Source organism: Pelodiscus sinensis, chromosome 12 (assembly GCF_052426305.1).
Source record: "Pelodiscus sinensis isolate ZL-2025 chromosome 12, ASM5242630v1, whole genome shotgun sequence".
In the NCBI taxonomy this organism is placed as follows: domain Eukaryota; kingdom Metazoa; phylum Chordata; order Testudines; family Trionychidae; genus Pelodiscus; species Pelodiscus sinensis.
In genome coordinates, this window is record NC_143063.1 from 39,908,116 (window position 1) to 39,969,457 (window position 61,342).

At 40.4% G+C, this 61,342-nt stretch overlaps 1 long non-coding RNA gene across 4 annotated transcripts; it reads left to right on the forward strand.

Moving 5' to 3' along the window:
- Positions 1-26,589: 26,589 nt before the first annotated feature.
- On the forward strand, positions 26,590-60,067 carry LOC142818189 (uncharacterized). 4 transcript variants are annotated; one of them, XR_012906669.2, is made up of 4 exons: positions 26,590-26,691; positions 29,093-29,228; positions 29,786-29,840; positions 59,661-60,067. It is a non-coding gene; the product is annotated as an uncharacterized LOC142818189 (long non-coding RNA). The 4 variants fall into 4 exon arrangements; XR_003089262.3 differs by having other exon boundaries at positions 26,618-26,691; positions 29,098-29,228; XR_012906668.2 differs by having other exon boundaries at positions 26,633-26,691; positions 29,069-29,228.
- Positions 60,068-61,342: the final 1,275 nt, after the last annotated feature.

The window sequence follows — 61,342 nt, forward strand, 5'->3', positions numbered from 1 at the left end:
TGTGATCATGTTGCCTGGCAGTTAGAGAATTAAATGTATTGTGCTGAACCCTAGGAAGTCTAAATAATAAGATGGGTGAACTAGAATGCCTCATTTTAAAGAAGGATATTGATATAATAGGCATCACAGAAACTTGCTGGAAAAGAGGACAATCAGTGGGACACAGTCATATCAGAGTACAAAATATACCGGAAGGACAGAACAGGTCATGCTGGTGGGGGAGTGGCAGTATAGGTGAAAGAAAATGTAGAATCAAATGAAGTAACAATCTTAAATGAGCCAAAATGTTCCACAGAATCTCTATGGGTAATAATTCCATGCTCAAATAATAAGAATATAGCAGTATGGATATATTATTGACCGCCTGATCAGGACAGTGATAGTAACTATGAAATGCTAAGGAAGATTAGAGAAGCTATCAAAATAAAAAACTCAATTATAGCGGGGTATTTCAACTATCCCCATATCGACTGTGTACACATCACCTCAGGACAGGATACAGAGATAAAATTTCTTCATACCTTAAATGACTGCTTCTTGGAGCAGCTGGTTCTGGAACCCACAGGAGAGAGGTGATTCTTGATTTAGTCCTAAGTGAAGCACAGGAGCTGGTCCAAGAGGTAAATATAACTGGACCGCTTGGAAATAGTGACCATAATGTAATAAAATTTAACATCCCTGTGGTGAGAAAAACACATCAGCAGCCCAACACTGTGGCATTTAAATTCAGAAAAGTGAACTACACAAAAATGAGTTTAGTTAAACAGAAATTAAAAGGTACAGTGACAAAAGTAAAATGTCTGCAAGCTACATGGAAACTTTTCAAAGACACCATAATAGAGGCCCAACTTAAATGTTTACCCCCAAATTAAAAAACACAGTAAGTGAACCAAACAAGTGCCACTGTGGCTTAACAATCAAGTAAAAGAAGCAGTGAAAGATAAAAAGACATCTTTTAAAATGTGGAAGTGAAATCCTAGTGAGGAAAATAGAAAGGAGCATAAACTTTGTCAAATTAAGTGTAAAAATATAATAAGAAAAGCCAAAAAGGAGTTTGAAGAGCAGCTAGCCAAAACCTCAAAAAGTAATAGCAAAATGTTTTTTAAGTACATCAGAAGCCAGAAGCCTGCTAAACAACCAGTGGGGCCCTTGGACAGTTGAAATGCTAAAGGAGCACTCAAAGATGATAAAGTCTTTGAGGAGAAACTAAATGAATTCTTTATTTCAGTCTTCATGGCTGAGGATATTGGGGAGATTCCCAAACCTGAGCCATTCTTTTAGGTGACAGACCTGAGGAATTGTCCCAGACAGAGATGTCATTAGATGAAGTTTTGGAACAAATTGATAAACGTAACAGTAACAAGTCACCAGGACCAGATGGCATTCACCCAAGAGTTCTGGGTAGCAGGTTTAAAACTAATAAAAGAAAGTTCTTCTTCACACAGTGTGTAGTCAACCTGTGGAACTCTTTGCCAGAGGAGGCTGTGAAGGCTAGGACTATAATAGAGTTTGAAGAGAAGCTAGATAACTTCATAGAGGTTAGGTCCATAAAAGGCTATTAGCCAGGGGATAAAATGGTGTCCTTGGCCTCTGTTTCCAGAGGCTGGAGAGAGATAGCAAGGGACAAATGGCTTGATCATTATCTTCGGTCCACCCTCTCTGGGGCACCTGGTGCTGGCCACTGTTGGAAGACAGGATACTGGGCTAGAGGGACCTTTGGTCTGACCCAGTACGGCCGTTCTTATGTTCTTATGTTCTGAAAGAACTCAAATGTGAAATTACGGAACTATTAACTGTGTTTTGTAATCTATCCTTTAAGATAGGAAGATATCCTGGAAGATAGCAAATATGACACCAATATTTTAAAATGGCTCGAGCGGTGATCTTGGCAATTACAGACTGGTAACTCTAATGTCAGAACTGGGCAAATTAGTTGAAACTTAGTAAAGAATAAAATTGTCAGACACTTAGAGGAATATAATTTTTTGGAGGAAAGTCAACATGGTTTTTGTAAGGGGAAATCATACCTTACTAATGTACTGGATTCTTTGAGGGAGTCAACAAACATAAGAACAAAGGAGATCCAGTGGCTATCATATACTTAGAGTTCCAGAAAGTCTTTGACAAGGTCCCTCACCAAAGGCTCTTAAGTAAAGTAAGTTGTCATGGGATAAGAGGGAAGGTCCTTTCATGGACTGATGACTGGTTAAAAGACTGGAAACAAAGGGTAGGAATAAATCGTAAGTTTTCTGAGTGGAGAGAGGTAACAAGTGGGGTCCCCCAAGGGTCTGTTCTGGGACTAATCCTATTCAACTTATTTATAAATGATCTAGAGAAAGGGGTAAACAGTGAGGTGATAAAATTTGCAGATGATACCAAACTGCTCAAGATAGTTAAGACCAAAGCCAACTGTGAAGAGCTTCAAAAAGATCTCACCAAACTAAGTGACTGGGCAACAAAATGGCAAATGACATTTAATGTTGATAAATGTAAAGTAATGCACATTGGAAAAAATAATCCCAACTGTACATACAATACGATAGGGACTAATTTAGCTACAACTACTCAAGAGAGAGTTCTTGGAGTCATTGTGGATAGTTCACTGAAAACATCCACTCAGTGTGCAGCAGCAGTCAAAAAAGCAAATAGAAAGTTAGGAATCATTTTAAAAGGGATAGAGAATAAGACAGAGAATATTTTATTGCCTCTATATAAAACCATGGTATGCTCACATCTTGAATAATGCATACAGATGTGGTCGCCTCATTTCAAAAACGATATATTGGCATTGGAAAAGGTTCAGAAAAGTGCAACAAAAATTATTAGGGATTTAGAACGGGCCCCATATGAAGAGAGATTAATAAAACAGAGACTTTTCATCTTAGAAAAGTGGAGACTAAGGGGGGATATTATAGAGGTCTATAAAGTCATGACTGGTGTGGAAAAAATGAATATGGAAAAGTTATTTACTTATTCCTCAATATAAGAACTAGACTTCATCAAATGAAATTAATATGCAGCAGCTTTAAAATAAACAAAAGGAAGTTTTTCTTCACTCAGCACACAGTCAACCTGTGGAACTCCTTACTAGAGATTATGATGAAGATTAGGACTTTAGCGATGATCAAAAAAAAGCTATATAGGTTCATGGAGGTTAGGTCCATCAATGGCTATTAGCCAGGATAGGTAGGAACGATGTCCCTAGCCTCTATTTGTCTGGAAATGGGTGACAGGGATGAAGTGAGGATTACCTGTTGTTCCCTTGCTCTGGGGCATCTGGTATTGGCCACTGTCAGCAGACTGGATACTAAGCTAGATGGACCTTTGGTCTGACCCAGTATGGCTGTTCTTATATTGGATTATGTTTCTTGAGTAATGATTATTTTGTTTCTCTTTCTTTGTGTATGACAGAATGCATTTATATAATAATCATACGCCTTTGACAAGGCTTAGCCTGGACTTCATATTTCTGTGTACTGCTATGTAACTTTCTGAAAAGTTTATCTCCCTTCCAAAATAATTAATCTATTAAAAAACAGGAAAGACAGAGAGGAAAGTGCCATTAAGACCAACACATGGATAAATGCAATCAAACAAGATACTGTGGCCCATATTACCAAATGCAGTAAGTGTATCTAGTGTTTAAAAATGTGTATAATATTGTCACTCAATCGCACACAAAAGTTAGAGAAGGTTGCTTTAAAAGAGAAACAGGAAGTTTCAACTGGATGTCAGATCTCAGCTAGATCTGTTTGTTCCTAAGCACAAAGAAAGAAGATGAACTATGTGTACAATTCCATTGTTAGGGCCCAATTCAAAACCCTTTGAAGTGAGTGGAAGTCTTTCCATTGACTTTATGGGCTGTAGATCAGTTCCAGTGTGTTCACATTTTCTTTATCAAAAGGTGACAACGCAGCAGAATAAATCTCCAAAAGTGGAAGGGCAAAAATGAGAGATTATTGATTGTTACAGAGTTTTTAAAAGATCATAATAATTAATCACCTGGAAGAGAGAAAATTTGAAGACAAAACAAAGACTAGACTTAATCCATCTGACTTAAAAATGTGCTACAAATGTGTTTCCATATTAGAGTTTTGTGATTCGTTTACAAGTGATATTTTGTAAAATCAAATGATTCAACTAAGAAGTTAGTTATATTTAGATGGGGTATTCAACCTGTGTGCATTAAGAGAAAAACAATGTACTGGTTTGAGATTTCTAAATACAGAATCAAATGTAGCTCATCTCACAATGCATATATAATGGAATTACTACTCAGTATTAGTACATATCAGTGATATTAACAAAGCAGCCATGTGAGTTGGTTGAAACCTAAATAAAAGACTATGACATTTTCAGTACTATGTGTGTTAACAAATATGGCCAGCTATAGAACAGTAGTGGTGACTTACAATGAATGTACCACATTCTCTTTTCTTAGTGAAGACAGGAACAATTTCTGTGCATAAAGTGCAAGTTGTAGACTGTGCTTGGGGAAAAATTCTTGAATTAGAGGAGTAAGTTGAGACACTACTGAGAACCAAAGAAGCTGAGGAGCTCCTAGATAGTCAAATTTGTGAAACAGCGGTACCACAGGTTCAAGGTAGAACAGAATTGGCCACCAAAGAATCAGAGACAGAGAACTCAGACAGAAGGTTAATCACCATCAGAGACAGGAAGTCACAGAAGCATTCTGCATGGCTGAAGGATGAGTAGAGTGTGGCCACTAGAGAGAAGAGGATAGCTACAAGTTTCAAATCAATACCAGGTCGTCAACATGGATTTTGATATATCTCAAAATCTAGCAGATCCAAAGAACAGGAAAGATATACAAGACGTGGGAGGTGGATGGCAGCTCAGTCCAACCTATAAGAAAAAAGCAATTGCACCCACAAAGATTTCTCCAACCCTACAATGAAGACACATGACCCTTGTTAGAGATGCAATACTCATAAGAATCAAAAGAACATTCTGCAAGGGACAGGCAGATACCAGGACAAGAGCTCACTCCGGTTGGATAGGATACTGAAGTTGATAGGCAAGGATCCATTGGTGTTAGTTCATATTGACACTAATAACCCTGCATTGTGGTATATCTCACAGAAAGTAGATTAATACAGGGATCTCATAAGCATGCTGAAGACGAAGAAGAAGGTCCAAGCAATTTTCTCTGATTGAAGGATGGCAGAAGATTCTGGAATTTAATGTCTGGTTATGTAATCAAATGTAGGTAAGGAATGTAGGCTCTTGGTTTTGTAGAATATTGATCTATCTTCTATCAAGAGAGGGGGCTAGATGACCACCACCTTACCTGAAGTTTAACCAATCTTAGCAGGTATAGTCTAGCTAGAGTTAGAAAAGGGTTAAACTAATAGTACAAGGGGAGGGTAAAAAGAGGGATGGTATGAGCACTCAGAACAAAACTGACATACTGAGAACAAAATTAATTAAGGAATCAAAGGAAAGTAAGAGAAGACATTCTTGAAGTACCTATACACAAATACTAGGAGCTTGGGTAGCAAACAAGAGGAAGTGATATTGCTTGTTTATGAGCACAAATTTAATCTTGTTGGCATTACTGAAACTTGGGGGAAAGATTTGCCCAGTTGGAATGTTAAAATCAATGGTTAATACTTAGTGAGGAAGGATAAAATGAGCAAAAGGGCGGGGGAATGGCACTCTATGTCAAAAATTGCATTGCTTATTTCTGTGTCATGGAGAACTCGGAATTGATCTTGAAAGCTTATGGATCAATGTTCTAACAGATTAAGCACACGATCAGGTACTAATTGGTGTCTGCCACAAGCCACCAAATCAGACTAGGGAACAGAAACAGCCACTTCCTTACACACCTATCTACAATGTGTAGGAAAGAAACTGAGAGATCATGGGGGACTTCAGTTTGAGTGGCACACACTGGAGATTTCATTATAAACTGATGAGTCATCCTTGAACTACAGCCTGATTCAGACATGTACTGATGAGTCATTCCTAAGCTAGGCTTCAGCCAACCCACAAACCAGGAGCTGGTCTGATGACTCAAGGCAGCTATATAAATCTCATAGGAGAAAAAGCAACTCAGTCTGCTCAATGTCACTTTGTGGCCTGAAACTCTCTCCTGCCTGATAGTGGTAACAGATTTCAGATGCCTTAGTTTGTTCCAGTCCTCTTCTTGCTCCAACAGTTTCTAGGCCTGCTCCAGCTTTGCTGCTACTCCAGCCTTCTTCCAACTTTGCCCTGGATTCCTAAGCATAGCTATTCCCATTCACAGTTGCTGACGTACAAGCTGCCAGTACTAAAACATCCTTGGAATTTCTGAACATTATAGATAACAGTTTCCTAACTCAAAAGTGTTGCAGCCAGCATGGGGGGAAATTTTATTAGTCTTTGTCCTAAAACATAAAGAGGAACTGATCAAAGAACTAAAAATTAAGGATCGCTTAGGTAAAAGTGATCATGATTTAATCACACTTATGTGCACACGGAATACATTCCAGATTACTAATATATGTACTTGGTGCATTAATAGGAACAGTGTTACAAAGCTTAAAACAATTAGGAGCCAAGTCAGCTGGAAGGGAATCAGAAAAATGTGAGTGATAATTGAGAATCATTTAAGAACACCTTCCAAGATGCCAAAAAAGTTACAATAGAGAAAAGTGAGGAAGAAGATTGGTTAAAAAACAATCTGAGTTAGAGGAGAAATGAAGGCAACAATGGTAGAATTATCAACAAGGCAGGAGTGTTCAATAAATATTTCTGTTCTGTATTTTGCGGGAGTGGGGGGGGTGAAATGATACAATCTCATCATATTTTAATGATAATGCTCTTTCCACTCCACTAGTCTCTCTGGAAGATGTTAAACAGAAACTATGAATGTCACACATTTGTAAACTTCAGGGGGTAGCCGTCTTAAGCTATGTCTAGATTACAGAGTTTTTTCTAAAAAAGTGGCCTTTTTAAAAAAAAAAAAACGTCACTTGCGTGAAGAACGCGGCTTTATTTCAACAGCAGTAAACCTCATTTTACGAGGAAGAACGCCTTTTTTTGAAAGAGCTCTTTCAAAAAAAGGCGTTCTTGAATGCAAACAGGGCTTTTTCAAAAGAGAGCATCCAGATTGCCTGGGTGTTCTCTTTCAAAAAAGCAGATTGCTTCTTTTAAAGAAGTGGTGGCTGTCTGGACAATCTCTTTTGAAAGAAGCATGTAGTCTAGACGTACCCTCAGTCTGTACAGGAGAAACTTAAAAACAACAAATAGTCTAATAGCACTTTAAAAACTAACAAAACATGTAGATGGTATCATGAGCTTTCATGGGCAAGTGAAGAAGTGGGCTGTGCCCATGAAAGCTCATGATACCAGCTACATGTTTTGTTAGTCTTTAAAATGCTACCAGACCATTTGTTGTTTTTTAGGTTTACACATTTGTAAATCAGCAGGTCCAAATATCTTGCATTGGAGGCACTGACAGCCTCTGCGGGCCCCTAAGCAAGATGGAAGAGGCAGGCTCCATGCTCTCAGAGGGAAGAGGCCGTGGGCAGAAGAGGTACAGCCAGGGGCAGGTAGCCCTCCATGCTGCTAGGAATGTACCATGCTGCCCCTCCCCTTAAAGTCACCTGGAGCGCATGGTGCAGTGCTCCAGCAGTTATTTACCCTGGGCTCCTTTGACTTGCCAGGCCCCAGAACAACTAACCCTTTGTCCCCCTCTCTCTTCTGTCAGTGGGCTTACTAGCATCCAAGAGTTTTACCAAAGCTGGGGGGGAGGAGCTCACTGAACCAATAATGATGATTTTTACTAAGCCGTGAAGTAGTGCAGAAGCTACAGCTGAGCCAATTTTTTAAAAGGGTTACCTGGGTAATTAAAAGCCTGACACTCATCCCAGGTAGGGTTGCCAGATGGTTAAAAGAAAAATACCAAACACCCCCCCCCCCCCAACACACACACACACACACACACACACACACACAACACCAGGAAAAAATTCTGTTGAAGGGGGAAAAAAAGAGGGGAGGGGGGAGACCAAAGTTGTTAAGCAAAAAAAAAAAAAAAAGGACTTATTAAGGGGAAAAAAAAAAAGCATTACTTTCCCCTAGGTACTCTAGGTATTTTGGCTACAAGCCATTTTGTGCTGGCAGCTTTAGCAAACCTGGTAAGCATGGGGGCTGGGGCCGGGGGCTGGGGATGTTGGGGACCAAGGAGGGACTTCGGGGGGGAGGCTGGGTGCTGAGTGTTTGTAGGGTTGCCAGGTGCCCGGCATTTTCGCCTCCTGGCTGGAAAAATTCCAGAAAATACCAGACATTTTAGGTGTCCGGTATTCTCTGAATTTTTTTTTTTACCAGACAGAAGCCGAAAATACTGGACTGTCCGGGTGAATACCGGACACTTGGCAACCCTAATCCCAGGTAAGAAAGAATGGCTATGTAGAATTAAATTAATAAATCAAAAGAGGATAATGTAATTAATGCCAATCACCTGGTATTTATGGAAAATAGATTCTGTCAAATTAATTTGATTTTCTGGAGATGAGATTACAATTTTTGGAAAGAAGGTGAATAGTGTTGATGTAATATACTTCAACTTCTGTTAAATATTTGATATGATACTGCACATTATTTTGATTAAAAAGTAGAATGGCATACAATTAACAAGCATGAATTAAATGCAATAAAAACTGGCTCACTAATGAGTCTAAAATGTAATTGTAAACAGGGAAGTATCGTCAAGTCAGTGTGCTTTCAGTGGAGTCCTCCAAGGATCAGTTCCTGGCCCTGTGCTGTTTAACATTTTAATCGGTGACATGGAAGAAAATGTAAAATCACTGATAAAGTTTGCAGATGACACAAATTGTGGAGTGGTAAATAATTAAAAGGACGGCTCACAGATAAAGAGCTATCCTAATTGCTTGGTAAACTGGGTTCAAACAGCCAAACAATATGGGCTTCAATTCAGCTAAATGTAAATGTATAGAACTAGGAACAAAGAATTGTAGGACATACTTACAGAATGGGGAAGTTTATCCTGGGAAGAAGTTACTTTGAAAAAGATTTTGGTGTTGTGGTGGATAACTGGTTGAACTTGAAATCCCAATGTGACACTGTGGTCAAAAGAACTCATGTGATCCTTGGACACATAACAAGGAAATCTTGAGGCAAAGAGAGGTTATTTTATCGTTGTATTTGCCACTGGAGCAACTGCTGCTGGAATACAGTTTCCACTTCTAATCAGACCCACCTACAGGGGAGGGCAGTTGCCCTGAGGCCCAGGAATTCAAAAGGGCCCAATGGTCCCAGCTGCTGGTGGTAGGAGACAAGAGTCCTGGGTCCTTTAATCTGTTGCTAGAGCATTGTGCAGCACACTCAAGGTGGCTCTGAGGACTGGGGGGGGGACTGATATGGCACATTCTGGGTGGTACTGAGGAATAGCTGCCTCCAGCTCCACCCCTTCCACCCAAGGCCCTGCCCCAGGTTCTGATGCTCAGAATTCAGGTAGGATGTTGATAAGTCAGAGATAGTTCATTGAGCTCCTGGAATCTATCAAAGAGAAGGTTAAAGGGTAACTTTATCATAGTCTATAAGTATCTGCACAGAGGACAAATATTCAGTAATGGGTTCTTCAATTTAGTAGACAAGGGTATAACTTGATCCAATGGCTGGACGTTAAAGCTAAACAAATTCAGACTATAAATATGGTGTATTTCTGACAGGGTAATTAACCATTGGAACAATTTACCTAGTAGGTCATGGTGGAACATCACTCACAATTTTTAAATCTAGGTTGGATTTCTTTAAATGATATGCTTATGGAATTTTTTTTGGGAGGGAGGGGATGCCTGTGTTATAGAGGTTACCAGTCTATATGATCACAATAGTCCTTTCTGGCTCTACAATTTATGATTATATTTTAAAAACAGAGTATTTCTGTAAGCAATGTTGTGTCAAATCAAACTTCATCTGTAATTTTTAAAAAGCTCTAGCTGCAATGTTTTCAATTCTACAAGTGGCATTTGATTTAGTTTGTCATTCTGAATGGATTATGATTGAAATGAACATGTAAAGTAATTACTCATGTTTGCCATGTGCCACCCTCCTTCACGCCCCTAGAATTATTTGTAAACTGAACAAGGTGTCTCAGAGGAGTTTTCCAGGGGAGAAAAAGTTAGATAATTAAAAATACATGGGGTTTTGTTCAATTCCTGCAATTTAGCTGTATTCTCTGGCAGCTGGGGCCTTTAGCTGTAATGTCTTTCATTGGGAGGACAGTCAATGTCTGCAGCTGTGTGTAGCTGAAACAAATTATTGTTTTTACAGTAAAAACTTCTTGGTACTAAAGAAATGTATTCAATTTCCACTGTATCATCTCTATTTTTATAAAAATTGTGTTATTTATATGTGTGTGTGTATATATATTTATAGTAAATGCTGTGTGGTTTTCTGTTTTGTTTGGCTCCCTTCCCCCTGCCATAGATATTTATTGCCAAAAGCACAAAAGATAGTTAGGTTACCAGTTGATTGACAGTGTAATAAAATATCACAATCCGTCTTTCTTATCTCACACAAAGTAATGTAAGCTAGTTTTATTACAGCAAAATGAAATCTGTGACTCTTGACACAGCTGTGTGTTACTGTGACAGGCGGACAGCATAACTTTGGGTCTATTGCCTTAGTGCTCAGCATACACCAGCGAGTTTTGAGTTTGCCAAAAGAGAATTTATTCCTCTGAGTATTAATATGCATACAAGCACATATTTACAGTATCAGAGTAAAAAGGAGAACTAGAGAAAAATGCCCATCAAAATCAAGAGTCTGATTACCAAGGTGCAAGACCCAACATTAAAAACTGCCCTATAAAGAACAGATTAATGGAGAGACTTGTCAGTGTTCACAGCCATTACACCCTTCTCCAGAAGAAATTATAGTTAGGTACCTTCTTTCATCTAGATATAGAAAGTGATACCTGAGAGCATAGCCTACTGAGTATATAGGGAATTGAACAGGCTCTAACAACAATAAGAAACGGTTAGCAGAGCTACAACCAGCTGTTCACAAACTGCTCTGTTTTCTCCAGCAATCACCTTCTTAGTCTTGAGCCCACTACTGATCACCTGCCAGGCACTATGAAGCTATCCTCACATTCAAAATGCCAGTGCAGGCACCCAGAGCTCTACCACAAACATGGGAACATCTCTTTTACCCAGCCCCAAGCTTAAACAAACCGGCTAGACAGACAAGAACAGAATCTTTCATTCTCATTAGAGTGCCAATGGGATTCTTCATGATTGTATATGTGAGGAGTAATGGTCCAAGCAGTTGTGGATAGGATAGGATAGGATAGGATAGGATAGGATAGGATAGGATAGGATAGGATAGGATAGGAGTTAGTCCATGAGACATCCTATAAAAATGTGTTCCACATGATGAAAACATTTGATCAGACTTGGACTAGATGACCTAATAGGAATTGAAAGGGGACAGAAATGCCTTGCTTATTGCTGATAGATCAATGAAGAAAAAAATGAGACAGGAAAGCAAGGAACCTTTACCAATTCCTCCCCTTTCATATCTATTACAGACGTATTATTGAATCATAGAGTACTAGAACTGGAAGGGACCTCAAGAGATCATCAAATCTAATCCCCTGTACACACAACAGGACCAAGCACCATCCAGATCATCTTCGACAGATGTTTATCTAACATGCCCTTAAATATCTCTAGTGATAGAGATTCTAGGCAATTTATTCTAGTGCTTAACCACCCTAGCAGTGCTTTATTTTAGCCCCTGGCCTATTCATGAAAAATGACAACCTAATTGTAATAAAATAACTTTAATGCTGACAGTATGCAACTAATGTGGATTAAAGTACATTTACCTTGCAGTAGCAAAGTGAATGTATTGCTTCAATAAGCAATTAAAAGCTCTCTTTAATGTGGCATGATTTTAACTTTTAGATACTCTGTTTTTTCTGGCTGAATTCCAGGTCCAAACTTCTGCACTGATTTACTCCCTCTGCAGCTCCACTGATTTCATTGGGATAGCACAGAATGTGAAGTCTGACCCAAATTCCCCCTGCAGATTCAACTGGATAGAATCATCTGTGCTTCCAATGCAAAATTATTCGACAGTTGCTACATTCCACTCCAGAAGTGGCTTTAATGCAGGGAAGGGGTGATATTATTTGTATAGTATCAGAGGGATAGCCATGTTAGTCTGGATCTGCAAAAGCGACAAGGAGCTCTGTGGCACCTAATAGACTATGGGTGCATCTAGACTACATGGCTCCATCAATAGAACCATGTAAAGTAGTTTACTCGGCATAGTCAAAGAAGCGGGGATTTAAATAATCCCCGCTTCATTAAAATAAACATGGCCGCTGCACTGTTTGCCTCATGCCGCACTGTATGCCTCATGAAACAAGGTTTACCAGAGCGGTCGACAAAGGCTCCCTTTGTCGACCGCGCCGCATCTAGACTGCCACGCTGTGCCGGATCAGCTGATTGTTGGCACAGCGCGGAAGCCATGTTTATTTTAATGAAGTGGGGATTATTTAAATACCCTCTTTTTTGACTATGCCGAGTAAACTACTTTACACAGCTCCGTCAACAGAGCCATGTAGTCTAGACGCACCCTAACAGATGTATTGGAGCATAAGCTTTCGTGGGCAAAGACCCATTTTGTCAGATGCATGTAGTGGAAATTTCCAAAGGCAGGCATAAATATGCAGGCCAAAATAAGGCTAGAGATAACAAGGTTAATTCAGTCAGGGAGGGTGAGGCCCACTTCTAGCAGCTGATGTGGGGGTGTGAACACCAAGAGAGGAGAAACTGCTTTTGTACTTGGCTAGCCATTAGGAATGGCAATATACAAACACCTGTAGGAGAACACTTCAATCTCCCTGGACACACAGTAGCAGATTTAAAGGTAGCCATCCTGCAGCAAAAAAGCTTCAAGACCAGACTTCAAAGAGAAACTGCTGAGCTACATAGTTCATCTGCAAATGTGACACCATCAGTTTAGGATTAAACAAAGGCTGTGAATGGCTAGCCAAGTACAAAAGCAGTTTCTCCTCTCTTGGTGTTCACACCTCCACATAAGCTGCTAGAAGTGGGCCTCACCCTCCCTGACCAAATTAACCTTGTTATCTCTAGCCTTATTTTGGCCTGCATATTTATACCTGCCTCTGGAAATTTCCACTACATGCATCTGACGAAGTGGGTCTTTGCCCACGAAAGCTTATGCTCCAATACATGTATAAGTCTGTAAGGTGCCATAGGACTCCTTGTCATTATTTGTCTAGTTGTTAGTATCACAGAACCATACAACACTAGAATTGGAAGAGACCTTGAGAGGTCATCAAGTCCTGTCCCCAGCCCTCACAGCAGGACCAATCACCATCTAGATCAGTGGTCTCCAACCTTTTTACACCCAAGATCACTTTTTAAATCTCAGAACAGGCGAAGATCTACCGCCCCGCCCTTTCCTTGAAGCCCCGCCCCTTCCTTGAAGCCCCTCCCTCTCTATTCTCCTCCTGTCCATCACTTGCTATCCCCAGCCCTTACTTACACACTCTGATAAACCATTTATTTTTAAATTATGCGATACATAAAATTAAAATCACGTGTTTATAGTTATGAAATAAATGGTCTGTTTTTTATTCATGCTATTTAAATCTAAAATGAAGCATTTATAATTATACATTTTGTGGGGACAGAGTTCTGCGGCTGCGGCCTGGGGAGAGGGAACAGGGTGCTGGGAGGGCAGAGGACAGAGTTCTGCAGCAGGGGACAGAGTGCCAGTGGGGACAGGGTTCTGCAGCTGGGGACAGGGTGCCAGCGGGGACAGAGTTCAGGGAGTGAGGACGGGAATAGAGACAGAGTTCGGTAGCTGGGGTCAGGAGAGTGGGGACAGAGTTCTGTAGCTGCGGACAGGGGAGTGGAGACAGCGTTCTGTGGCTGGGAAGTGGGGGTTGGGGAGTGGGGTTCCAGTGGAGGCGGAGAGTCCCCTGCATCTCCCTTCTCCCAACGCCTCCCCCCCCCCATGCAGGGAAACCCCGCGCGCGCGCACCTGTCCCGGGGTCAACCCCCCCACCCCCCCATGCAGGGAAGTCCCGCGCGCATGCCTGCCCAGAGGGCTGACCCCCCCAGCACAGGGAAACCCCACGTGTGCTTGTCCCGGCGCCAAACCCACCCCCGCGCAGGGAAGCCCTGCGTACATGCCTGCCCCGGGGCCAACCACCTCACGCGCACCAGGAAACCCCCTGCGCGCCTCCCGCGGGGCTGACTCACCCCTCCTATGTGGTGCAGGGAGCCAATGCTCCCTCCCACAGTACACCCAGCAGAGCAGCTAGCGCACTTCTGGAATCACCAGAAGTGGCACTAAGCTGCGGGATTTCTGTCCATCCCTGGAAAGCCGACACTACCTCCATTTTCACTTGAGGTAAGTAGTGGGGCTTCTCAGGGGTGAGATGGAAATGGGGGCAGGGCAGACAGGATGCCTCACGAGCGACTGGTTGAGGCCTCACGATTGACCAGTAGATCGCGATCAACCTGTTGGTGACCACAGATCTAGATCATCCCTGATAGATGTCTGTCTAACCTGCTCTTAAATATCTCCAGTGATTAAGATTCCACAACCTCCTTAGGCAATATATTCCAGTGTTTAACCACCCTGACAGTTAGGAAGTTTTTCCTAATGTCCAACCGAAACCTCCCTTGCTGCAGTTTAAACCCATTGCTTCTTGTACTATCATTAGAGGTTAAAAACAATTTTTCTCCCTCCTCCTTGTAAGGTACTTGAAAGCTGCTATCATGTCCCTTCTCAATCTTCTCTTATCCAGACTAAACAAACCCAATTCCTTCAGGTTCTGTTTTCTAGATCTTTAGTAATTGTTGTTGCTCTTCTCTAGACTTTCTCCAATTTCTCCACATCTTTCTTGAAATGTGGTGCCCAGAACTGGACACAACACTCCAGTTGAGGCCTAATCAGTGCAGAGTAGAGTGGAAGAATGATTTCTCATGTCTTACTCACAACACTCCTGTTAATGCATCCCAGAATTATGTTTGCTTTTTTTGAAACAGTGTCACACTGTTGACTCATATTTACCTCAGATCATTTCTCCAGTTTGTCCAAATCATTTTGAATGAAACCCTTTCCTCCAAAGCACTTGCAACCCCACCCAGTTCTAAATTGCTGATGAAGATATTGAACAGACCTGGTCCTAAAATTGATCCCTGCAGAACCCCACTTATTATGCCCTTCCAGCATGACTGTGAACCATTGATAACTACTGTCTGAGAACTGTTCCCCAACCAGCTATGCACCTACCTAATAGTAACCCCATCTATGTTGTATTTCCTTAGTTTATCTATAAGAAAGTCATGCATGACATCAGATGCTTTATTAAAGACAAGGTATACCATATCTACTGTTTCCCCCATATCCACAAGACGATTAAAGAAAACTATCAGATTGGCGTAACATTTGTTCTTTACAAATCCATGCTCACTATTACTTATCACCTTATTATCTTCCAGATGTTTGCAGATGGATTTCTTAATTATTTCCTCCATTATCATTCCTAGCACAGTATTAAACTGACTGTTCTGTAGTTTCCTGGGTGGTCCTTATTTGCCCTTTTCCAGTCTTCCGGAATCTCTCCTGTCTTTCATGACTTTTCAGAGATAATAGATAATGGCTCAGATACCTTTCTATCAGCTCTTTGAGTATTCTAGGATGCTGACTTGGTGACGTGACGATATCTAACTTTTCTAAGTACATTTCAACTTATTCTTTTCATATTTTAACTTCTGAATCTACCTCCTTTTCTCCAGCATTAACTATTATCGGCATCCAATCACCACCAACCTTCTTGGTGAAAACAAAGCAGTCATTAAGCACTTCTACCATTTCCACGTTTTCTATTATTGTTTTTCACTCTTCACTGACCAGTGTTTTCTTGTTACACTTTATGTCTCCAGCTAAACTGAGCTCATTTTGTGCCTTCACCTTTATAATTTTGTCCCTACATATTTGTGCCATTTGTTTATATTTATCCTTTGTACTTTGACTTAGTTTCCACTTTTTATGGGATTTCTTTTTTATTTTAAGATCATTCAAAAGCTTCTGGTTGAGTCAGGGTAGTTTCTTGCCATACTTCCTATCTTTTCTATGCAATGGAATAGTATGCTGTATGTCCTTAATAATGCTCCTTTGAAAAACTGCCAACTATCTTCAATTGTTTTTCCTCTTAGTCTTCCTTCCCATGGGACTTTAGTAAACTCAGAGAGCTGATAGGTAAAATCTGCTTTCTTGAAATCCATTATCTTTATTTTGCTATTCTTCCTTCTACCATTCCTTAAAATCACGAACACTATCATTTCATGATCACTTTCACTCAAGTTGCTGACTCATTCCAAAGCAAAAATTCAATCAATCTCTGAGCACTTGTCAACCAACTCAGGAGTGTTTTGATCTGCACCCTTAGGCTACGGTTACACCGTAGCCTTCTTGTGGAAAAGCTTATGCAAATGAAGGGCGGCATGGAATATCGTTGCATTTCATTTCCATAATTAATTAGTAGCTGCTTTTGTGCAAGAGGCTTTTGCGCAAAAAAGATCTGTGTAGATAGCTCCTTTTTGTGCAAAACCCCCCTCTTGCGCAAGAGCCAATCTTTCTGAAAAATGAGGAAGAACAGCTTTTGCGCAAGAGGGGGTTTTTGTGCAAAAAGGAGGCATCTACACTGCTCTTTTTTGCGCAAAAGTGGCTGCTAATGAATTATGCAAATGAAGAGAAGTGATATTCCATGCCATGCTTCATTTACATAAGCTTTTCCGCAAGAAGGCTTCAGTATATGCTGAGCCAAGTTTTTGCCTAAATTTACATATTAGATAAAACAATAATTTTGGCAAAAACAATAAAGCAAGCAATGAAATGCTATTTAAATGATCTAGTCCTTAAAATGGTTGTTAAAATAACTACCGTTGAGTCCTTTGGTTACCTGCTAGGTACATGTGTCTACAAATTACTCATGCTTGCTGTGATGCCAGTTTAACATATCGTTTTGATTACATCTGAACCCACACAGTCTTGTGTTTGTGTATCACTTAATATGGAAAACCCTGAAACAGAACAAGCATTAACGTGCACAGAACAGCTGTGATGATCAATGGACAAGTGTGAAAAAACATGTGATTATATGACAGAAGAGACTTTGCTTGCTTTGCTCATTCAAATGGCATATTCTCAGCTGCTGGAATTAATTTTCAAAAGCACTAATATTATTAGCATTTTTGAAGTACTTTGCATTTTCAAAGTGCCATACAAAAATTGACTAAATAAGCCAAACAATAACTGTAAAAGGTAGACATTCTTAATTTATAGTATAGATAGAGAGACTAAGGATACCATTCCTACCTGTCCTGGCTAATAGCCGGGGCTAGACAAATAATGCAATCTACTTGCCCGTGGAAAGCAGCTTGCAACCCGGAAGAGCCAGGTTCAGGTGATCTGCGCATGCGCAGATCGCCGGACAGCACGGCTGGTGAGCGGGGCTTGCCACGGTTCGGCGAGCCCTGCTAATAGCCATTGATGGACTTAACCTCCATGAATCTAACTAGCTCTTTTTTGAACCCTGTTAAAGTCCTGGCCTTCACCACATCCTCTGGCAAGGAGTTTAAGAGGCTGACTATGTACTGAGTGAAGAAAAACTTCCTTTTATTTGTTTTAAAGCTGCTGCCTATTAATTAGTTCTTATATTGTGGGAATACGTAAACAACTTTTACTTATTCACTTTTTCCACACTAGTCCTGATTTTATAGACCTCTATCATATTCCCCCCTTAATCTCCTCTTTTCTAAGCTGAGAAGTCTGTCTTTTTAATCTTTCTTCATATGGGCCCTATTCCAAACCCCTAATCATTTTTGTTGCCCTTTTCTGAAACTTTTCCAGTACCAGTATTCAAGATCTGGACATACCGTGGTTTTATACAGAGGCAATAAGATATTCTCTGTCAATTCGCTAACCCTTTTAAAAGGATTCCTAACATTCTATTTGCTTTTTTGACTGCCGCTGCACACGGAGTGGATGTTTTCAGAAAACTATCCACAATGACTCCAAGATCTCTCTCTTGAAGATGGCACAATACAGTCCGGGCGGAGCTGAGGGCTAGTTACGTGAGCTCTGCCCCTTCTGCCTGAGGCCCCACCCCTTCTGAGAGCATGAAACCAACCTCTCTCCCTTATCCGAGGGCTTGGCAATTGCCAGCCCCCTGGGCCTTGCTGAAGATTGTTGATTTATAACATGTGTATCCAGTTGATGATGGAGACCACTTAGTGGTGCATTTATACTCTACATCTGTATTTCTCTGTTGTATGGCGTGACCCCTAGAGGAGTCACAAAAGGTAATCAGAGGGTCATGAAGTGTTGAAAATTTAATTGTAACATAAAGCAAAGAAAATCCTGCTTCCACCACCCCGCATATCTTTATCCCTGAAGGTCAAGCACCATCAAACCTCTTGAAATAAACATACAACTAAATTATCTAGGCTTATCATTGTTATCACCGATACACTTTTTACTCTGACTTTTATCATAAATGTAAGGGGATCATAACAATGTTTTACTTCAAATAAGGGGTCAACAACTTACAAAGGCTAAGAAATTACACTACAATGAAGCTCCATGTTGCTAAGAAAGAACAACATGCCTTCTTATATGGTACAGTTCAGTAAGCAGGAATGAGTTAATGACACCATAGAGATGTACATAGAATTTTTGTTTTAAAATACAGTTTCCCTGGGTTCCAAATGGAAACAAACACATTCTTACATGATTCTATCCTATGAGAGCAGAAACCTAGATTCACTGATGTCAGGAGAATTACACCATTTGCAGACTATATCTAACAAGAACTCCTCCTGGGATTTTGGCATTGTTATTTGCGAACATAAACTTTGAACTGGTCTTGAAACCAAATGCAAACCCTAGTCTAAACCTAATCTGGGTATGGATGTAACATCACTTCCTTGGAACATTGTTAAATTCAATAATAGGACTATTTTGGCTGAAACTAGTCTCAGTTATAGAAGCTGCTCTCCTTATTCAGCAAGTGGAAGATGTTTTCAGAATATTGAGGAGGCAAAAGTAGACTATGGACTGATATAGTACATTCTAGTGGCATGCACACTTTTCATCCAGGAATGCTGCTACGTCCATTAATGTTGATGTGTGGTAGCTTTTGACACCGATGGCTAGGAAAGGTATGTAATGCTAGCCTGAGAGGCCGTCAAAGAACTGTCAGTTCAATAGCACAAAGAAATCTGTTGAACATGAATCCCTGTAGCACATGAGCAGCACATCACAGGCTTGACTTTCCTGGCTGTGGTTGAGGCAGGCTAAAAGGCCAGCCACAGAATCACGTAAATTGATTGCCTAGCTTGCAAAACAATTAAACAACAAAATCCTGATGATTTTCCAGTTTGTTGTAAGGCTTTTCTGTATATCTTCCATTATATTAAGTATAATTTCTTGGTTGAGGAATTATGTTAATTATTATAGTTGGGTTAGAGACAGGGGCTATATCATGAGATTTACAGTAAACTTCAGTGAGGAATAAAAACTTGGCTCTCTAGACACTTGTACAGTTTTTAAGAAGTAAATCCAGACACACAGAAGAATGGGTCTGGCACTGCTATTGGCAGATCTCCAATAGCTGGCTTCAGATTTTGTAATAACTCATGCTTTGCCAACTGATTCAGCCAACAGTGCAGGAGTTCTCAGGATCATCTTAAAAAGGACAGTTCATTACTTTAGAAATATCCAGCAATTAATGGCTAAGCACAAGCATTAATTTTAAATTGACTAATGGGCAAAAAACATAATTAACTTTAAGTTAAGAGAACTGCCAGATTGTGAACCCCATAGTCCCACTGGTGAGAATTTACACATGCATCCAGTCCCATTCACACAACTGGGACTACTTCATGAAAGTGCACCATTAAGAAGAGTAGAAGACAGGACCCTTTGGTGTGTACACCAAGGATGTTCCAATTAAAAATATTTCCTTTCCAGTGGACCATATCAAATTTCTTGGAGTCACACGTCCCAGTAATTTTAGGTGTTCAAAATCCGGACATGGATCTGAATATGAATTTAAAGTGACCTTGTGCCCATTTATCTGCCTCTCTGGCAAGGTGCTTCTGACAGATGGCTGGCAAAATGTTTCATCAGAATTTGCCAGTGCACAAAATCAAACACATGCCATGGGCATGGTCTGTTTTAGATGAAGTTCTGACAGAACTCTGCATGCCAGGCAAGTGTCAAAACCTGCCTGGTTTCTTGCCAGTTTGACTGCCCATCTCCTCAGCCGTCCACCAACCAAGCTACTGGGGAATTTGTGCTTCCTAGCTCCTGCCAGATGGACTGGCTCACAGTTAGGACTCCCAGGGCTTCCAAAGTTCACTGCTCTAAGCCATCCCAAGAGCTGGATGTCCTTTCTCTCATGGATAATTTCAATTCTTTTTGTTCTTTTTGGTTTTCATTTCAAATAGGAACACTAAATTTCTAAATAGCTAAATCCTCCAAAAACCAAAATTATTTCTCCACCCAGGTCTAGTGCTTCCTTTTTTCCAAACTAATTCAGCCATCATTCTAGAAAGAAAAGACAGTAAGAGCAGACAGCAAGGAGGAATCTGAAGTCCAAATTTTAAGAAATCAAAGAGTAAATAGCACTAGTTTTCTAAAACAAAGAAGTGACCAAGGTGTCACAGTGAATCACTGGCAAAGGAAGGAATAAAACCATAGAGTACTAAAATTACCCCTCTCCTGCACCAACCATGAGACTATGCAGCAATTTGATTATTTGTATTGAGTTATGGAGTAAAAACACACTTAATTTTCATTATTTTTCACCAAAAGTGAACTCAGTATTAGTGTCTGATTAACAGAATTAATAATACTTAGAAGCAGCGATAATTTAGAAGGTATGCAGAAAGAAGGTCTTTGCCAAATACTGCTTGTTGGTATGTTTTACTTTCCTATTGACTTTTGACAAGCAGCTTTTATGCCTATCAACACGGGAAAATGCATTATGCTGAGAACAGATTAGACACTTGAAATATAACTGGCTGTTGCTCGTGGCTTTAAAGAATGTTATTAAAGTAGCTATATTAGGTTGTTTGAGAAAAATAGTTTTTTGTCAAGCAAGATGTAGGCATCCATATAATGCAGGTTGAAAATTAACTATGCTGTCATTACAGTTAATAAAAAGAACCTATTACTCATAGATATTGATCAAATACACAATGTAACCATTACTGCGCTATTAGGTAGACTGTGACCACTGTAAATGCATTATTATCTGTTAAATATAGATCTTATTAGAAGGGTTTCCTACAGATAGTCCTAAGGGTAAATTTAATATGCCTTCAATTATTTTAGCTACGAAGCTAAGGATTTCACAGGGATTTTTGTTAGCAAAGCTTATTTAAAATTCTCAAGCAGTTCAATACAGGTATTCATTTTAAAACCAAACCGCTGCTTCCAGTGTGCCTGCCTTTAAATTACTTTTATCCTCTTTCATCTAACTAGGAGAATTTCCATGGCTTTTCTTTTTTTAATAGAGAGCACATCTCTCTTTCTAGAGCTGTTTTAAGAGGGAGGGAGATCTTTTAAGCACTTCATGATTGTATACTGTGTGAGATCCTGCTTCCAGCAGAATATTTACAAATATAATTTCATATTTATCCTCCCTACCTTTGCAGGTAGGTTCAGTAATAAGAGCATGTGAGAAAATAATCTAATTCTTTGCCATATCATCACTTTAAAAGTGTGCAATAAATAATGGTGTGAGACCAGGTATGCTGTGCTGGAGAGTGGGGCAAGGGGTAGATATTTTCCTAGACATATGAACATAAACCATAGAAAGATCAATCTATACATAGATAGAATCATAGAATACTAAGCCTGGAAGGGACCTCAAGAGGTCATCAAGTCCAGTACCCTGCCCTCGATAGACCATCCCTGATAGACATTTATCTAACCTACTCTTAAATATCTCCAAAGATGGAGATTTCACAACAACCCTAGGAAATTTATTCCAGTGTTTGACCACCCTGAGAGTTAGGAACTTTTTCCTAATGTCCAACCTAAACCTCCCTTGCTGCAGTTTAAGCCCATTGCTTCTTGTTCTATCTTCAGAGGCCAAGATGAACAAGTTTTCTCCCTCCTCCTTGTGACACCCTTTTAGATACCTGAAAACCGCTATCATGTTCCCTCTCAATCTTCTCTTTTCCAATCAAAGAGAGAAAGAGCGTGACAGGCAGTTCTCCCTTCCTAAGACCAGTATCTGAGCAGTTTAGAAAGGTAGAAGAGAAGGCTGAGTTCATTCAGATACCATATACTGAAGCAGACGTCACTTATGCTCACAAGTCAGTTTCATCCACACAGCACCCTACTGGTTACTATGGGGTTTCTTCCAATATAACTACTGGGGCCCTACTGACATACATTGCATCAGACATGCCACATGGAATCATTTATTTCCACCCAGGAATGAGGAGCAATGGTCTCAAGTTACAGTGGGGGAAGTCTAGGTTGGATATTAGGAAATCTATTTCAGTAGGAAGGTGGTGAAGCACTGGAATGGGTTACCTAGGAAAGTGGTAGAATCTCTATTCCTAGAGGTTTTTAAGTCCTGGTTTGACAAAGCCCGGGCTGGAATAATTTAGTTGGGGTTGGTCCTGCTTTGAGCAGCAGATTGGACTTGATGACCTCGTGAGGTCTTGTCAAACCCAATGATTCTATGATACTCCAAAGCCACATCCTACAGTGTCAAGCACCTGCATAGAGTCAGCATGATCCATAAAAGCAAAATAAATTACATTTTTAAAATTTGTGACAAAAATTCCAAAGTAATGAAGCTTCTTTTTTAATCAGATGACTTTTAATACTCCTCCCTGGAAGTACAATAAATACCCAGACATATCAGTAATCTCCATATTTATACAAGTGCTTGTAAGGAGTACCGGTCTTATTAAATCACATCAAGCCCAACCCAGTTTTATTCCATTAAATACACAAAAAGATTTCAAATGTATATTAAGTTTGCAAAGTCAAGTGCTAAAATTTGGGAATTACCAGAATCAGAGTTCACTGCACAACCTTAATTTGGCCCCATTATTATATACAGTCTTTAATTACATGATCACACACTATTTTTTTGGACAGGTCTCAGAAAGGGCTCAACTACTTTAGACTTAAAAAAAAAGTTAAGCTGGGGCAGAAATGAGAAATTTCAGCCCAAATGGTTAATGTTTTCAAAAAGTTATAACTAACTAAAAAAAGAAGTCCTATAATAGGAATTTTTGGGTAACCTGAAGTGTAAATGGCATTACCAGCCCCATTTATAAATCTATTCTGCATTGGTTCTAATACCATACTCATCGCCAGAGCACTGGAGCAAGTTCCAGTCATGCATTAAGCAATGTGATTAACATCTGTCACGTGTGATTCATTCTCTCTGTCACACATTCTCTCCGCGGGAGAATTGTGCGGGTGCACAAGAGGATTTTGTTTCTGGATTTGTTGTTTATTTTTAAACACATCGGCCACATGTACTATTATGGTAGAGAACACAGGCCAAAGAAGTGTGTATAGCATTTCCAGCCACCACACTCCCCATCTTTTCAGAGCTTTCTGAATGAAGCTTTTCAATAACTTCCACTCATTACAGGCAGGGCTCCAGCAGCCCCCAGTTGGAACCAGCTTTTGTCTCACTACCCAATTGCTAACAGGGTTTCAAAGAATCACCTGTCCCCAAGTAAATCAAGCTGTTCTGTTAGCCTCTTTTGAAATATGAGAGTCTATTCTACTGCCTACCTATGGCAAAGGGAAGTTGTCATATTTATTTAATTAAGTGTTTGTTTACCAAAGTGAACTGAAATTTTCCTAGGTCATGCACTATTGAAGACTATGACTCAGCTGGACAAAAATGTCATCATTAAGAATTGTGGGAGGAGGGGAGGATTAGTTGACATTTAATGGGTTTATTTTCACTAGACTTAAGGGAAATAGATATTTTGCAAAACAAGAAAACTTTTCATGAAATAAAAGAAATGTGACCTTTCAAGCAGCAAAGAGTAATTTCAATTTTCATTTTCATGGTTGGGAATGCAAAAAGAGTGGAAATAAAAAAAAGAAGTAATATTTTAGTTGAGCAGATTTTGAATGAATAATGGATAGTTCTTCGTGACCTCCAATGGGATAGCAGCAGAGGAGACAGAAAGAATCAAGAAGATACATTAATGTATGCCTAAGAATTCTGCCTGTCATGTAGTAATAATTATTCCAGGAGTAAAACATTAAAGGGCATTGTAAGTGAGTGAAAAAGTGCACAGGTTAATCAAGGATAGATAGATTTAAAAAGAAGCACACAGTATGTATAAAACATCAGGACTAGTAGAGATTTTGGAATGAAGTTATATGGAAAAGAAAATGACAGGAAACAGTAAAGCACAGAAGAAAGGTCTCAGCCAAAATGTTTGAGACAAGTAAGATATTGTCAGGCAAATAAAGCAAGAAAGGAGGGAAAGGCATCTAAGACAGGGTGATGGGGAAATTTGCAAATGAGCTGATGACATATGAAAATGGCTCACAAATCTGACACTGTATTCTTAACCCTTAATATGTGTATGGAACAAAATAGGTTTCAGGCAATTAATTTTGTGTGACATCAGACAGCAAAGTCTATGCAAAGGCAACCAGAATATGCTGGGCAACTTCCAAGTAGTTCTTCCAGTAACTGTCTGCCAGCCTGACTCGGACTGAGTAGTGCTTTCCTCTACAAACAATGCCATTGAAGTCCATAGGACTTTTCACAGAAGAGAGGTGCTGCACAACATGAAGAAAGACAGTGGAAGCTGGCCCTAAATGAGCAAAGTATAGTGTGAGTACAGCTAAATTGCAGTTAAACACCTGGGGCTGGGCCGTGTCAACAGACTTGGGCTAGGAGGCTGTTTAATTGTGGTGTAAATGTTCAAGCTTGAGCTAAAGCCCTGGCTCTGAAAGCCACTCCCTCACAAGCTCATATGTCTACACAGCGATTTTTAGTCCCACAGCCCAAATCCTGTGAGCCTGCATCAGCTGACCTGGGCCAGCCTTAGTCTTTTATTCCACTGTACACATGTCCTCCAGGGCCTGGACTGCCGTCTAAACCCGGACATCTACCTTGCAATTAAACAGCATCACAGCCCAAGCCTGGTGAGCCTAAGTCAGCTGATATTGGCCAGCCCAGATGTTTAACTGCAGAGTAGACACAAAAGAAGAATAAGGGATGATCTGCTCAGTCCAGCTGTGGAGGAAGAGCAGGGGAATCTCTCCCAAAATCCCTGCTGCCAGCAAGTGGAGACAGGGGTGTGGGAAAGGAGAGGCCTGGCTCTGCCATCCCACTCAAGAGCCAAGCTGAATGCACAGGTCGAAGTACACTGCTTCATGCACTCATGCACACACACACACAAAAAGTGGGGGGAGCAGGAGGGCAGATGCAGAGAAACTAACTTCTTCCCCAGAGCAGGGAAGGAATTGTGACCCTGGTCTGCAACAGCTTCATGAAGTCCCTTACTTAGGGCAGACTGCAAAGATATAACCTACCTCTGATTCTAAAGGAAATCAGCATTTCCTGAGAAACAATGACAAATGCATACTTTTTTAGGTTGTCATTAAACCCAGCCCACTGGTTAGAACAGGGAGATGTAGCATTAACCTCATGGTCCGATCGAGTTAATCTTCTACCACAAGAATCAATCACCTTGTTGATTAAGATCTGATATTTTCATTTAACATCTCATATCAAGACTGTAATCTACAGCTGAAATTGAGGCCAGTAAATGTCTATCTTTTAATAAATATTAATAGGAATTAATTCAGCTGAAATGGTAATTGTAACTGGTCCAATTTCTTCAAAATTCCCATTTTAATTTGCCCTTATTAGCAGTGTATTACTGATTTTTTCCGACACGATTGTAAATTGACTTGTCTGAGGGCTTATAGGTAAATCTCAAAGACAAAAATATGTGCTGCGCAAATGAACTTCTATTACTGTAAGTTAAAGTTTTGTAAACAGAACTATAATTTATTTAGTATTTTAATTCCCCTGTCCCCACTTCCTCTCCTTCTTTATGTGCCTTCTCTACTACCATCATTCAGTTACATACAAATACAAATGAAAATGGAGTATGTAATAAAATGTAGATAGATAACTAGAAGACATGGAAATAACCTAATAGTCACATACATGGCTGCACTCCTGAAAACAGATCTCCTAGCATGGACTCTGGTACCAGTAAAGCGTCCCACTGAAGTCACCTTTGGAAAGGATGACCAGATATTACTACTTGCTGTATCTAGCTACCTACTTATATGGCCCTAGTCACCTTAATACCCGAGCACTTAATAAAAAAAAAAGTGTTTTGTACAATCCTATTTTATTTTTAACCGTTTGGAGTGTGCCTTTTTGTCAGGGATTTCTAGTTATGGCAACATTCCAAAATATATTAAAAGATTCCAAGGACAGAAGAGAACATTGTGGTCACCTAGTCTGACTCACAATAGGCCATAGAATTTCCCCAAAGAAATTCCAAAAGCAGATTTAGAAAACATCCAATCTAAGAATAGACAGTAATGGAGAATCCATCACAAACCTGGGTAAGCTGTTCCAATTGTTAATTACTCTCACTGTTAAAAAATGTATGCCTTATTTCCAGTCTGAATTTGTCTAGCTTCAACTCCCCACCACTGAGTCATGTTACCATTTTCTCTGCTAGATTAAAGAGCCCATTATTAAATACTAGAAGATTTACTCAGCATTGCTCGGATCTTTAATTAATTTTAATTAATTTTTGGTTTGTGGAAAATAAACTTAAAATGTACATACTTTCTTTTAAAAAAAAAAAAAAAAAAAAAAAGAATGGTCATGTAGCACCTTAAAGACTAAAAAAAAATGTAGATGATACCAAGAGCTTTCATGGGCTCGTGATATCATCTACATTTTTTTAAAATCTCTTAGGGTATGTCTACACTACAGAGATGATTGAAGCTGCCACTGTCGATCTTCCAGGGTTCAAATTAGCAGGTCTAGTAAAGACATGCTAATTCAAACGGAGATGGGCACTCTGGTTAATGCCAGTAAGTCCTACTTCCACAAGGAGTAAGGGAGGTCAAAGGGACAATGTTCTCCCTTTGTTTTCCTGAAGTGTGGCCAGCGCCAAAAGTTGAGTCAAGCTACTTCAACTTCAGCTATGCAATTAATGTAAATGAAATTGTATATCTTAATTCGACCTTGTCCCGTAGTGTAGACATACCCCAAGATGCTGCAGGACCATTTGTTGTTTTTTAAGTTTTTTCAGTTACACACTAAGGTGACTACCCCTTTGATACTTCATTTAAATCATTGCTCTGGGATGGGGCTGATGATGAGGGGTTCAGTATGCAGGCTTCCCCAGGGACAGAGGACTACCCCATCCCTCTTTCACCGTAGCAGCTTGGGGCCAGGTGAGAAGCACCTCTCCATGGCCACTGCAGCTCCAGTGGGCACAGCCGGGGAGGGAGTGCATGTCCCCAAACTGTGACAGGTCCAGGTTCATCTGTCCCGGCACTCACCAGCCAGAGTAAGGAATGCAGCAAATTGTGCACTTTCCCCTTGCTCTTTTATGAAGGGGAACAGCCAGCCATGTTCCCATACAAATGGAGAAACGAGCTTCAGGCCCCCCCTCCGCTGTCTCTAAAGGGCGCTTGTGGGGGTGGGAGGCTCAGGACTGGGGCAGTCCTGCCAGGGACGGTGTCCTCAGCCAGCTCCTTTCACCTGCCTAGTGATTCTGTCTCTTTTCTATTTGGTTTTATGAGAAGCAATCCCATTCCAGGCACATCCCATTTTCTTGGCACAACCAACGCTTTACCTTGCTTTAAGTTATGATCAGAGGAAGCTGTTAACTGAATTTAATGATCCTAGCTATTACTGTTTAGGAGGACTTGTTGAACAGACAGACAGACACATGGACAGACAGACAAATTATGTCAAATATAGATTTGTTCCCCTTGTAAATACTTATTATGTTAATCAAGTCACCTCTTAACATTGTCTTTGTTAAAATAAATAGACAAAGCTTCTTGAGTCTATCACTGTAAGCATTTTCTAATCCTTTAGTTGGTCTCATGTCTCCTGTCTCATTTTTCAACATTCTTTTTGATCTCATCAAAACATCATAGCTCACTTTCTTGAGCTCGTCACAAAAGTCTTGCTCGATAATTTGTTGGCAATGGCTCCTCTGGGACATTTTTTTGTTTGCTTGTTTCTCTCCATTCACAAATATGTGCTTTAAAGTTAGAAATCAAAAACTCCTTATCAGCAAAATAGGCAGTAGTGTGCCACCCGACAAAATGTGTCAAGACTCAACAGTTTGAGAACCAACCATGATTGGATATTGTGGAGGAAATGCTGCATTGTAAAATGACCCTATTATTATATTATTAAAAGGTATAAGACACACATACAACGGATTCAGATACATAAGCAGAGCACCTCATTTTGTAGGATGTACACTAGTGCACAATAACTTACAAGACATAAGGAACAATGCTCTAATGCCTGAATACCTTTTGCAGGTACGACAAATGCAACTTATTTGCCTTTAACTGCTCCCTGAAATTTTTTTGAGATACTGTATATTATCCATAGTGACCCCTGAAGTCTCTTCTCTGAAGGGGTTTCCTTACTGTAGCCAACAGCGACTACTGCAAAACATACTAATGTGAATGGGAAGTTTTCCCTTTATCTAGTAAAAATTGGAGACAGTTAAAACTGCCTTCCAACATTATCTTTGGTCCCCCATCTGTATTGTTTCACCTTTTATTTTATTAAATCACTATTCATGCACCCATGAGTCTAATATATCTAAATCTTTCTCAGATTATGGGAATCCCTTGTTCTGTCAAGGGAAATAGCACAGCATAAATATTACTCAAAATAGAGATGTAATAAACTTTCAAATATTCATGACAGACAGTTGTTGAATTTATATGGTAGTGATCTGAAGCCATACCTTCCTAGAGCAGCTAGAAGGGAGAAACAAACCACCAAACTCTGTCTAGAAGGAAGTGCAATTTCCAAAAATACTGACTCACGAAAAAGAAGGAAAAAGGAAAAAATGAAGAATAAACAAGCAAAGAAGAAGGGAAAGGAGAAGGTAAGGAAAAAGAAAATGAAGGCCTGGGAGAAAGAGGCTAGATGTGGTGGAGAGTGGAATTTGAGAGGGAACAACATAGTTAATTGGACACGAGAGAAATAAAAGGCAACTATGTCATTAAAGGGAAAAGAAGGAGAAATTACTCACTAGGGTCTGATCCAAAACTTATTATAGCCAATGGAATGAGGGCCTTAAAATGGTCATTCTATTCAGGCTCAGTCAGTGAACAGTCTATATGGGACAATGGATAGGCAGAACCAGGTCTTCAGCTTTTAATTCATAGGTCCATTATCTGATGACATTAATCATCAATACCAGATTAGCATGGCCCCATACATTGTTTCAAATAATGTCCATTAGCATTGACTCTGATATCATACAGTAAACCCAATGGGAATTTTGTGATGGACTTCAGGGAGTATAGGCTCAAGCCCTTAAACAGAACAGAATAAAAGAGGAGGCTCGTAGAGGAAGGAAGAGAACTCACCACTGAACACAAAGCAAAGCTTGCAATCCTCTTCCTTTGTCTTTTGTTTTCCAATACATGTTCACTGCAGATTACTGGAAAACCATCCATGAAGTCAATATTTTCCAGTCTCTGTGGGACCAGAGGTATGTTTGTGACTACGCCACAGATATTTGCAGTTCTGTTCCAGTCTCTTCATGCTGACTTGTAAACTTCTCTGTCTATAACATTAACACTAGGTGGGGAATCAATAGTGACTGCTAAACGTTATTTAAAGATGTTAAGTGGGAAAATGGGAAAACCGCAGAGCAGAATAGTATATTCAACTTACCTAATAATAAAAAAGTGTTTTGCTGTAATTAAAACAGGAAATATTTTATGAATTTTCCTCAGCTTCTCTTTGTGAGACACAAATCTCTGCAGTTGCTGTCCAAATAGTCTGACATCCCTGACAATAATATAATAACTCCCAATTTACAAAAATAACATCAAACTACTGTACCTTGGCACCAGTTCAAATATTTACAATAGCTGAAACCGCAGCATCTTCCCATCTGTATAGGTATGTCATGATAACATAGTAATGATCTCAATTGCAGGATCCAGATGTAACTTTGACAAAGGTAACTGAATGGAGCAGTTTTTAATGTCATTTCTATTATGGCCATCAAACTAAGTTTACTTTTAAGTCTACTACAGGTTGAATCTCTCTAGTCTGGCACTCTCGGGTCCAGCAACATCTGTGGTCCAGCATGCTTTTAGTTAGTTGGATGTCCCTACATAACATGGGTATAGCTAAGTTTCCCATGGCCCCATAAGGTTTGTTTACCGCCACCAGTCCTGGCTCTCAGTGTTCTGTGTTGTTATTTAGTTCTAATTTACCCCGTCTTCTAAGCAGTAAGCAGTGGAAGTGTTGGTAATGCTGCTAGACAATATTGACCTCCCGTGGTTTGGCAAATTCTCTGGTTTGGCACCAGTGAGGTCCCGAGGGTGCCTGAATAAAGAAGTTCAACCTGTATTAACTTTGTTCCATCACATCTTTCCATGATCCACTTCTTATGCAAATGATCATTTAGGCTCTGATCCTAAATAAGCATTCTAGCATGTGCATAATATTCGTCAGATGTATAGCAATCTTACTACTTAAATCAGCAAAATTACACAAAAGTGTAAATGCTTGGCAATATCAGGCCATAATACTATAATCTAGCCCTATTTATATTCCAGGCAAACACAAATAGCATAATAATAAGTATTACAATACCTTAGTACTGTCCATACACGAATTCACATCTTTGAGCAATACATTCTTATTTAGTTTAGAAAATCTAAAACAAATCATAGTCTGTTTTAGTAGTTCATCTCCTGTCCACATCTATTATGTTGATCAATGTAAAGGCCCTCTCAAAACAGGTAAAACAACTCAGGTTGTTAAATGTTTTTTCTCACCATTTGATGATGTATTTCTGGTAGAGTACGATAATATAATAACAAATCATACATCTATACCACCCACTTCTTAATAAATATGGGCAATTAGAAGATCACTTTTGACCAGAGAAAACACTAAAAATAAGGATGTAAAGAAAAATGTGAGAGAAAGTTAAAATCAGACTTAACATTTTCATTAATATAGGCCCAGATTTTCAAGATCACACACTCACAATTAAGCATGAAAAAACAAGTGTGCATAATTTGTGTATGCAATTACTGCAGCTAACTACATAATTGTAATAAAATGCATGTGCAAGTGCTCATTTAAATGTCTACCTGGCCTTTTGTACAATTACTTTGATTTTCAAACACATTTTGGGTGACTACATATACAGTTTCTGCATACACATTTGTGCAAACACAGCTCTGAAAACAAGGTTCTCTGTGTCATGCTGTCAGTGTTGTGGGAGAACTGAAGCTGCCATAATCCACAGTCTTTTTGTGGACATAACCTCCTTCCCCAAAATTGGAAGCAAGGATACTCCAGAGTCAGGAGAAAAAACTGGCCTTGCTTAGGTAGACAAAAACAGCTGTAAGATGCAGTTTTACTGACTGGGATAGATAAAGTGAAAAGACAGTTTTGAGGGAAAGGAGGAATGAGAAAAACTAACCTTGATTCTGTTATCTCTGATTATAAGTTTTTTTTACTGAAACTGCTTTCCCAATAAGGAGAATAATCTGTTGCTAAAAAATTGTTAGCTTATTAATCTTTAGCTATAGCCAGTGGTCCAGTGAATAGGGCAAAGACTGGGAGCTAGAGAACACGAGATCCATTTCGAAGTCTTCCACTGGTTTTCTATATGAATTTGCACAGATCACCTTAATCACTATGCATTTGTGCAACATCTAGCACAAGACTGAGGCCTGTAGGCATTCCTATAATAATATAGATGGGTCATTGGTATGAGAAGTCCTGAAGTACCCCAACTATAAAAAGAGAAGGGGGTCTTATGCTATACAGCCTATTTTTAAAAAAATACATCCCATACATACATCTATTCCCTTCTCCTTATATTTCCATTTGTTGCCTCTATGTATGGAATTCTCCCTCAGTTCCAGTTCAATGAACAAACGCCATCTTTGAATTCAAATGTTCCTGGAAAAACAAGTCATCCCGGTTGTTTAAAATAAACTGTTTACTATTTTAGCAGGGGAAGAGAAGACAAAAGAAATAGTTTTGTTGTCCTGAGCTCAGAATACATCTCAGATTCAATGAAGCTATGCCAATTTACACCAACTGAAGCTCTATCCTTCTGCATCCATGGAGTATATTATGGGCTATTCAGCACGGGGATCGAGCTTTTGAATATTATCTGTCCAGCATATATGAATTTATATTTGCTATTCATATGATTAAAGAAAAGGAAAGCCACTTTACTATATTTCAATCCCCCCTAGGCAAACTATAACTCATATTTGTAACATCAAAATAACCATATCATCCTAAATATGCCTCACCTCTAAAACCATAGAACATATACCACGATCTGGAGGGTCATATCCAGATTCATGTCAGATTCACCCTCTTGGCTTAGAAGCACATTTGGCTAAGTGAAAAAACAAGCAAAGATTTTGAACAACGAATTTAAATCTTATCCAAACTGGGCTGCTGTGTTCTAATGCTCATTTAGCTAAAAGCGGACATTTCATTCAAATCAGCCTCCATTTTATGTGTGGAAGGCTGCAGCTATTTGAATCTGTAATGCCAGCGTTCCTAGAGTACATTTGCATAATCAATCTAGGAAGACATTTACTTGATGAGGGAACAACAGAAAAGGTGGGACTGGTTTATTGGTAGCAAACAGAGCTGAAGAGCTGTCGTGAATGTACACTGAAAACATGATATGGGATTGGATATGTCTCAATCATCAGGGTATCTTTATGTAGAAATTATAAGGAAATTTAAGCCGGGTTTGCAGAAAGAATGGAACAGACTAGTGGTGTCTAAAGATAAAGAAAGCAAATGGATGGATTTAGATGGTCTGTTTCAGTCACTGAACTGATGGGAACAGGAAGCAAAACAGGTGTGAGAAGAAGCACAAAGATCTATTCACAGGACTGCTAAATAGGAGAGATTGGGGAACGGGCTTGGAGCCACCTATCCCCTTTCCCAGGGGCCTGGCATTTCTGTCCTCCGCCTGTCTGTTAGGAATCAAGTGTGGTGATAAATCAACAATAGGGATTACACAGAAACATATAGGAAGGTTCTAAGATAAGTGTGAGTGGAAACAAGGACAAAAGATGAGAAATTGTATTTTATATAGTATGTGAATCATAGAAATGAAAATACTGAGTGTCTGAAAGAAACACAACAGCTTTATTTCAAGCCTCTACTTCTGCTCATGCACACAACCTATTCACGGGGCCCTTTTTGGGGACTGTCACCTTGTAGAGGTGAAGAGGCTTGCAGGCTCCAATGATGCTCACATCTAAGTTGTTGGGAGCTTCAAGGGTCTCCCAAGGTAAACTGATCTAAGGGGAGGTGCCAGACAACACACAGTCCAGTCCCCGAAGACCTTAACATTGAATCAGGCAGAAGAGGGCCCTTGGATCTCATCAACTGTGAAAGTGGATGAAAGCTGCAAGTAGGACACCTCCAGTTTTTTGGATTTTCCCTGCCATTAGTGCTCAGGCCTCCAACTTGTCATGACTGTATGGTTACTGTAGGCACACCAGCTTCCCACGTTAAAAGAAATCATGGACTATAGGGCTATGTCTAGAATGCAGGCTTCTTTCGAAAGAGGGTCTTTCGAAAGCATCTTTCGAAAGAGCCTCTTTCGAAAGATCGCGTCTAGACTACAGGTGGATCTTTCGAAAGAGAAATCCGATTTTTCGAAAGAGAGCACCCAGCGAGTCTGGATGCTCTCTTTCGAAGACGGCCTCTTTACATTGAAGAACGCCTTCTTTCGAAAGAGGAGCTTTCGAAAGAAGGCGTTCTTCCTCGTGAAGTGAGGTTTACCGCCATCGAAAGAAAAGCCGCGTTCTTTCGAAATAATTTCGAAAGAACGCGGCTTGAGTCTGGACGCAGGGGAAGTTTTTTCGGGAAAAGGCTACTTTTCCTGAAAAAAACCCTGAGTATGGACACGGCCTAGGTGACAAAGACAGGATTAGTGAACCAGGCCGTCCCTAACCAGGAACTTGCATATAAGCCGTGATAGTTAGATGGTCATCTTGTACCTAGAGTGAAACAAGAATGCAACTTGGCAGCTACTACCATGACTGAGAGTTCTCTTTAAGATCCATCCTTCTTACCCCACATGGGGAGAGGACTAGAAAAGGTGCCTTCAATTTAGGCTGTCTCATACACTCCTGGCTAGATTACCACATCCAGTGGGATGGCTTTGCCTGTGGTCAAACTATAAACATTTACTTTTGCTATATGAAATATTCACACTCTGATGGATAATAAAGGTAATGCATGACCAGCAGGAACTGCTTTCATCACCAGGGAACTTGTGAGATACAACAACAACATTGCTGCCCTGAGTGAGGTGCCCAGATAAAGGTTCTCTCAGAGAAGGTGGTGGAGGCCATACCTTTTCTTGGAAAGGAAAATCTGCAAAGGACGAGTGCATTCCTGGAGGCAGTTTTGCAATTAGGAATAAGTTTGTCAATCAGTTTACAGAATTTCCTGTAGGAATCGATGAATGACTCTTTGTCTTGAGCTCAGTAACAGTCATCAGTGTGTATAGCCCAATGCTTGATTCTGTCAAGGATGGTAAGGAACATTTCTATACAGATCTTGACAGAGTCCTGACCAACATTCCCACAGAGAATAAGATCATTCTCCTCTGTGATTTTAACCTAGAATTAGACAGTAGTCAGATCTCTAAAATGGCACTATTGCAAAAGAAGGAGTAAGAAAGACTAACTCTAATGACATCCTCCTTCAAGCAAATGTATAGAAAATGACATGGTCATTACAAATACTCTCTGTAGACAAAGTGAGATGTATAAGACCAGCTGGAGACACCCTTGCTCCAGGGATTGGCATCTTCCTGACTGTGTTATTGTTAGCACTCAGGAGTTAAAGGATGTCCACATTATAAGGGCCACACATGGAACTGATAACTGTTGGACACCATCACCTTGTTAAATCAATCATGAATTTTCATATCCCCTCAGGAGATATGAAAGGAGACAAAATCAGTTTGAAAGAAATTCATCATGAAAGGCCCTTGAAGACATAGTGACTTAAACATAGAGTAGTGACTCGCTCATAGTGACTTCAGCAGTGTCTCCAAAGAAGTTTGCCATTGTGCCTACAGCTGATGATCCTGAACATTTCTGGAAAGGTTTAAAAACTGCCATTTTCTTGACATGTGCTGAGTCCATTGGCTGTTACTCAGCATCACCAACATTGGATCGATGAAAATAATCCTGAGATTTAGAGCCTGTTCAACTAGAAAAGAAGAGTTAATTGCATGTGGCAAAATGACATATCATACCAGCCGGAGAAAGAGTCATACAAACAATTCAAAACTGAAACCCAAAAGAAAATCCATAACAGCAAACAAGTGGTAACAAAAAAAGACCAAGCAAATTGATATGTATGCTGATAAACATGAAATGAGGAGCTTTTTTCGGTCAATAAGGGACATTTATGGTCCATGCTCTCATGGAGCCGTACTGCTCCAAGGGAAAGATGAGTCAATGTATTTTAAGGATAACAAGCAATCAAAGCCAGACGGAAGGAGCATTTTGAGTTACTCTTGAACTGAGTCAATTGTTTCTGATGCCTCTATAGAATCTGTACCTCAATGATATGAAAGAAAATCTTTTGCTGACCTTCCCCACCCTTGAAGAAGTAACACAAGCTATTACACATACCAAGAAAAACAAAGCAACAGGGCATGATGGCATACCAGCTGAAGTTCTACTTTGTTGTCTACTTAGTTTTGTAGTCTAGTACAAGTCTTGTATTTGAACTAGTCTATAAGTCTGGAGGTGAAGAACTGGTAAGGAACTTCCACAAACTTTTTCTTCATATCTACTATAATAAAAAGATTCCAAAAGTTTTAGGGAACATTAGTGTTACAGTCTTTAAGAAAAGAGACAACTCAGAGTGTGGAAACTATCGAGGCACTGCTTGCTATCTACAGCAGGAAAAATTCTTGCTCATATCCTCTTAAATTGATTACTTCCTTTTGCTGAGGAAATACTGCCAGACTCAGTGTGATTTTAGACCATTTTGTGGGACAACTGACATGATTTTCTTTGCCAACCAAATCTAGGACAAGTCTTGGGAGCAAAATAGGACTTCTTCAATCTAAGAAAGGCCTTTGACTGTGTCCATTTCGAAGCCTTGTGGAAACGTGCTGGTCAGATTTGGTTGCCCTCCAAAATTTATTCAGATCCTAAGGCTTCTCCATGCTCAGATGACTGCCACAGTTCTTTGTAATGGCCTGGAGACAGAACCTTTCATCATCTTAACTAGGGTTAAGTGAGGATGCATTATTGTCACAACCCTGTTTTCCATCTGCTTACCAGTTTTTTGGGTCCTAACTAGAGATTACCTCTGCAATGGACACTACATCCAATACAGAATGGATAAACAACTCTTTAATCTTCAACATCTATGCTCAAAGTCTAAAGTCTTCAGTATGTCCATTGCTGATCTTTGGTATTCTGATGACTGCGTCATCCTCACACATGCAGAGAATGACTTTTAATCCATACTGGATTTCCTCACACAGGCATACCGAAGCCTAGGTCTCTCACTCAATAGTGAGAAGACTACAGTGCTCCATCAGCCTTGCACATGAGCCCCCACAAATCACCATCAAAGATCAGACTCTGGAGACAGCGGAGAAACTTTCTCAAAACTCAACAGTGAGATATTGCACAGGATCCAGTAATGCAAGGGCTTTCTTTGGGAAATTGCTCCGACACGATTTCACGAACTGTGACAATGGCAGGTCACCAAGGTCCAGGTCTACAGGACAATTGCTGTTCCCACACTTCTTTAAGGATGTGAAATCAGGGTGACCTCTCCATTGGGGATGTAAAAAGTCAGTTAAAAAGGTAACCGTGTAAAAACCCATTGAAAAATCTCAGCGGTTATGAGGTTACACACTCTGCGGGCTCTGCTTTACACTGCTTAAATAAGCTTTATACTGTGGAGCCCGCAGTGAAGCCACCAGACCTTGCTGGCTCCACTCCTAGGGAGGAGGCTTCCCTGCCACAGCGAAGCTGTTTCCCAGAGAACGGAGCCAGCAAGGATTACCAGACACACTCATGGGGAGGAGATTTCTCTGCAGCTGGCCCTGCTCTCAAGAAGCCAGCATGTAATCTATGGAGGAGGACTGGGCCAGGCTCTCCATAGACAGGGGTTGCTCCAGCTGGACCAGCCCCTGCCTGCGGTGGGTCCCTCAGGGATGGAGCAGCCCCTGCCTGTGGCGGGTAGGAAGCTGCTCCAGCTCCTACTTTTAACCACAACCAGTAAGCATTACCTATGATGCTTAGCAGTTAGCCGGTTAACCTTTCACATCCCTACTATGAAAAACACCTCAAGAGTCTGGAGAGGTACGTACCATTAGTGATGCTTCCAGAAGCTCCTTTGGCAAGATCACTGCACTAATGCCAGCAGCCTCACTGAAGCCAATGTCACCAGCATAGAAGCAATGATCCTCACACACCAACTCCGCTGGACTGGACACTGTGTGCAGATGCCAGACTCTCAGCTCCCAGAACAAGCCCTGTTTTCTCAGCTCCCCATGGCCAGAGCGGTCAGAGGAAACACTACAAAGGCACACTGAAGGTGAATCTTAAGAAAACTGATGAGGACATCACAAGCAGGGAGGAGCAAGGCACCAACCAAACCAAGGGCACCATATCCTCCATCAGGCAGTGGCCCACTTCAAGGAGAAAAGCCTCAGAAAGGAAGGAAGGTAGGAAGGAAGACATGATACAGATAATCAGTGAATGAATGAAAGAACTGTATAGGGTCTCCTTGACACCTACTTACAAAAAGAGTCTAATGCTTGTGCCCACAAGTGATATAATCTTCATGCAAAAAAAAAAACCCCCACTGAGACTAACTCGTTGGGGGGAAGCCCTCCCTGCCTGCTGTGTGGCTAAGAAGATTCAGATGCTAGCATGGTTAATCTAAAGCTGTCACCAGCATTATAGCTGTACATTTTTTAAAATTCGACAACATTCAGATTGACCTATGCTCATCATTAGTGGTAATGCTTTAAAGACACTTGTTGATTTAGGTGACTGATATGTAAGATGCGCAATAGCTGATTTATACTTCATGCCAAGCAAGTCTGATGCCAAGATTTTCAGATGCTTAAGGTTATAGCAACAATTTTCCACTGAATTATCTTAATTAGATGAAGCTGTTGTAGGGGTAGCCCCAAATCGCTTGTTACAGCTGAAGTGGGAAACAGATTCTATGCTTACTACTCTTTGGCAAGGTTTATATAGCTGCAATAGTAACAATGGTCCCTCCTTGAGTAAAAAGGTGGAAGGGAAGCTGCAAAGACTAATTAAAAACTTCAACTGTGTAAAGATCAACCTCAAATAAATGAAAGTGTTCATCGGGGCTTGAACTGGAGAAACATATTTGGAAATAGAGAAAACTTCTGAACATTTACCTGGTTTAGAACTCAATTTTAGAATATAAAATAAAACTAGTACTAATAACAAGATATCTCACTGTATACTAGCCAATTTCACACTGGATTAAGAGGAAAGGGCTCCCCAACTCAAATTATCTTCAATTTCTGTTTTAAAGTAATCCCCCTCTTTTAGGAGATGGAGAAAAGAAAGGGACTTGAGGGCTGCTACAAAAAGATAGAGAGGAAAGAGATGTTTGCCTAGCCACTATTTAACTGTTTGGGGGGAAGATCACAGCCATCAGGGCACAACTGAGGATAACAGAGAAGAATTTGGATGTGATGAGCTACCAGCTGAAAAAGTGAATGAGAGAGAAATCCTTGGGCATTTTTCATAAAAAGGCAAAATTAAATAGGGAGCATTGAATAAGGATGACCCAAAAGTCCCCTGAAATATTCAGATTACTTAGTAGAGCTGGTAAAGAAAATATTTACCACAAGAAAGATTTTTTTTAATTGTGAAAAAAACAAACCAAAATATAATTTTTTAAACAGCATAAAAATAACACTTGAACATTTGGATGGAAATAAACATTTTCTCATACAAATTCCTATTTTTGCTAAAAAGACTTTTTTTATAAAAAAAAATTAAACACTGAACAAGTTCTGCCATATAGGTTACTTTTAGACACTTATCTGAAGAGTGCCTGACTTCCCTTGCAGATTCCCCCAAAGTAGCCATCATCACCACCTAAGCCCTAGGGGACAATTAAGCTCCTCTGGAGCAAAAAAAAAAAAAGAGAAAAAAAATAGAGAAATCATCTCTTTTCAAATGGAAAATGTATTTCAATCCTTATCTGTTTACTAAAACCAGCCATGATTAAAACACCTCATAAATGCTTAATTTCTTCAAGTAGCAATAAAATGACACTTTTAATTAGAAAACTACATTAAAATGATAAAATCTGAAAACATACGTTATTCTAATTTTTAAATAGGAAATTCAGTGTCAGCTTTATTCAGCCATTCCAAATGCCACCAATTCTTCAAGTCAGTAATGTCAAAAAGCAAAGCACCTAAAAATATACTATACAGATTCTTAAGTGATTTATTTAAGCTGCAATTCTTAGGGAAATGAAGGGGAATTGCTGGTTTCATTCCAAATGCATACAACACAATTTTTGCAACCCTTATTTCTCAAACTACAGAATTAAAGGATAGTTTGCAAACTAGGGAGTGTTGCAGTGCTCGTGTATTTCACCAATACTGCAGCATTCACAAACTACTTCCTCTTCCAGTTCCAAAGAGACTCCCAAGTAAGACAAATTCTTTATATAAACAGTTAAGTGATTGTGCCTGTATAGTTCAGAATGCTCCAAAAAAGGATTCCAAACACACAGGGTATGTCTAGATGGAGCCATGTAAACTAGTTTACCCAGCATAGGCAAAGAAGCGGGGATTTAAATAATCCCCACTTCATTAAAATAACATGGCTGCCGCGCTTTGCCGACGATCAGCTGATCCGGCACAGTGCAGCAGTCTAGACGCAGATCTGTCGGCTGGGGAAGTCTTTGCCGACCAATCCCTTATGCCTCATGAAACAAGGTTTACAGGAGTCTAGACATACCCACAAAGTCGTAAATGAAGTGACATTTTCTTAACCCACCAATTACAACTAAATCAAACAATTTTACAGTTCACACAGTGACAGGTGTATTAAGTGAACATGGATACTATATTAAATCACAGCACTGACCTACCCACGCAGAGCAACTCATAAACCAACTCTCCGTTACTATATAATATTTGTTGATGACACTAAGCTAGGGGGAGAGGTAGATACATTGGAGGGCAGAGATAGGGTCCGGAGTGATCTAGACAGATTAGAAGATTGGGCCAAAAGAAATCTGATGAGGTTCAACAAGGACAAGTGCCGAGTCCTGCACTTGGGATGGAAGAATCCCAAGCATTGTTACAGGCTGGAGACCAACTAGCTAAGTACCAGTTCTGCAGAAAAGGACCTGGGGATTACAGTGGATGAGAAGCTGGATAGGAGTCAACTGCGTGCCCTTGTAGCCAATGGCATATTAGGGTGCATTAGGAGGAGCACTGCCAGCTGATCTAAAGAAGTGATTATTCCCCTTTATTCGGCACTAGTGAGGCCACATCTGGAGTACTGTGTCCAATTCTAGGGCCCCCACTACAGAAAGGATGTGGATGCATTGGAAAGGATCCAGTGGAGGGCAACTAAAATGATTAGGGGGCTGGGGCACATGACCTACGAGAAGAGGCTGAGGGATTTGTGCTTATTTAGACTGCAGAAAAGAAGAGTGAGAGGGATTTGATAGCAGCCTTCAACTTCCTGAAGGAAGGTTCCAAAAAGGATGGAGAGAGGCTGTTCTCATTAGTGACAGATGGCAGAACAAGGAGAAATGATCTCAAGTTACAGTGGGAGAGGTCTAGGTTGGATATTAGAGGAAACTATTTCATTGGGAGGGTGGTGAAGTCCTGAATGGATTACCTAGGGAGGTGGTAGAATCTCTATCCCTAGAGGTTTTTAAGTCTCAGCTTGACAAAGGTCTGACTGGGATGATTTAGTTGGGATTGGTCCTGCTTTGGGCAGGAGGCTGGACTCGATGACCTCCTGAGGTCTCTTCCAGTTCTAGGATTCTATGATTCTAAGGGAAGTCGAGGGAAGAGTGTTCTTCCTTCGACTTCCTGCTGTGTAGACAGCGCCAAAAGCCAAATTAAGCTATTTCAACTTAAGCTACATAATTGATGCTGCTGAAGTTGCATAGCTTAGTTTGAGTTTAGCCCTGCTGTGTAGATGTACCCTTAATGAAAACGTGTCTCTTTCATCAACAGAAATTGGTCCAATAAAAGATATTACTTCAGCCTCCTTATTACTCTCACATCTTGGAACCAACACAGCTGCAACCACTCGGTTATCATAGTTATTTTACATTCTGATTCTTCCACCTTTATTCATGCTGAGTAATACAGTACCTAACTATCTGAGTAGTGCCATTGAAATCATAACATTTGGCACTGCTCATGGAGTGACTCATTCTGAGGAAGTGTGGTGGAACAGGGCCCTGAAATTACCATGGTGCATTTTTGACTGAATGATAAATTAGAGCTAGGCAAATATTCCAAAACAAATCCCTACAAATATGCCATTCAATTTTTAAACAAATCTGCTCTGACTGGGTTTGCAGCTTTCTGTAATTACTTTCCATGATTTTGTATCAGACAAAGAATGTTCACTGGAACACTGAGTTTTAAAGGAATGTTGCAGAATATCTGAGGAAACTATAAGGAGAAATTATAATTTCAAGTATCCATACTTAGAAAACTGACTGCAAAAGTTGCTCTTTTCCAAGCAGAGAAACATACCATGTGACCTGCAAGTCCCATTAAAACAAACTGAGTTTTGAGTGCTAAATACTAATAGTGAACTATTCGTGAATAAACAATAGACCAGAATATTAGAAGTTTAAGTTTTACATTTTCTGGCATTCGAGTGTTTATAATTGTATCTTGAATAGGAAGCGATTTTATTATTTAGAGTCATTTTCCTTGTTTGATTTTTAAAGAAGTTTTTTAAAGGAAAATTTAAACTCTATTCTCTACTGATCTCACTGTAGAACAGAAGTACCCCCAGTAAAAATTCATGCATCTAAAACTTAGTCCACATATTCCACAGATTTCAGCAGGTGTTGGTTCTAGTCTCTATAAAACTTCCCAGTGAAATGAAAGAACAGCAACTCTACAACTAACATCAATAATATGTGTTTATATTATTCAATACATTTTATATAGTATTCATGATCCTACAAATGGTATAACTTCACCGGCCCAGAGCATTTCCCACAATGATCTCTAATTAACTACAATATTTCATTCTATGAAACGCAGTTATTTTTCCAGTTTTTAGTTTTGTGAATCTTTTTTACAATAGGAAAGTGTTGTTCTTCAACTTCAACTATCCCTCTAAATGTCTATGGCAGATTTTGCTCATAGTTTCGAAAACAATTTACTTTGGGGCTGCTACCCGAACTATGAAATTTTCAGTTGAAGAAGGGTTTTTTTTTTTAGTGACAAGCTTGTGAAAATAGGGAATTATCGCAAAAGTGATATCAATGTAGCCTTGATTACAGCTTTCACTGATAAATAAAGATAATGTGCAGAGCATGGAGATATTTCTCTGGGTTGTATGTCTGGACCAAATCTACTCATTATATTTTGTTGACGTGAGTTATTAAAAGCTTGATAGGTCTCTGGTTTGATGGCATGAAGTCATTCTCCCCCAAAATGGTTACTGTATCATCAATGCTGCAGTTTCTTTCACATGGACTTCTACTTAACCATTTCAGCGGTAACCTTAATAATTAGTAGTAATATCAAAAACCTAGTTCTAATATTTATCTGATATTCAGCCAAGCAAAATTTTCCATTCACAACATTGCCTGCGTCCTCTTAATTTTCCATTTACTGTCCCCTAAAGGGACAATCTCCAACATGAATAATGATTTGATTATTTATTTGAATGAGGGGGAATGGAGGTAGAGTGGAGATACATAGAAATTCCTTTTCTCCCTATTTTGCTCTATTTTCTGGTTTTAAATCAGTCATTTCCCAACTTAAAACTGTGGGTGAAATCCCAGCTCCACTGAAGTAAGTGCCATTGAACTCAACTGGATCAGGATTTCATCCTGTATTGGGACCATTAGCAGCTACCATAAGTTAGAGCAGTATGACGATTTCTCTAACTTACAGTGGAAGGCAGAGCAGGAGCAGCCCAGCACTCAGGTTGGAGGAAAAATGCAAAGATGAGATTTACACTACAGGCAGTCCCCAAGTTACGTGGATCCGACTTACGTCGGATCCGCAGTTACAAACGGGGATTTTCTCGCCCCGGAGGACTGGAGCGGCGGGACGCCTGGTCCCGCCGCCCGCCTCCTCCGGGGTGAGAAAAGCTGCTCCCCGTCTCCCTGGTCTGCTGGGGGAGCCAGCAGACCAGGGAGACGTGGAGCAAAGCGGCGGAGGACCCGGGCCAGACCTGCGGCGCTTCCAGCTTATCTGGAAGCGCCGCGGGTCCGGCCCGGGTCCTCCGCCGCTTTGCTCCGCGTCTCCCTGGTCTGCTGGGGGGGGGACGCAGCTAGTGCCCCCCCCAGCAGACCAGGGAGACGTGGAGCAAAGCCCGGGGACTGTGGTAGAGCAGGTGGGGTGCTGCCGGTTGGTCCCGCAGCACCGCTCCTTGGCGCTACTGGACCAACCCAGCAGCACCCCAGCTGCTCTGCCCCAGGAGTCCTGATTCAGCCGCTGCTCTGCCCCAGGCGTCCCCAAGTCAGCCGCTGCTGAAACTGACCGGCGGCTGACTACAGGAAGCCTGAGGCAGAGCTGCTCTGCCCCGGGCTTCCTGGAATCAGCTGCTGATCAGTTTCAGCAGCAGCTGACTTGGGGACGCCTGGGGTTCTTAAGTTGAATCTGTATGTAAGTCAGAACTGGCATCCAGATTCAGCTGCTGTTGAAACTGATCAGTTTCAGCAGCGGCTGAATCTGGATGCCAGTTCCGACTTACATACAGATTCAACTTAAGAACAAACCTACAGTCCCTATCTTGTACGTAACCCGGGGACTTCCTGTACTTTTATACCCACCCTGACTTGCACTGCTTGCTCCTCAAATCTGCACCATTATGTGCTACAGCTTTGAGCATTTGAACAAGTAATAGTAGTTGGGAAAGATAATTCCTGTCTACGCTGACATGTTTAGGGAGGCAATACAACAAGTGCAGTAATCAGGTATACTTGCAGAGAAGGGAATTTACCTCCTTTGAGAAAGATTGCAGGCTATTGCTGGAAAATAAGGAGGCCAAACATAAAACAGAGAGACAAAGCATTTACTGCACAGGGCTAATACCAAAAAAGAAGAGATCAAAAAAGATTAAATGAGAGTCTATCATCCTATAATGATTAATTGCCCCCAAATGATAGAAATTTACACCTTATTTCCCATCTGAATTTGTCTCACTTCATCATCCATTGGATCTTATTATAACTTTGTCTGCCAGATAAACTCATCTATGTGTGTCCTAAAGCCTCTGACTGCCCGAAGCTGGGACTGGAAGATAGAGGATGGTCACTGGGTTGCCTTGTTCTGCTTATTCCCTTTTGAAGCTTCTGGCATTGGCCACTGTGTGATAGTAGGAAATGGGGCTAGGTCAGGAGTGGGCAATAATTTTTAATGGAGGGGGGGTTGGCTGTGCCATGTGACTCTGCTCCAGCTTGGGAAGGGGGAGCAATGGAAGGAGGAAGCTTTGCTCACTGGCCCTGCCTCCAGAAAAATTTCTCAGCTCCTATTGGCCAGAAACTCTTAAGTGGCGTATTCTGCATTTGTCCTTATTGAATTTCATGCGGTTTACTTCAGATCAGTATAATGCATTTATCCTCACAAGACCCTTGTGAGGTGGGGAAATATTTTACAGACAAGGAACACAGAAGCTAGACGACTTATTCAATGTCACATAAGTAGTACAGTATGTGGGAAACAGTTTCTCAAAGTTCCAGTATCCTTCACTTGATGGCTCATACTCTATCCTTCACCATTCTTTTCACTTTTTCAAGTGCAATGCTCAAGCAGATGCAACAGATGTCATCTTATTCCCGGTACCATTTATTACCTTGCTCTTAAACCAAGTTTTAATACACTGAAAATAAATCCCCTCCCCCTATCAGAGCACCACTTCTGCATTCAGATCTTTGTCATATCTTTTATGAAGATTTACCTATTAGCTCCTCTTATGGGCTTGACTTGCTGCTGTCACCTATCCTGTGCAATTATCTACAACAGTGTAAAGTGAGTCTAAAAAGCTACCGAAGCAGAATGGTAGCATTTCATACCAACTTTCTGCACAATTTCGCTGCTGTCAATGGCTGCACAGGGCCAAGGGCATTAGTGAAACAACAGCCACACACATCCTGATGGAAACAGTCCCGCCAGCTTTCATAACCATTTCCTTTAGCAAGATATTTGGATTTATGTCATACAACCCTGAACCTTCTTAATTTAAGATCCCCTGGCCTTTGAATAAACCTTTTCTTCCATTATTCATGAAGTGACCCAAGAAAATACTAAATGCCCTTCTTTTGTTAACAAAATTGCATGTATAATACCTGTTTAACATCTATGTCATTCCTTTATCTTTCTTCACTGGTTCCCCACTGTTATTCTCAAACAAATAAATTAATCTTTTTTTCTTCTTAATTTCCCTATTGTATATATCCTGAAAAAAAGGTTTACTAATTGTTATTATATTCCCAGTCACCTCATGCTAATATCTGGTGCTCAAAAACCCTGAGCAATGACACTATTTACCAGATCATTTATGTGCTTTACAACTGTCTGTTTGTTCTTGATACGGTTTTTTATTTCTTTGGTTGGTCACATTTTCTTCTGGCACCACATCTGTCATTTACATCTCATTAATGTCAATTGTACCCTGAGGGTCAGATCATATAACCAAAAAATAGCACACAGGGCCTGAATATTGCAGAAATATCAATAAACTGGGGTAGGTGGGGAATTGTCAGAAACGGAATGCTACTTCCCTCATCCTCCAGTAGCATAGAAGCTTCTATGTGTAAGCACTGAGGGTACGTCTAGACTACAAGTCTCTTTCAAAAGAGGCTTTTTCGAAAGAGCTCTTTTGAAAAAGCTTCTTTTGAAAGAGATCATCTAGACAACCCCAAGTCTTATGAAAAAGTGAGCTGCTTTTTTGAGAGAGCACCCAGGCAATCTGGACACTCTCTTTCAAAAAAGCCCTGTTTGTGGTCAAGAACGCCTTTTTACGAAAGAGTTCTTTTGAAAAAAGGTGTTCTTTCTCATAAAAGGTTTACCGCTGTCGAAAAAAACGCCGCATTCTTTCGATTTAATTTTGAAAGAATGCGACGGCAGTCTAGTTGCAGGTGAAGTTTTTTTGAAAAAAGGCCACTTTTTTCGAAAAAACTCAGTAGTCTAGACATACCCTCAATGTTTATGTTTTTCCCCTTATGGAGGCATGAAGACTTTGTATTTCAGTACATTATTTTTATTTAAACATTACATATTAGTCACAGCCACCATCACAGCCTGGTAATGACTGCAGCCCATAGCTCCCATCAGCATCCCAAAATGGAGGAAGACAGTAGGGGTATGTCTAGACTACATGCCTCTGTGGGTGTCTTGTAGCCAGTTCTGTGACTCCAAGAGCCATGAAGGTTCCTGCAGCCTTCCATCCTACAGCTGCCTTTGGGAAAGAAACAGAAAGTTCCCTTTGGACAGAGCTCTCACAACAGTATTGCCAAACCAAGCACTAAAAACCATAGGTCATGCCCCACAAAATCTTGAGGATTAAAAATAACAAACAATATCATGATTTTTTTTTATCCAAACAAAACAAAACCCATCATCCATGCAGGGCTCCTATTTGCCTTCTGGCTTTTGAGCCTTTACGATGCATTTGGAATAAAATAGAAAGCATTTAGATCATATTTTCAAAGTTTTCCTCTGGAACCTTGAGAGACAGAAATTTACTTTTTTCACATATTTAGCCTCTGATATACAGGTCAGAATAGAAGATCCAATAGTCCCTTCTGGCCTTAATTCCATGATTATGTTCACATGGTTTCAGGATCTGGGGCTTTAAGAAAAACGTTTCGTACAATTAAATATGATAAAATTGGAATAGTAGACAATCCGGTCACAGTGCCTCTTCCACCATTGTGTAGCTGATCCATAAGGCTTACCCCTGGTATTTTCAGTACCTTCTCTCTACCCATGCCTCTAGGGGACATGCTCTTCTCCTCCCTCAAAGTTTTACTGTTTATGTTTGCTGCTTCTCTTCAGCCCACACCCAAAAGAAAGTTTAATTCATCCTCTTATCCATTCTCTTCTGCCTCTGATCCACATTCATAATTCTTAATGCAGACAATTAATTAGGTGTTGTACACCCAGATCAGATACTTGATTTAAGGCTTTGAAAAGTCCCATACTTTTTTCTACACAGGGGAACTCAGTGAATGTGAGTACCCAACTCCCATTCAATTTACCTGGAACCTGAGCATGCTCTGGCTCCTTTAAAAATCCCAACTCTCAAATTTCATCATAGGTACTGCTGTCTCACAGGTGTTTCAAACTTAGCAGTGATGAGCTCACCACAGCCAAGATATCAATCAGTTTTAAATTATTTACATACTCAGGTCATTTGTTTAGGAATATGTTTAGGAAAATTTCTACTCCTCTTGAGTGTTTCATCAGTTGGACGTTACCTCTAAAAATACACATATTGAGTCTTACCAGGGAAAGATTTCACTCTCAGCAGCCCAATATATTTTAGGGTAACTGAAATACACTGTGGTCTTACCTATGGTCTCTTATTCATACTCCCTGCTTGTTTCTTCTTATTCCTACCAGCAGTATTAATAGATTGAAAGTTCAAAGCAATGCAAGGAAATTAGCCATTAGTTACCAGTTTGCAGTACAGTACTCATGAAAGATGTATGACTTATCTGCATAAAAAAGTACTTGCTTTTTATTTTATTCCTAATAACCTCTGCTGGATTGGTCAAGTGTATGTTTCAGACATCCTCTATTGTGCTCAACATCAACATCCCCAAACTCTTTATCCTAAAGCCCCTACTCAGTTTCTGATGTCTTTATATATTACATTAGCATCCAGTCTATCCCATCATTTCCACATCAGTGGCAGTCCATCTCTCTGTGCTATTCTAGTTTATTCACAAAACCTACACCTTCCATATTGCAACATCAAGATGACCATTCATCCACATAATCCTGGTCAGCACTGTCACAGCTTTGACAACAGATGACTGTACCTGTCACATTAGATAAACTATTCCCTTTGATTCAGATTAAATGGCAGGTTGATACATAGATATAATCTGTCACATGTGCAGCCTTGGTGAAAAGACAAATCTATCAAACACAAAGTGCATGAAGAGAAGGAAAGAGCACATGAAATGTAATGAAATATGTTTAAATATTTGAAAGATCCTCCTTTCCAAAGGAAAGCTTAATAGAGGGGAAGATATTAAGCTTCTTACCAGTGAGAACAAAATCTCTCTCTCTCTCTCTTTCTCTCTCTCACACACACACACGCCCTTAATACATTATGGTCTTCCCTATGATCTCTTATACATACTCCCTGCTTATTTTTCCCAACCATCTCATTCCCATTCGGAAAGCTAATAGGTTGAAATGTTCAAAGCATGCAAGGAAATTAGCCATTAATTAACAGATTGTCTTCCTGCTATTAATCAGAAGATACATGACTAAATCCCCAGCAATACTCTGAAAATCCCACCCTCAATCTCTAAGGCAGGGGTCAGCAACCTTTCAGAAATGATGTGCCAAGATTTAACTTATTCATTTCTATTTATGGATTTGAGTGCCCTCCATGGGTGCAAAGGGCCCTGAGCCCCCAGTTGCACCCTCAACCCCAGCACCACCTCCTCCCACCACCACCGAATATGATGCAGCGTTCCTGCTGCCGGGGAAGGGAGAGGGCGCCCGCCGCTGGGGCACCATGAGAGCCCATCCCACCAGAAGGGCCCCACACAGACCAATCTGCAACCTGCCCTGTGGGAGCAACAGAGGTGGATGCCCAGCTGCAGGTGGTACTTTTTCATGGAGGGAGGCAGGGCAGCACTCCTCCACATGCAGCTCTGCAGCTCATGCTGGGGTGAGGGGGATTTTTCTTTCTTCACCTCTCCACCTGCCCCCCAAAGCTGGTGCTGCAGCCTCATGGGTGTGCGCCAACCACAAGGCTCCAGCGGCGGTATGGGCTCCCTGTGTGCCACTCAAAATCATCTTGCGTGCCTCTTATGGTACGCATGACATACATTGCCGACTCTTGCTCTAAGCACAGTCCAGGGAACAGAAGCAGAGTCAGATACAAACATGTTTTATGTCCATTTATTCAACCTTGTTGTATGCCCCCTTAGTAAGCTTCATATGGCCAGGATAGTGTAAAGGGGCCTAACTGTAAATGACAATCAGACCCGCAACAAAAGCAAAGAGGCTCCTACTTCCCTAATCACAGAAACGGCAGTAATTCCTCAAGAAAGAGTCCTCACAAAAAATGCCAAATATGTAAGTCCAAAGACACCCTTATATCATCATGACAGCCATCTACCAGGCACTATAAATATTTGCAGTAATAATACATAATTCATCCTTGGTGTAACTTAATTTACATAAATGGAATTACACTGGGGATTAATTTGGCCCCTAATATTTTAAATCTCTTGAGCTATTTTGAGGAAACTGGAAATTACTCTAATTCCAAGATATGTATTGAAATCATCCTTTGTATACAAATGTGAATGAGCATGTGTGATAGGAAGAGTGCTGGCCTTTTCTGAACATTCCAGCATTCGGTGAGTAAAGGGTTAAACTCAGGTAGATAGGGGGTGTTGGTAGGGAGCCAGAAGAGCCAATAGGATAAGGTGTTTAGATTTAAATTGAAAGATATACCTGTCTGCTGTTTTTCTTTGTGAAAGTGTTAAGCTAGGAGCTGGGGGAGCAAGATGAATTAAACCAGGCAGTACTACAATGCCTACAAATAATACTGGTCATGGGACTGGACTGGACCTTGAAGCATGAATACATGAGTAGATAGGAATGTCCAGGGCTTGACGAACCGCAGCGAAAGACACTCACCAGTCCCACACTGCACACGGGCAAGTAGATTCAATAGATTGTCGAGCCCTGGGAATGTCTATTTAGATGCAATCCGGTTATTTTCTTTGTTTTGTTGTTTGGTGAAACTTCTCTGTGCTGAGTCCATGTGCCCCACCTCTACACTATGGGGCTATGTCTACACTGCATGCTTCTTGTGCAAGAAGTCTTTTGCACAAGAGTTTTTGCGCAAAAACTTCTTGAGCAAGAGCATATCCACACCTCAAAGTGCAATGGAAAAGTGATGTGCTTTTGTGCAAGAGAGCGTCTACACTGTATGGACGCTCTTGCACAAGAAAGCTCTGATGGCCATTCAGAGAATAGCCATCAGAGCACCTCTGCTTTTTCCCATAGGGGTTTCCAAGAATCCCCTCTGGAGCATCCACACTTGCCTTTTTGTGCCATAGCTGTAGCGTAAGAGGGAGTTATGCCTCGTAGAAGGAGATTTACCTACACTGGCAAAAGACAATTCTGCCATTTTACTGCTGATTTACTTGCACAAAAGCGCATTTGAGGTGTGGACGCTCTGCAGGTTTTTGCGCAAAAACCTTGCAGGATAGACGTAGCCTAATTAAGCTAAATCCCAGAGATACTATTCTCTGTTTTAATCTGGTCTCTCTCCATTGCTTTATAACACCTAGCAACCTAGTATACTTTACCAAGCATATATCTTTTTGTTTTGTTAATAAAATTTCCTTTTTTAAGGCAATGATTTGATTCTTGTGTCTTGGAAGGTAACAGGAGATCTGTATTTGTATGCCTAAGACTAAGAGGTCAGCTATCAGAGATTGCAGTTTGTTTTCTCTTTTTATTTGAGCTCTCTTGTGTTAAAAGAGCTTGGGAGTACTCCTCTGGAAGAAGTCCAAGTGATTTCTTCCTGGGTTCAAGAAGAAAGGGTCTACATCTTAAGCACATTTTTGAAAAAGTAAAATGAAAGAACAAAGGGTTTTTTCCAGTGTAGGTATTCCTCTTTCTACAAGGAATAACTCCTTTTTGCGTAAGAGCTCATGCGCAAAAAGGTGTGTGTGGGCGGGGAAAAAGGGTTTTTTGCCCCAAAAGAGGCAATCGAAAAAAGCCCAGGTGCCCTGGTGGCCATTCTGTAAATAGCAATCACAGTTTCCTTTTGAGAGAGCGTTCATGCAGTCTGGATGCTCTTTTGCAAAAGCACATCGCTTTTTCGATGCACTTTTGCAGTGTGGATGCTCTCTTGCACAAGAAATTTGAGATCTTCCATAAAAAGCTTCTTGCACAAGAAGCCTGTAGTGTAGACATAGCCTCAGAGTGCCAGAGTGGGGAACAGGCTTGACAGCATGTGACTCTCATTCTAACTTTAGAAGGCCTTGTTCCATAGGCTAAGAAGTCACACTCTACACCGAGGAGCATGGAAGAGTGCCAACAAGCAAAATACCCATAAAATGTGACTATAAAGCATACATGAAGCAACATGTTCTCTTTCCTTCAAAACTGAGCTGGGCAAAATGCAATCTCACTAGGATTTAGGCTCCTAAATCACTTAGGCACTTGCACAAAGTATATTATTACAAGCCCAAAGATTTTCAAGAATATTCTAATCTTAGGCTCATAAATTCCCCCAGTTTTCAAACTGAAGCATCTAGGATTCATGACTAAAATCTATATTCCAGTATATAGGATTTTCAAAAGTCCTCAATAAGATCCAGGAGTTAGACCAGTATTTTTGAAAACTACACACACAAGCTATTATAATAATGTTAGATATCCAAGTTTGAAAACTCAGCATAATATTCATAGTAATAAACTATGTAAAGGGCTTGATTTTCATATTAGCAGGGGAAAATAAATCAAAAGCCATAAAATGACAACAAACTTATCATTCAAATCATTTTTCAATTCACTGTTTCTATAGTAATGAATACAGAAAAGTTCAGTCTGATACTGACTAGCAAGATGGCCAGTTGTGATGACTGTTCCTGACTGGCTATGAATTGTACACATTTTTTGTAATCCTATGACCCTTACCTGACCAACTTTGTCCATTTGTCTGTCACATCTCATCTTTTAGATCACAAATCTCTGGAAGAGGAACTGCTAATCCACAATTGCAATTACACAAACTGTGTGTGCAACCTTCATATTTTTATGTGCAAACAGCCAGTTATATCCAAAATGCATTGTGATGGACCCTCTCCCCGCCCCCCCCCCCCCCATGCTTTATGAAATTGTCTTATGGATATAAATATGCGTAACTCAAGAATGCTTTGGATAAAACACCTCATGTAACCTATCAGTTTTAATGTCATAGTCTGCTGGATCTGTATATCTTTAGATCTGAATGGTTTAGGCTGTTAAATGTGCAAATGAAAGCCATCAAGTGTGTTTCCAGTGCTCTGACACCTCAACTTCTATACAGCAGGGCTATTTCGGGATACCGGAAGTATCCCAAAATAGCTACCCTGCATCTTTTGAATGCACCTGCTATTTCGAGATAGGTCTCGAAATAGCAGACGCGCTATTTCGGCATCCCTGTAACTCTTGTTTCAAAAGGTTTAAGAGATGTCTTGAAATACTTATTTCAAAATTTGGCACTGTGTAGACATGCCAAATTTCGAAATACACTATTTTGAAATTCAGTCGAAATAAGATATGCAATTTGCGCTATGCAAATTTTGGTGAGGATAAGGTGTTGTGCAGACATACCCTGAGTGATCAACGTGATGACCTGTAAACAGCTACCTTTGCCCTTTAAGTCTAAGCAGTGGTTGTTCTTAGGAAGACATGTGACCATCCCAATTGGTAGAATCTGACCAAATAATTTTCCATAGAAGGGGAAATGTAGAAACAAAGAATTCCTGCCCAAAAAGAAATCTATTTAAGAAGCAGAGTTTTCAGGCTCTCTCTTTGGCTGGCATGACACATCATAAGGAGGCCAGAGACCTCAGGGAGAAAAAGATATTCCCTGTTTTGTACGGTTTTGCCCAAAATAAGAACAGTTTTAGGGTAAGTTCGTAATATGCTTTAGTGTGTTAGAACTAACTATGCATTTTCTTTTATTTTAAATTTGTAATTGACTTTGCTCTCTCTGTTTACACTTGCAACCACTTATATCCTACTGTCTGTACTTAATACAATTACTTTTATGTACTATCAAGCCCAGTGAAAATAATTGTTACCTGGGGGAGCCATCAGTGTGTAGATCCTCCTTTCATTGTTAAAGGGGGCTTGCCTGAATGGTTTATTTGGGGTTCTGATCCCAGATTGGGGGTTGGTTACCTGGATGCTTTGCTTGACACTGCATTCTTCTTAGAGTTGAAGTAATTCAGTGTCTGTATTGCTCTTTGGGGGAGGGAGAGAGGGTAATCTCAGCTCTTTGCCTTTGCTGGGGGAGATCAGGAGATCTAGCCCAGCAAGACAGAGTGGTGAGAAGTCCCAGAGAGCAAGGAGGCGAGTGTCAGTGGTTCTATCAGCACAGTGATAAGCAGCCTCAAGATATCTTTTGTGACCACACCCCTTCACATGTACAATTACACATTCAACTTTGCAAAGAGCAAGCTTGGCTTCTACTGATGTAAAAATTATTTATTTTGACTGAGGGTTTTTTGGCCTTGAGAAAGTCATTTACATACCCTCTCTATATTAACATTTCCATCTGTAAAACTGGGATATTATTTCCTTATTTAGTTCACGGGAAATGTCAGAATTAACGAATTCATAATTGCTAAGTGCTTTAGATATGGGAAGTGCTATGGCAGATAACAGAAATCACATCCAGAGTGATGAGAAAATAGACATTGTACTGAAGAAAAACAAATAAAAATAAAATGATGTGTTAGCACTTTGTTAATAAGTTATTTTCTTTTAAATGTTTTCAAAAAGTTAATTCTCATTGGATGCAACTGCTTAATAATTCAGCTCCTTCTCCCTCCCTTTTTTGGATCCTTTTTTCAATGCAGTGTGCAGTTGCTTTTAAAAAAATAATTTTGTGTTTGAATGCGACTCATACAAGAAAAAGAATCAGTCATGAAGACAATTGTATAATTAAGCAAAGAATTCCTAGAACAGGGGGGCAAGAGAAAGAGCTACTATAGCTATTTTAATCAGCAAAAGTAGTATCATAGTGAAAGAAAGCCAAGCCAGCTTCATAGCCAGCAGAGGGAGCCAGGAAAAGTGCTTACTATGCAAAGTTAAAGTATAAAGAGAAACTAAAACTTTTTTTTCACCTCTTTAAGGGCTTCACAAGCATTTATACATTATCTGGGAGGTTTTAATACATCTGTTTGTTACATGACATTTACAAGTTCAAAAAATCATTAAGTAACTGGCTGATTTTCTGCAGAAGAGTAATGTTTGATTTCTACAGTTTACAGAGATGTGGCAGAACATTTGATGAGTTTTTACTTAGTTGCCAGGGAATCTAATCTTCGTTCAAGAAATAGAAGTTCTCCTAAAGTGCTCTGAAGGACACAGATACAAGGAATACACACAAAATGTGCTAGATGTTTCGATTTCCCTACTACTCTGTACTGTATAATACATTAAGAATAATAATACTTAGCTCTTACTAGCACTTTTCATCGGTAGATCCCAATAAGGCCTTATTATTATTACCACCATTTTATATATTGGGAAAGTCAGGCCTGGCTGAAAACTATCAGATGAATAATGTACTTGCTCATTTTTGCTCTTATTCATCGAATAAGATATTGGTCAAATATTTTTCCATTCATTCATTAGCTCTACACAAGTGAACAATTTTTATGCACTGATTAATGAATCTTAAAAATGAAAGGGCCAGATCATCAGTTAGCATAAATGGGTATGGCTCAACTGACGTCCATGTAGCCATGCTCATTTACACCAGACTTACAGGTCAGAGCTGGGCAAATACTGCCAAAAAAAAAAAACCTTCCAGAGATATTCATAGGTTTCTGTTTTTTACAAACCTGCTTTAGCGTTTAGCTTTTTTTTGTGCTTGGTTTGGGGCTAATCCTCCAACCACATAAGTACAGGAGTAATTTTACTTACGTGAGTAGGCACAGGAGCAGCTCCAGAGGTTTTCCACATTGTAAGCACAACTGAACCACTCTCATTTTAATTAGCATGGCACAACTCAAGTTTGGCCCATCCACCTGTTCCATAATGATGGAAGGAACAGTAGACCAAACATCAGTGAGACGTGATGCATATCAGTGCAACAGGTGGCAATGCCACTCGGCGTGGGAGCCATCTCCAATGGGGTGTCAGGACAAACTGTCCTTTTCGCTTCCCAGGTAGCCTTAACCCTGCTAATGGCACATGTGCATATACTTCGGGGTGCTGCTGAGTAGTCCCACTGACTTCAGTAGTACTAATTATATGAGTAAAGCTGGTTATGCAGGTAACTAACTGCCCGTAGGGTGGGATCAATACTGCAAACAAGCAAGTCAATGGATTTACAGGTTAAAGGCTCATGGAAATAGTATATTTTAAGCAAAAGTTGCAGAATGCTAAATGGAAAGGAAATTTCAAAGTTGTATGATATATGCCATCTTTGCTATGAGTCCAAGATACATTCCAAAGAACTTGGACCTATAGCAAAACAACTTAAAACGGGGAATTTTCCCATAGCTGACTTCCATTTGCACAAATTGGTTTATTTGTGTTTTTTGTGCAATTTAAGAGCGAGGAATGGGAGGACTTATAACACATCAGTTCCTACAAGTGTCAACTACTTTAGTGAGGAACAGATGTATACTGGGGCAACTTATAGCAGGGATGCCCTGTAATTAAATTTACACAAGAAATCTGATTGTAAGTATTACATTCCTACAATCAAGGAAGAAAATAGTATCAGCTGGTGTATATGTCCAATGAAAACCAACTCAGATTGACTGTGAACATTCGTGACAGACTAACACAATGAGTTACAGACCAAGATATTTTCACAAATCATGTCTTGAAACATTGACAAGGAGTCCAGTAACACCTTAATGTCTAACAATTTTATAGACTAATTTATATATAGTATCATGAGCTTATCAGCTTTTGGACAAACCCCACCTCTTCAGATGAGATGATCTCATCTCATCTGAAGAAGTGGGGTTTTCCCAGAAAGATATACATTCCTATATTCCTGTACTATATATAAAAGATATACATTCCTATATTCCTGTACTATATATATATATATTAGTTAGTCTCTAAGGGTACGTCTAAACTACATGCCTCCGTCGACGGAGGCATGTAGATTAGCCAGATCGGCAGAGGGAAATGAAGCCGCGATTAAAATAATCGCGGCTTCATTTAAATTTAAATGGCTGCCCCACTCTGCCGATCAGCTGTTTGTCGGCAGATCGGGGCAGTCTGGACGCGACGCGCCGACAAAGAAGCCTTTCTTGATCGGCACAGGTAAACCTGGTTTCACGAGGCATACCTGTGCCGATCAAGAAAGGCTTCTTTGTCGGCACGTCGCGTCCAGACTGCCCCGATCTGCCGACAAACAGCTGATCGGCAGAGTGGGGCAGCCATTTAAATTTAAATGAAGCCACGATTATTTTAATCGCGGCTTCATTTCCCTCTGCCGATCTGGCTAATCTACATGCCTCCGTCGACGGAGGCATGTAGTCTAGACACACCCTAAGGGTATGTCTACACTACCCTCCTAGTTCGAACTAGGAGGGTAATGTAGGCATACCGCACTTGCAAATGAAGCCCGGGATTTGAATTTCCCGGGCTTCATTTGCATAAGCGGGGCGCCGCCATTTTTAAAACCCCGCTGGTTCGAAACCCATGCAGTGCGGCTACATGGGGCTCGAACTAGGTAGTTCGAACTAGGCTTCCTAGTTCGAACTACCGTTACTCCTCATTCCATGAGCTGTTTGACGGCACAGTGGGGCAGACTGGATGAGCCATGGTCAACAAGGGATGCCTTAGTTGACTGCTCCAGTAAACCTCATTTCACGAGGCATAACGGAGCAGTTGACTAAAGCTTCCCTTGTCGACCGCAGTGTGTCCAGACTGCCCCACTGTGCCGCCAAACAGCTGATTGGCACAGCGTGGCGGCCATTTTGATGTAAATAAAAAAAATGTAAACATTTTCCTATGTTTAGTAAACTCATCTACATGGTTCCGTCGACAGAGCCATGTAGTCTAGACATACCCTAAGATACCACAGAACTACTCATTGTTCTTAGAGTTACATACTAACACAGCTACCCCTCTGATACTTCTAACAATTTTATTATGGCATCATTGTTTTTGCTGAAACAGACTAACACAGCTACCTTTGAAACTTGAATCTAATAGTTATTTCAAGTATTTGCAAGGAAATCACAATCTGTAAACAGAATGAGATGATATTTGATAAATAAAATCCAGTTATCCTTAAACTACATATCTTCCTCTGCCCTTTGGACTACTGCCACAATAATAACAAGCATTTCCAAGTTCTGGAACTAGGTCATGACTGTGTTTAGGAGAAAAGTGAACTACTGTAACTGATCTTCTACACTCACACACCACTAGAGTTGTTTGTGCAACAGCAATATTATGTAAACATCTTATATCCTTTAGCATTCATTTCATGGTAAGGAATGAAGACATTTTGCTTTGAACATTCACAAATACTGATAGGAAGGCATTTTATTAGCTGACCAGATAAAACAGTCATCCACTTGTATTTTTATGGAGATTTCTTCAGTAACTATAAAAAATGCAGCAACTCCTGTTGCACTCCAGAGCTGCTAGTGCTATTTGACACATAAAATGCAAGCATGCTCAGAAGTAGACATATATGAATATATTCCTATATCTAAACACGTATCTGACATATCCATTATCACCAAATAGCCTCAAATTAAAAATGGGGATGAAAACTGCTCAGAAAAATAGAATTCAGAAAAGTTAGCAAGAAAGACTAGACTTTTTAAAAGTTTGATTATAATTGCTCTTTTTCTTCTGACTATGAAAAGGAGACATGTTCCTAACATATTGATGTGTGCACCTTTACAGTGTTCTTTACCTCAAAAATAGCATCAGTAGCATACAAGTGTAGTAGTTGCTTTGGTAACTGATTTTTTTCCTGCGTAAAAGCAAAGTAAATAGTTATGTAATACACACAAATTGTCAGTGAATGTGAGATTGCCCTGCAGCTAAACCAAATCTTACATATTTTTTCCTGTGCTTTTTCATGAATATACACATAAACTGTAAAATATTACATGCTCACTAAGTAAACAACTGGGGTCAACTTCACATGTTGCTATTAAAGAGGTCATTCTAAAAGACTAGAATTTTGGAGAAAAAACTAGAAGTTAATTGCTCTGATCAATAGAATTTGAAATAGATTCATTTTAATAACCTTTCTCTTAATTAGTGTCCCTGCTATACATGTGGTCAGGGACTGAAATAATCCCTTCATATACATTTTGAGCTAGGTTCTATGCTGGAATCCAGTCCATTTTGAACTGTTATGGTGGTGGCACTAAGAGACTGAAAAGCAGCCAAACATCATGGGTAGCAGAGAATTGATGTGACAGGCTCCAGTGCTACATATAGGTAGGGGGCCCAGATGGAGCTCTGATTTTTCTCTGCTGGTGGACGGTGCCCTTGGGGACCATAGCCAAGGGGTGAACTTCAGAAACAAAATAAGTCAAATACGGCAAATCTTCTGGCTCCAGTGAGAACAGCCAATCATTTCACATTGCAACCACTAACTGCTTTTCTTTATGGACTGCGTAGCTGATTTAACGTTTACAGTTTAATCCTCCACAAAACCAGTCCAGTAGCCAATCATAACATAATATACAAATACAAAAGAGCTCCAAAGTAAAAGGCCCAATCCTGTCCCATTCACTTCTATATCAAATTCCAATTGACTTCAATGAAGCCAGTCATAGGTCTTGGCTATTTTAATTAGAATAGACATTCATTGCTAATTTATAAAATGACAAACATTTTTCCAGAATGATTACTTTTACATAATAATGGACGTGTTATGTATAAATAAATCATGCCACAATAGTTCTAAAGGAAATGAAGTCATTTCTAATTCTCCCCACCCCGCACAACACTTGAATTTGATCTCAACAAATTCATAGCATCTACTAACTATCTGGAAGGTTTTTTTTAAAACTTATTGAGAACATTAAAGTGTAATTTTTATGCAGTAGAGGTTTAGCAGATTGATCTAATGAAACTTCTTTTGTTTTACAGATTCATAGACTTACAGATTCCGAGTCTGAAGGGACCATTATGATAATCTAGCCAGACTGCCTGTCTAACATAGGGAATAGAATTTTCCCAAAATAATTCCAAGACAAGATGTTTGAGAAAAATATCCAATCTTGATTTTAAAAATTGCAAGTGATGGAAACTCTTCCATGATCCTTGGTCAGGTGTTCCTCTGGTTAATTATTCTCACTGATAAAAATCTACACTTTATTTCAAGTCTGAATTTATCTTGCTTCCATCTTCCAGCCTTCTGATCATATTATTCCTTTCTCTGCTACTTCAAAGAGCCCAGTATCAAACACCCCCTCCTGTAGGTACCTATCATTTTAAAAAGTCATCCTTAAGTTTCCCTTTTATCAACTAAATAAAGTCAAAGAGCTTAATCTATTATTATCAAGCATACTTTTATATCCTTTAATCATTCTCATGGCTCTTCTCTGAACCCTTTCCAATCTATCAACTGTGACATGTTGGAACCACTCCTCCCTCATCTCCATCCCCATCTGGGATGCCACCTGATATACTGGGGTTTCACTGAGCCTCTTCTGCTCCATCAGCCTGGATTCTCTGTCCCTGGTTTGCTGAATTAGGCTCTCTAATCTTTGGCAGCACGTACACAGGTAGGGCCACATCCAGCTGCATAGATTGGAAGTCAGCTGTGTACCAGAGGACTCATGCAGTGCTCATGTGCACACCACTTTTGGGAGACAAACCCCAAATAATACTGTCTTGTGCTACAAAGTAAGATCGGCACAGCATAAGCTCATAAAAATTTGTCATCTCCCTCAATGTGGAGAAAGGTATGTGTAAGTTATATACCTAATAGGGAGCTATCTCTTTAAGAGATGCTGCGGGGGAGGTAGGACTCAGTTGTGTCTGTGTCATTATTGCTAGGCAGATTTAGCATTCCACACCCAGAAGCTTCAGGAACTGGTTGTGGTATTTTTGGGGGAGGGGGGTCTCCTCCAACAAGTTCTGTCTCTGTTGCTGGGATCAGACTCCATGAGCAAGCAGGAAGGCAGCTGCTTTTCTAAGGGCCTTGTGCTCTGTGTGACCTGGGAGAAGCTGAGCCAGGAGCAGAGAGCAGGCTGTTGTCCCTTACTCTGAAGCACTTTGCAGCAGGTAGTGATGATCTCAACCCTCTAGCTGGGAATAGGGTTATCAGATGATTTCAAAAAAATACCAGACACACTTGATCTCAGATGTGGGGGAGACCAGCCGGGAGAAGAGCGGGGCTGGCCGGGAGGTGGTTGGGGGGAGCGGGGTTGGCCGGAGGAGATTGTGGGGGGACGGGAGAATGGCTGGCAGGGAGCAGGGCTGGCCAGGAGGGGATGGGGGGAGCAGGGCTGGCCGGGGAGGAACCAGCCGGCGGGAAGCAGGGCTGGCCGAGAGGGGATTGGGGGAGCAGGGCTGACCAGGGGGAACCAGCCAATGGGGAGCGGGGCTGGCCAGGAGGAGGCCAGGGGGAGAGGGGCTGGACCGGGTGCACACAGATCCTGGGGTGCTGTCCGTCCTGCACACGGTCCCGACGGGGCATATGAGTGAGTCCAGCCCCGGGGATGCCATCCCAGGCCGAGCCCCACACCCACCACCCTATTGTGTAGTTGCGTACTGCCTGGCTGATAGACATGCTCACGCAGTGTGAGCGTGTCCACCAGCCAAGC